The sequence below is a fragment of the Syngnathus floridae genome, chromosome 8 (genome assembly GCF_059516105.1).
Source record: "Syngnathus floridae isolate MCC-2025c chromosome 8, RoL_Sflo_1.0, whole genome shotgun sequence".
NCBI classification, from domain to species: domain Eukaryota; kingdom Metazoa; phylum Chordata; class Actinopteri; order Syngnathiformes; family Syngnathidae; genus Syngnathus; species Syngnathus floridae.
In genome coordinates, this window is record NC_142420.1 from 12,627,798 (window position 1) to 12,695,549 (window position 67,752).

General features: G+C 44.3%; 3 long non-coding RNA genes across 10 annotated transcripts; 2 read left to right on the plus strand and 1 right to left on the minus strand.

The window, feature by feature from the left end:
• The first annotated feature begins 661 nt into the window (after window positions 1-661).
• LOC148394642 (uncharacterized) lies at window positions 662-13,207 on the plus strand. The gene is made up of 3 exons (XR_015859973.1): window positions 662-707; window positions 12,690-12,828; window positions 13,143-13,207. It is a non-coding gene; the product is annotated as an uncharacterized LOC148394642 (long non-coding RNA).
• Window positions 13,208-35,105: 21,898 nt separating this feature from the next.
• LOC148394643 (uncharacterized) lies at window positions 35,106-59,494 on the minus strand. 8 transcript variants are annotated; one of them, XR_015859970.1, is made up of 8 exons: window positions 57,818-59,494; window positions 51,292-51,509; window positions 44,986-45,077; window positions 44,528-44,622; window positions 42,854-44,451; window positions 41,117-42,755; window positions 40,878-40,998; window positions 40,735-40,787 (listed from the first exon to the last, which is right to left on the minus strand). It is a non-coding gene; the product is annotated as an uncharacterized LOC148394643 (long non-coding RNA). The 8 variants fall into 8 exon arrangements; XR_015859966.1 differs by lacking the exon at window positions 51,292-51,509 and having other exon boundaries at window positions 42,854-44,230; window positions 44,387-44,451; window positions 57,818-59,493; XR_015859969.1 differs by lacking the exon at window positions 51,292-51,509 and having other exon boundaries at window positions 41,117-42,176; window positions 42,691-42,755; window positions 57,818-59,493.
• LOC148394644 (uncharacterized) lies at window positions 40,733-54,406 on the plus strand. Its single transcript, XR_015859972.1, has 2 exons — window positions 40,733-40,966; window positions 53,756-54,406. It is a non-coding gene; the product is annotated as an uncharacterized LOC148394644 (long non-coding RNA).
• Window positions 59,495-67,752: the final 8,258 nt, after the last annotated feature.

The window sequence follows — 67,752 nt, forward strand, 5'->3', positions numbered from 1 at the left end:
TCCTTAATCGTGTCTTGAATGCGTCCACCAAGGTAGCAGTTCTGATTCAAGATTCAAGAATTTTCAAGAATTTTATTGGCCATGTTTGAGCATGCCAAACATTTCAGTCTCTGTTCAACATTTAGGTGACGAACAACACTCAGGACATGTGCAAAAATTGACAAATATTCTCAAACATCCCCTGATCTCAAACTCCCAGGAGGGCAAGGGAAAACTCAAAACTCCTTCTAGGGGAAATGAGAAACCTTGAGAAGAGACCACAGATGGGAGATCCCTCTTCCAGGATGACCAGGCTGCAATGGATGCAGAGCGGACACATAGTACACATAACATAGACAATGTAAAGATAAAGCATCAAGAGCAGGATGGTATTGCACAGCAATGTCTCTGAGACTCTAAGAGTGGTGTGAGTTCGTCAGAGCGACAGCCTGGGGGAAGAAGCTGTCCCTGTGTCTGCTGGTTTTGGCGTACAGTGCTCTGTAATGCCGTTCGGAGGGGAGTAGTTCGAACAGACTGCAACCTGAGTGAGATGGGTCTGTAGAGATGTTACTTGCACGTTTCCTGGTCCTGGACAGGTACAAGTCCTGGATAGATGGGAGGTTTTGTGCTGGTTTGTGCGCTCCGACTTCCGCCTGACTTCCGCCCACGTCGCCGTTAGGCTCTCGATCGTCGCTCTTCGGACACAAAGTATGGCAGCGGACCAAGAGGTTTGTACGGCTTCTTGCACCAACTGCACCCTTCTCTTAGAGAGGTTGTCTCTGCTAGAGGGACGTGTCCGCCAGTTAGAGCAAAATAGTGCGATAACAGTAGTTGTGGCGGACACAGACGCGGGCTGTAGTCAGCCCGCTAGCCCGGTTAGCATTAGCCCCAAGCGGCTTGCTAATCGCGATGAGCCAGGTAAGACGCATAGCCGTCCAAAGTCATCTCGGTCTACTGGCCCTCGCACTTTGGTCATAGGTGACTCCATTACCCGAAACATTACGCTTAAAAATACAGCTGCGGTAATGTGTATTCCTGGGGGCAGAGCACCCGACGTAGAAGCTAATCTTAGGGAGCTGACTCGCAATAGCCCTAGTCAAAAGCGTAGTTCCACCAACACGCGCTACTCGGACATAGTGATACACGTCGGCTCCAATGATGTTAGGATGAGACAATCAGAGATCACAAAGAAAAACATAGCGAGGACTTGTGATCTTGCCAGAAAGATGAGTCGGCATCGAGTATTTGTCTCTGGCCCACTGCCTGGGAGAGGCACTGATGAGAGGTTTAGTAGATTAGTCTCCTTTAATCGATGGATGGCTGGGTTCTGTAAAAAGCAGGGACTGTATTTTATAGATAACTGGTCCTCCTTCTGGGGCCGCCCTTCTGAGGAAGGACGGCCTTCACCCTAACCGTGAAGGCGCCTTCACTCTTTCTAGGAATATAGATTACTGTTTGAGTCACTCATGACAGGTCACTTTAGAGCAGGCCAGGGCAGAGGTGATTAGACCACCTGTGAGGATGGGTTTGGAGTCTGTTAAGTTAAAGTTAACTAGCGCTAGGCTAGACTTTCAGCATACACATAGCTCCTCGTGTAGACTACAGCACGACAGTTTGAATAGTGCTACAGTACACATAAACACACTTTCTACTGGGGTAGTAGACAAATCCAATCACTCCGTCCCGACCGGTCTTGCTGATGAAACGGTGCCTGTTTTAGATAACTTCACATATGTAACAAATATTCACCATCAAATTCCCACGATCGTTTCATCCCACCGCGCTAATAAACTTTTGAGAGGTGATGTTAGGCCTAGAGAAAACAATTTTACTCGCATCCCGTTTAAAAATCCTTCGATAGATACGCACCCTGATCGACCGATTACACTTAAACTCAGTTTTATGAATATTAGATCGCTTCATACGAAAGCAGTTCTCGTTAATGAACTCGTTCTGCGTAGCGTGCGGCACTGTTGCGCTATTTTCGGGAATGTCTGCTGTACGCGCACTTGCTCCTTTTTTTTTTCCTGCTCCTCTTATTTATTTATTTAAATATTTATTGTTGTGTTATTTATTCATTATTTATTCTGCACGCTTTTGTTATACTTGTTTACTTGTTTGTCTGTTGTGAGCCATGTCTTGTCACCGTGGGATAGGGGGGAACGAAATTTCGGTTTCTTTGTGTGTCTTTGGCATGTGGAGAAATTGACAATAAAGCTGACTTTGACTTTGACTTTATCACGGAACATAATCTAAACGTTTTTGGTCTTTGGGAGACCTGGTTAAAACCTAATGAACTGCTGCCACTTAACGAGGCCTCACCTCCAAATTTTGTGAGCTCGCATGTGGCGCGTCCTCGAAAAAAGGGTGGGGGTGTCGCCCTCATCTCAAATTCTGAGCTTAGATTTAGGCGTCGCTCAATTCACGTATTTAAAACATTTGAAGTTCTCATTGTGCGATCCACTGCTTTACTGTCATTCTATCTTGCTGTTATTTACCGTCCACCAGGGGCTTACTCTGGCTTCTTGGATGTATTTTCAGAATTTGTGGCTGATCTAGTGACAAATGCAGACAATATAGTTATCATGGGTGATTTCAACATCCACATGAATTCACCATCAGAACCACTGACTTCGGCATTTCAGACTTTAATCGATACGTTTGGTTTTACGCAAGCCGTACAGGCAGCAACGCATAAGAATGGAAATACCTTAGATCTGGTATTATCCCGGGGACTCAAATATAGCAGTACTGCCATACACTACTGTTTTGTCTGATCATTTCTTAATAAAATTTGAAATTTTAGTTCCTTGTCAAAGACAAGAGAGCAATCAGAATTATAGCAGCCGTAATTTTAACTCCATGACTGCAACTGTGCTATCTGAGTTACTGTTGCCGGCAACCGCCATGTTTGCCGCATACAGCGGCTCCATTGATAATCTTACAAATGAATTCAATGCGACATTATTAAAAGCCATCGATTCTGTGGCGCCGCTACGTCTGAAAACTCGCCGTAGATGGCCAACTCCGTGGTTCACAGATGAAACATGTACGCTTAAGCAATTATGTAAAAAGCATGAGCGCAGATGGCGTTTAACCAAACTTGAGGTTTTCCATCATGCATGGAGGGACAGCCTCCTGAAATATAAAGATGAAACATGTACGCTTAAACAATTATGTAGAAAGTATGAGCGCGGATGGCGTTTAACCAAACTTGAGGTTTTCCATCAGGCATGGAAGGATAGCCTCCTGAAATATAAAGATGCGCTTATCTTAGCAAAAACTCATTATTTTTCACAAGTCATTAATCTCAATAAAAACAATCCTAAATACCTATTTGATACAGTGGCAAAGCTAACTCTGCGCCAGCCGACCCCCGATAGCTCCTTCCACTCAGCTGACGAGTTTATGAAATTTTTTGCTCAAAAGATTGAGTCCATTAGGGACGAGATCAAGAATACCAGTTCAGAGGCTGCTCTCACGGTCAAGAAAATTTGATCACATTACCCCAATATTAGCCAACTTACATTGGCTCCCGGTCCATTAAAGATGTGACTTCAAGGTTCGTCTACTCACCTATAAATCACTGCATGGCTTAGCGCCTTCATATCTCGTCGACCTAGTCGTTCCTTATGTTCCGTCTCGTAACCTTAGTTCGCAAAACGCTAGTCTTTTAGTTACACCGAGGGCCAAGGAAATTTCTGCAGGTTCTAGAGCATTCTCTATTCGGGCTCCAGAGCTTTGGAATTCCCTACCAATGGATATTAGAACTCCCCTCCGCGAGTCGTCACCTTATCGTAGTGGAGGGGTTTGCGGGCCAAGCGGAACGCGGCTTCGGCGGTTGCTGAGGCAAAAACCCGGGCGTGGGAGGAGTTCGGTGAGGCCATGGAGAATGACTTTCGGACGGCTTTGAGGAAATTCTGGTCCACCATCCGGCGTCTCAGGAGGGGGAAGCAGTGCAACGTCAACACTGTTTACAGTGGGGATGGCGTGCTGTTGACCTCGACTCGGGACGTCGTGAGTCGGTGGGGAGAGTACTTCGAAGACCTCCTCAATTCCACCTACACGCCTTCCATTGAGGAAGCAGGGCCTGGAGACTCTGAGGCGGATTCTCCAATCTCTGGGGTCGAAGTCACTGAGGTAGTCAAAAAACTCCTCGGTGGCAAGGCCCCGGGGGTGGATGAGATCCGCCCGGAGTTCTTAAAGGCTCTGGATGTTGTGGGGCTGTCAAGGCTGACACGTCTCTACAACGTTGCATGGACATCGGGGACAGTGCCTCTGGATTGGCAGACTGGGGTGGTGGTTCCCCTCTTTAAGAAGGGGGACCGGAGGGTGTGTTCCAATTACAGGGGAATCACACTCCTCAGCCTCCCTGGTAAGGTCTATTCAGGGGTGCTGGAGAGGAGGGTCCGTCGGGAGGTCGAACCTCGGATTCAGGAGGAGCAGTGTGGCTTTCGTCCTGGCCGTGGAACAGTGGACCAGCTCTACACCCTCGGCAGGATCCTCGAGGGGGCATGGGAGTTCGCTCAACCAGTCCACGTGTGTTTTGTGGACTTGGAGAAGGCGTTCGACCGTGTCCCTCGGGAGGTTCTGTGGAGGGTGCTTCGGGAGTACGGGGTGCCGAGCCAACTGATAAGGGCGGTTCGGTCCCTGTATCACCGATGCCAGAGTCTGGTCCGCATTTCCGGCAGTAAGACGGATTCGTTCCCAGTGAGGGTTGGGCTCCGCCAAGGCTGCCCTTTGTCACCGATTCTGTTCATAATTTTTATGGACAGAATTTCTAGGCGCACCCGAGGCATTGAGGGGGTCCGGTTTGGGGACCTCAGCATCGCGTCTCTGCTTTTTGCAGATGACGTGGTGCTGTTGGCTTTTTCAGGCCGTGATCTCCAGCTCTCGCTGGAACGATTCGCAGCCGAGTGTGAAGCGGTCGGGATGAGGGTCAGCTCCTCCAAATCCGAGTCCATGGTCCTCGATCGGAAAAGGGTGGAATGCCCTCTCCGGATCTGGGATGAGATCCTGCCCCAAGTGGAGGAGTTCAAGTATCTTGGAGTCTTGTTCACGAGTGAGGGGAGGATGGAGCGTGAGATCGACAGGCGGATCGGTGCAGCGTCGGCAGTAATGCGGACCCTGTACCGGTCCGTTGTGGTGAAGAGAGAGCTGAGCCAAAAGGCAAAGCTCTCAATTTACCGGTCGATTTACGCTCCTACCCTCACCTATGGTCACGAGCTATGGGTCGTGACCGAAAGAACGAGATCTCGGATACAAGCGGCCGAAATGAGTTTTCTCCGCAGGATGTCCGGGCTCTCCCTTAGAGATAGGGTGAGAAGCTCGGTCATCCGGGAGAGACTCGGAGTAGAGTCGCTACTCCTCCACGTTGAGAGGAGCCAGATGAGGTGGCTCGGGCATCTTATCAGGATGCCTCCTGGACGCCTCCCTGGGGAGGTGTTCCGGGCATGTCCCACCGGTAGGAGACCCCGGGGACGACCCAGGACGCGCTGGAGAGACTATGTCTCTCAGCTGGCCTGGGAACGCCTTGGGATCCCCCGGGATGAGCTGGATGAAGTGGCTGGGGAGAGGGAAGTCTGGGAGTCCCTCCTAAAGCTGCTGCCCCCGCGACCCGACCCCGGATAAGCGGAAGAAGATGGATGGATGGATGGATGGATGGATGGATGGATATTAGAACTACTACCTCAGTAGAAACATTTAAGACACGTTTAAAGACACATTTCTATGAGATGGCCTTTAACTAACTTGAAGTGGCCGATTCGGCCGGAGTTTGTTTTGTTCTCTCTGCCCACCCCCTCCCTGGCTGGGGAGGGGGTTAGGTGGCGCAAAAGCTGATAGCGGCTAGCTGGATTCTTGGGGACCAATTCAAGATGAAGAAACTGCAGCTCAACCTCCATGCAGACACTGCCAGGACGATCGAGGGAACCTCGATCCATTTTTTCATTGATTTTCATATTGTGTATTACTTGTGCCCTCTCTGCATCCATTACAACCTGGTGATCCTGAAAGGGGGATCTTTCCATCTGTGGTCCCTTCTCAAGGTTTCTCATTTTACCCTGGTAGGGTTTTTTTGTGTTTTTCCTTGCCCTTTTGGGAGCTTAAGATCAGGGGATGCTTTGAGAATAATTGTCAATTTTTGTCTATGTGAAGCCCTTTGAGACTGTTTGTGATTTAGGGCTATACAAATAAACTTGACTTGACTTGATTCTACTTGACTTCAGGTTGGTTCCAATTTATCTTTTCTGCAGTCGATTGTCCATTGTAGTCTGTGCTTGTCTAAACTAGAGAGTGATGGAGGTGCAGCGGATAGACTGGATGATGGCAGTATAAAAAGTCTTCATCAGCTCGTGTGATAGGTTGAACTTCCTGAGCTGTCGCAGAAAGTACAGCCTCTGCTGGACCTTCTTCCGGACAGAGTCTATGTGGCTGGTCCATTTCAGGTCCCGAGATATTGTGGATCCCAGCAACTTGAAGATGTCTCTGGAGAGAATAGTATTACTGAGGATAGTGAGGGGTGACAGTGGTGAAGGGTTTCGCCTGAAGTCCACTGTCATCTCCACGGTCTTAAGCGGGTTCGGCTCCAGGTGGTTTTGGCTGCACCAGTGGACCAGCCGCTCCACCTCCTGTCTGTACGGAGTCTCGTCACCATACCGGTTCAGTCCGATGAGAGTGGTGTCGTCCGCATACTTCAGGAGCTTCACAGAAGAATCGCCTGAGGAGCAATTGTTAGTGTAGAGAGAGAAGAGCAGTGGGGAGAGGACGCACCCCTGGAGGGTTCCAGTATTGGTGGTCCGGGTGTCAGATGTGATGGTCCCTAGCCTCATACGCTGTCTCCTGTTAGTCAGGAAGCTGGTGATCCACAGACAAGTGGAGGCAGGCACCGCGACTTCTGTTGGAGGATGTCAGGAGCGATGGTGTTGAACACAGAGCTTAAGTCCACAAACAGGAGCCAGGCGTACATTCATGGGGTGTCCAGGTGGTGCAGGATGTAGTGTAGTCCCATGTTGACCGCATCGTCCATGTTAGGGTTGATAGGTTAGTTTGATCCTATGCTTATGTTGAAATGTAACCTGTAATAATTAAACTCGCTTGTCCTGTCTTAACAAAAGTAGTAGAACAAAGTGCTAAGATCTTTTGAACTGATTGACTAGCTGCAGAGGAAGCAATCAAAGTTGTTTTGTATACACAACATCGTGAAAGACCCCCTGCTGTGCTTTGATCAGCAGGCCAGGGGCTTCGGCCCCATCCTATCTACTCTCACCCCCGCTCTGTTTCTCTCAATAAAAATGCTTCTGCAAGAGGCCTGAGTCAGACTGCATTCGATCATCGCTGTACACACAGCGGCGAATGGACTCTCCACCTGCAGGTGCTTAAAAGGACTTACTTGTCTCCTGTTTGGTTCTTGCAAAATAAGTTGGAGTGTGCACAACTCTAACAGTCCACCGACCTGTTTGCCCGGTAGGCAAAGTGCAGGGGGTCGAGCAGGGGGCCCGTAATGTCCTTCAGGTGGTTTAACATTAACTTCTCAAAATATTTCATGACCACAGATGTCAGTGCGACAGGTCTATAGTCATTCAAACCTGTGATGGTGGGCTTCTTGGCCACCGGTATGATGATGGAGCTCTTGAAGCACGAGGGCACCTCACACAGCTCCAGGGAATGGTTCAAGATCCGTTTAAAGGTGGGTGCCAGTTGTTCAGCACAGACTTTCAAGCAGGAGGGGGACACGCCATCTGGGCCTGGTGCCTTCCTGACCTTTTGTCTCCGGAGCATCCGACACACCTCCTCCTCATGCATCTGAAGTGCGAGTGTGGCTTCTGTAAGAGAGAGAGTAGGTGATAACGATGATGGAGGTGTGGACAGAGGGGTTGTGCGGGGAGGTGTGTATGCTGATTGTGCTGCAGGAGATCCTGTTGTGTGGGTGGACAGTTCAAACCTACAGTAAAACCTGTTCAGCTAGTTTGCAAGCCTTGGGCTCTCCACAGGACGTTTATACAAACGCATGTATAATGATTTCTTAATCTTGTTTTGAAAGAATGAGACAAAGGTGATAAAATGTCTAGTAATGTTCTTAATGTGTTTTTGAAAGGAGAGTGTTAGGTCAAAAGTGACACTGAGATTCATTATATTCATTATAGAATCACTTTGGCAAATAGTGAGCCAACATGAACCAATTCTCGGGAGAGTGAGGCTTCATACGTTGTCAATGACTTTATGTCTATAATTAAACTTGACTTGTTAAACTCTTCAGAAACAAATGCTTCGAAGCTTCTGCGCATTTTGACTGCTCACTAGTTTTTTTCTGTCCTATACTTCAGTGTTGGTGTTTGTTTCAGCAGTCTCTGTCAAGTCCAGTCATGTTTTTTTCCCCTGGGTGTATTTTTTTGGTATATACCCTTGTTATTTTTTACCTTTGTTAATTTTGTGTTTTTGATTGTCAGAGTAGGCTTCATTCTTTTGGAAAATAAATACGTCTTGTTTTTATTTGAATACATCCTGTTCGCGGGTCACTGAGGCCCCCCTTTGGAGCCAGGCCTGGAGGTGGGGCTCGAAAGCGAGCGTCTGGTGGCCGGGCCTTCGCCCATGGGGCCCGGCCGGGCACAGCCCGAAAAGGAAACGTGGGTCCCCCTTCCCATGGGCTCACCACCTGTGGGAGGGGCCAAAGGGGTCGGGTGCAATGTAAGCTGGGCGGCAGCCAAAGGCAGGGACCTTGGCAGGCCTATCTCCGGCTGCAGAAGCTGGCTCTTGGGACATGGAATGTCACCTCTCTGGCTGGAAAGGAGCCCGACTGGTGTGCGAGGCAGAAAAGTTCAGACGAGACATAGTCGGACTTGTCTCCACACACAAATTGGGTTCCGGTACAAGCCCTCTAAAAGAGAGTCCAGCCCCTTCCACTCTGGAGTTCCGCACGGTGAGAGGCGTCGAGCAGGTGTGGGTATACTTATTGTCCCCCGGCTGGGCGCCTGCACATTAGGGTTCACCCCAGTGAACGAGAGAGGAGCCTCCCTCCGCCTTCGGGTGGGGGACGGGTCCTGACTGTTGTTTGTGTCTATGCACCAAACGGCAGCTCAGAGTACCCACCCTTTTTGGAGTCTTTGGAACAAGTGCTGGAGAGTGCTCCTTCTGGGGACTCCATTGTTCTACTGGGTGACTTCAATGCTCACATGGGCAATGACAGTGAGAACTGGAAGGGCGTGATTGGGAGGAACGGCCCCCCCGATCTGAACCCGAGCGGTGTTCTATTATTGGACTTCTGTGCTCGACACGGATTGTCAATAATGAACACCATGTTGAAGCATATGGGTGGGTTGGCTCCGATGGTGGGGGAAGTTACTGGTCCGACCTGGCAGACCCGAACGTAATATGAGGGTCTGCTGGGAACGTTTGGCAGAATCCCCTGTCAGGAAGAGCTTCAATTCCCACCTCTGGCAGAGCTTTACCCACGTCCCAGAGGACGCGGGGAAATTGAGTCCGAGTGGACCATGTTCCGTGCCTCCATTGTTGAGGCAGCCGACCGGAGCTGTGGCCGTAAGGTCGTTGGTGCCTGTCGTGGTGGCAATCCTGGAACCTGCTGGTGGACACCGGCGGTAAGGGATGCCGTCAAGCTGAAGAAGGAGTCCTATCAGGCCGTTTTGGCCTGTGGGACTCCGGAGGCAGCCGACCGGTACCGGACGGCCAAGTGGAACGCGGCTTCGGCGGTTGCTGAGGCAAAGAACCGGGCGTGGGAGGAGTTTGGCGAGGCCATGGAGAATGACTTCCGGACGGCTTCGAGGAAATTCTGGTCCATCATCCGGCGTCTCAGGAGGGGGAAGCAGTGCACCGTCAACACCGTTTACAGTGGAGATGGCGTGCTGCTGACCTCGACTCGGGACGTCGTGAGTCGGTGGGGAGAGTACTTTGAAGACCTTCTCAATTCAACCGACACGCCTTCCATTGTGGAAGCAGGGCCTGGAGACTCTGAGGCGGACTCTCCAATCTCTGGGGTCGACGTCACTGAGGTAGTTAAAAAACACCTCGGGGGCAAGGCCCCAGGGGTGGATGAGATCCGCCCGGAGATTTTAAAGGCTCTGGATGTTGTGGGGCTGTCATGGGTGACACGCCTCTACAGCATTGCGTCAACATTGGGGACGGTGCCTCTGGATTGGCAGACTGGGTGGTGGTTCCCCTCTTTAAGAAGGGGGACCAAGAGGGTGTGTTCCAACTACAGAAGAATAACACTCCTCAGCCTCCCTGTTAAGGTCTATTCAGGGGTGCTGGAGAGGAGGATCCGTCAGGAGGTCGAATCTCGGAATCAGGAGGAGCAGTGTGGTTTTCGTCCTGGCCATGGAACAGTGGACCAGCTCTATACCCTCGGCAGGATCCTCGAGGGGGCATGGGAGTTCGCTCAACCAGTCCACGTGTGTTTTGTGGACTTGGGGACGGCGTTCGACCGTGTCCCTCGGGAAGTTCTGTGGAGGGTGCTTCGGGAGTACGGGGTGCCGAGCCAACTGATAAGGGCGGTTTGGTCCCTGTATCATCGATGCCAGAGTTTGGTCCGCATTTCTGGCAGTAAGTCGGGTTTGTTCCCAGTGAGAGTTGGACTGCGCCAAGGCTGCCCTTTGTCACCGATTCTGTTCATAACTTTTATGGACAGAATTTCTAGGCGCAGCCGAGGTTTTGAGGGTGTCCGGTTTGGGGACCTCAGCATTGCGTCTCTGCTTTTTGCAGACGACGTGGTGCTGTTGGCTTCTTCAAGCTGTGGTCTCCAGCTCTCACCGGAGGGGTTCGCAGCCGAGTGTGAAGCGGTCAGGATGAGAATCAGCACTTCCAAATCTGAGTCCATGGTCCTCAGTCGGAAAAGGGTGGAATGCCCTCTCCGGATCGGGGATGAGATCCTGCCCCAAGTGGAGGAGTTCAAGTATCTTGGGGTCTTGTTCATGAGCGAGGACAGGATGGAGCGTGAGATTGACAGGCGGATCGGTGCAGCGTCGGCTGTGATGCCGACTCTATACCGGTCCGTCGTGGTGAAGAGAGAAAGAGCTGAACCAAAAGGCAAAGCTCTTAATTTACCGGTCGATCTACGCTCCTACCCTCACCTATGGTCACGAGCTATGGGTCGTGACCGAAAGAAATTATTTCATTTATAGAGCACACCTCTCACCTAGGACCTTTTTGCCATGGGTGACCCTACCAGGGGCATGAAGCCCCAGACAACATGGCTCCTAGGATCATTGGGACACGCAAACCCCTCCACCACGGTAAGGTGACGACTCACCACGCACATTTCAACATCTTACTCATAAATACTATCAATATCTTACATAAAAATGTGATACCTGGAAAATTACCACACCAGTAGTGAATTGATAGAATAGCAAAACCTAAATCACTAGTAAACACACTAAAATAAAAGTGTGTGTGTGTGTGTGTGTGTGTGTGTGTGTGTGTGTGTGTGTGTGTGTGTGTGTGTGTGTGTGTGCGCGTGTGTGTGTGTGTGTATGTGTGTGTGTGTGTGTGTGTGTGTGTGTGTGTGTGTGTGTGTGTGTGTGTGTGTGTGTGTGTGTGTGTGTGTGTGTGTGCGCATGTGTGTGTGCGTACGTGCGTGCGTGGGTGGGTTCATGCGCACGCGCGTGTATGTTTGCCACTTTTTTGGGAGCCATTTAGAATTTGCTAAAATTGTGAAAATTTATTTTGTTGCGTTAAAATAGTTGTGTCTGAGGATTAGATGAAGTGTCGTTCCACTTCAAAAAAGCAAATGGTACTTTATACATAACAAACCCACAGGTCAATTTTGACCGCAACTCAATAGAAGGGTAATTGTGCGGATCAAATAATTGGACCGAGACCCACTTTTTAAGGTAGTCTTGCTATGTTTTCTGTTGAATTTTTTTCACTGAAATGTAAACTAAAGAGGGCAATATCCACCTCTGTTCACAAGTAAAAAATTGAAGATTGATCAATGAACGAATGAGGTTTAATGGTAATTATCTTTATCACCTTGTTCAGAGATATGAGATCCAGCATCACTGTTTTCTCAGGAGCATGGTCAATACTCTCCATTTAACATCCAATTGACCCAGCTTGTATAAATTACTTTGGACCAAGGGAAGTGAAGCTTACATATCGGCAATCAAGATTAACAGTGACATGACATCGACTGACTGGCAGAAGGTTTTAGGCAGTGGATTCATTGTAAGATGTGGTTGCAGAATGCAAAGGAGTAAGATGCATTCACAGTATACATATTTACAAAACATTGAGGAACTAATTAGGACCAAAAAAGGTACAAGTCAGATGGCTTTTACAAATGGTATACATCAGGTGTCACCAACATGGTGCTCGCGGGCAAGAGGTAGCCCCTAAGAACCACTTAAACACTTGCATTAGTGTAAATTTGGTAATGAAAAAATCTTAAACAACAATAAAAATCAACAGAAAAAAATGATATAGTTTAGAAAGTTACGATTCGGTCATATGACCTGACCGAATCGTAACTTTCATGGACAAACACTAGAAAGCAAAACGACAATGATTTACTTCCAAATAATTTGCACACATATTTTACTTAAGAAATGCATAACATTGATATTGTAAAACCTCAGGTTCGAAACAGTATTGTGGGAGTTAGCATACACTTACCTCTGATTAAACCTAAATACATTTCATATATCATGATAGGGTTTGCCTGTCTTTTTTTAATTTAATTTCATTTTTTGCGTTCTTAGGGAAGATTGAAGGTTTTGTGCTACACTGACTGGAATTTGGAACTGTTCTTAACTCCTTCCAGTTTGACCCCAGTTCTATTTGTTCTATTAAAACATCCCCACTGCTTGATGCTGCTGCTCCCACCTTGCTTCACTGTAGGTATGATATACTTTTGGTGATTACCAGTGTTGTTTTTGTGCCAGCCATACCTTTTTGAATTATGACCAAAAGGGTCAACCTTGGTTTCATTGTACCATAATACATTTTCCCACATCCTTTTTGGGAAATCTCTAATGTGTTTTTCAAAATGTAGGCAGGTTGAGATGTTTTTCTTTGTAAGAACACGCCAAAGCCATTCCAAGGTTGAGACATATGAAGAAGGTGGAACACTGTTACATGTACTAAATAGCCTGTATGTGCCATTTCTGCAGCTCCTTTAATATTGCTGTTTTCCTTTTGGCATTATGAACCAGGTTGCGCCGCGGTCAAAGCAAGCACGGTGAGCGGAAAACTTGATGAACAGAAGCTGTCCAAAGTGAACTGTCTTTTATTTTTCAACATAAAAATATGGAGTAACAGCCTGTAAGTTACACTGTTATGCAAGAGTATCTGGAAAAGTAGACAATAAATAACATTATGAATCGAGGTCCCAGTGAGTGTCATGGTGCCACAAGTCACACATATCCTATTGATCGAGGTGATAAGACCCATTTCTTTCATGCAGAAAAACAGTAGTATGACCTGCCAGACTACTACACACTGACAAAGTTCAGTGTGCTCTCTAAGATGGAAACGCAGGTATTGCAGAGACAAGATGAAATGGCTCTATCCGTGGGCTGTAGTTTGCCCATGTCTCCTCTAGGGTATGTTGTATTGAGTATGGCGTATTTGTCTTTTTTACCCAGGGCCCAAAGCCCAAAGACTCCACCAAATCCCGAATCGGTACACTATTGCCACACTCACCAATGCTCCAAAATTAGCACCAATAAGTATTTCATAACAGTATTCCATTTTATTTTTCATTTATCTCCAGATGGAATAAGAGTTACAGATATCTGGGCTCTGCGTCCGAGGCCAGACCAGCGGTGCATCTGGGGAAGAAAGAGCATCTTTGTTGCAGTCTGTACATTTATAGGTGGCAGATGTTTGCTTATGTGCAGACGTCCTTCGATAAACTGCTCAGGCTTGGTTCAGATTTCAGTTGGTCATGCCATCTGAGAGGGTGTTTTTCCACAATGCGACTGATTGGTCATGTTTGCAGCCTCTTCCAGTCACACTGGTTTTACTATCAAACAGATCAAGGTCACCTGACATGATCCTTTAAAACAGTTTTGTCACTGCAGAACTCAAATATATATTGCATCGTCCAAAGTTTACTAAAGACAAGCAAATTTGTCACAGTGGGCAAAGTTTATCGCAGGCCACATACTCTTAAAGTGATCAATAAAAGTATTAATTATATTCTGAATATCAAAAGGTACTGGAACATTTTTTTCCTGCATACTGGGACTTCACATGATTGACTTGCCAACACCAAGATTTTCGTTGTAATAATACTCTATGCTGCCCATGTAGTCGAAACACCGTGTTCAGATTATTTCGATTTTGGAATATGAAAACAGGCAAAATACGGCTGTTTTTATTCATCTCAAGGGGCGGCCATTTTACCACTTGCTGTCAACTGAAAATCACATCACAGTTGTTGAGTCTCGGGTCACAACCGATGCTCACCAGTTTTCTGAAGCTGAGCCGTGATGTGATGTCATTTTTACTCGACAGCAACTGGTAAAATGGCCGCCCCCGAGATGGATAAAAACTGGTGAATTTTGCTGCTTATCTCATATGCCACAAATGCAATATTAATCAGAAAGCCAGAACGTGGGGGTACAAGGGAGAAATTTAGTCCTTTTGTTTGTCTTTCCTAGTTGGTATCTAAATGGTGATTGCTGCGATTCTATATGTTACACAAAAAAGTATGTGTTGACAAATTGATGCCTCCATGCTGTCTGTGTTTTTATCAGGGTCCTTCAGGGACCTGCGCACCTGCTGATGATGTCATGCTTTATAATATATTTCTTTGCGGGCGGCTCTCGGCTGGTTAGCACATCCGCCTCACAGTGAGGGTTGTTGGTTCTATTCCGGCTGCGGCATCCACATGCCTTGTGTGGGTTTTCTCCAAGTGTTCTGGTTTCCTCCCACATTCCCAAAACATGCATGGTAGGCTGATTGACCACTACAAATTTTCTGTAGGTGTGACTGTGAGTGTGAAGGGGTTGTTTGTCTATGTGGGCCCTGAGATTTGCTGACAACCAGTTCAGGGTGTCCCCCGCCGACAAAGTCAACTGGAATAGGCTCCAGGGCATTCGCATCCCTTGTGAGTATGAAGTTAAGATAATGGATGGATATTTCTTTGCCTCAAAATTTGTTACCCCTGGGCTGTTGTGTAATGTTTTGAGTTACCAAATGATGGCTACTTTTGGCAAGAATCCTCTTTAGGTGTCCTGCGCCCTATTGAAAACGTCAGTGGCAATGTTTTGGCAATGTTTGTTGGCTCTGGGAATCGAATCGTTCATTACTCAGTGGGGAAACATGAACACAATCTATCAAGCCATATTTCACATTATATACGTACATCCAATCTTGCAGCCCGAGTCAACCATGACGTTGTTGCCAGTTCAGTATGAGAAACGCAAAAATGAGTTTCCAAACGGTTGGAGTGAACGTGTGCTCAGAGGGTATTTCCAAATATGCCGTAGAAGTTAACTAGCGCAATAGCACGACACCTGAACTCCTGGACTGCTAAACCACTTATACATCTGAAGGAGTTAAATCAGGTCAGTATATACGTACACTATAATCTTATTGCAAGAGCTGTACTGAGTCAACCGGTTGTTAGAGATTTGCTCACTCCAACTTATTTTGCAAGAACCACACGGGAGACAAGCAAGTCCTTTTTAGACACCTGCAGGTGGAGAGTTCACTCGTTCAAGGAATGAAGTCTGAACCCTCGTTCCTGCGAGGGGATATTTATTAAGAGAAACAGAGTGGGGGTTGAGAGTGGGGGTCAGAGTAGACAAATGGCCGAAGCCCCTGGCTGATCAAAGCACAGCAGGGGGTCCTTCACGATGTTGTGTGAACAAAACAACTTTGATTGCTTCCTCTGCAGCTAGTCAATCAGTTCAAAAGATCTTAGCACTTTGTTCTACTACTTTTGTTAAGACAGGACAAGCGAGTTTAATTATTACAGGTTACATTCCAACATAATCATAGGATCAAACTAACCTGAAAACCCTAACATCTCCCTCCTGATTTATCATATGATTATGCCACCCCAAACAACAAAGAGAAGCAAGAAAAAAAACATATATATATATGTATAATGAAGAAAGAAGAACAGCAAAAATAAAAACAACAAACAATGATAGCAACACCTTCCAGTGAAGATGAGGCATTACCTTAATACCCCAGATCAAACTTATTGTGTAAGCGAAAAACCTGCTGGCCAGATGTTATTAGCAGGAAAATTCTTACACGGTCCCTTTGGCCTAGGCGACCAGAATGCTATCAATAAAAAATAAAAAGAAAAACAAAGAAACAGTACATCAGTGCATCCATTACTTGCGAAGCATATTTGAAGGTCAAATCAACAAGTTTCCGTAATACATGCTCAACAGAACAGCATCTACGCAATCCACGTCTCATTATCATTATCACAACTGTCACGTCTAAGAAGTTGTATATGTGCTCGCGTTTTCATCAGCTGATGATGTTCTAGTCTGTAGGTGAGGTCTGTCACACACACTGGCGCACACTCGTGTCCAGTTGGCAGGCAGCATCGGACAACTCTTGTGACCACAAAACCACGATCCGTACTGAACAGGCACGTGCACTCATAGGATGCAGGTGAGGCAGTGCCTCTGAACTTCTGGATGAAGTAGGTCCCGTCCGATGGTGCAGCCATGTTGGTAGTAGAGCCCTTACACCTTGAAAACGGCTCTCTCATCCTGGCACACAGCGGTGATGTCCAAAGCTCCCATCCAGTTTCCTCCTGGAGAGCAGTCGTCGTTAATGCATTTGTGGGTCCTGCAACCTTGGATGTGTAGTCAGCAAGACTTGGAATGGTCCCTCCTGTCGTGGCTGGCCCAGTTCCTTCTTTTGATGACCTTGATGTAGACCCAGTCTCCTGGATTGATGGGGTTGTCGACCTGTGAGGAAGAAAGATCAAGCGGCAGTAAATTTGATCACATAATCTGCCAAGGACTGCTCTTTATCTGTTGCTTGCAACTCTCGTAGTCAATTGTAGTGCCCATTTAACTGGTAAATAGGAGTGTTTGCGGGAAGAGTTTGAACACCTCCTAATGATTCCCTTTAACCAAAAACTATTTATGACAGGGGCGTTCCCATTTATTGCCTCCTGGTTTGAAAGAGATTGTCTTACCCATGCCTTCTTTCTCCTCACACGCTCGCACCCACACAGGGTGTGAACACACACACACACACACGCACACACACACACATCTGCATGCACACATACACAAAACGGCATACAAAGTTCAGACGAACGACAACAAGACTGTCACAATTTTACAGAGATTACTCACAAACAGAACACACAGACAAAGGGATTCTAATCCATCTCTCATGTAGCTTCTTTTGATAGAATCTCCTATCGGTAACTGTATAGCAGACGTTTTAGCATATAATCCCATACTCTGCTCTCTCGCTTCTACTTTTTCATGTCGGTGCAGTCGTAGGTGGCCCCTATTGCAGTCATTGTCTTGTTAACTGTCGCCGTGTGACTCCTATGCATGATTGTGTGAATGTCAAAAATTGAACGTACCTAACTTTCTGACCATCCAACCTCCACTGTGGTACAAAAAACCTTACTATTGTATTGAGTAGGTACATTGAGCAACCTAGCTTCCTCCTGACTGCCAAATGTCCTGTTCTAAAATTTATATAACTCGACCTCTACGTCTTAAGGTTGATGAGCCAAAATATCAGATCTAGCTCTTGTTTCCTACCGTTTTAGCCTATTTGTTTTATCCAAATCCGTTCAATCTCTGATTATAATGCTTTTCTCTGTAGCCCTACGTATTTTTCAAATTTTTATTTATTTATTTATCAAATCTCCTCAGTTCTGTCAAACTCAGTGCACAATGAACCTCCCTTCCACTTTGAACCAAGCTTCACCAAATTTGGTAACGCCGTACCAAGGAGTGCGATTTGGTTGTCGGACACTCCAAGTCCATATCTTTTTGCCGCACTTCACCCTCTCAAGTTGGTGTTCTTTTGTTGTTGCTTCTGAGCGACCCCATCCATCACTCTTGAATGAGTCCATTGTTCAAATGAGTCAATTTTCATCATTGTGAGTTCCTCCGCTTTTCACTGTCTTTTCCGTCCCCGAGGATGTTGTCTGTCCTCCGGAGTGTACTTGTCGCCCTCCAAGCACAACAGCAGTCTTTTCTTGTCCTTCGCCAAAGGTCAAAGGTGCTTCAGAGCCAGGCACCATTTTGTAGTTGTTCACGGCTGCAGGCGAAGTCTCGGATTGAGTTTCAGGGACCCTGACACTGAGAATGACAGGCTGGGACATCAAACTTGTAAGACTATCTCCAAATGTAGCTGCTTCCATCAATTTGCTGGTAACATTTGTTTACCAAACTTCAAATTCTTCTAATAACAGCGGTCTCGTTTTTATATCGTGAATCCTGCAACTCATCCTATTTTTGAGCTACATTTTATCTATAGTTCCAATTTAATCGGACAGTATGTTGTCTTCAGTATCATTATTGAAAATCAACTCATCGAGGTCTGCGTTCCACATCAAGCCCTGATCTGTATGTCTTGACCTCTCACATGTTATTGTCATGCTTGCTCAAAAATGTGACTTAGAGTATGGTGCTGTGAATTCTCAATCTCCCCAATGAAATTGGATCCCACCTTGTAGTTCTTATCGTTCTCATGTTCCTGTTAGCCTGCAATTGTCCAAATCAAAAATGTTTTCTTTTAACTGTCTTTCTTTTGAACCTCTAAATCTCTCGCGTTGCTAATCTATCTACACCAGAACAAAAAATTTACCACAGTATAACACCAAATGTATTCGAAAATTCATTGTCATAAAGTGTTGTATTCTTACTATCTTCCACTATCTGTCCTACTCACTCCCTCCTTTTGAGGCTTGGCAACGCCCATGCCTCACACCTTGACAAACTTTTTGGGCGAATGCGTTCTGTACTACATACGATTCCATCATCATTTAGTTTGACTTCCTTTCCAAAACGCTTCTCAATTTCTCAGTTCACACCTTCAACATGTGTTACTGGTTCTCCAGTTTTTTCTCTAGTTAATTATCAATCCAAAAGCTACGTGTTTCTTTCTAACATTCAACCTGCTCAAAATCACTCTTTCATCAAAGTCGCTCTACTAATTTTCTATAGTAGTCGCCAACGACTTCAACCATTCAACCTCTCATTCAGGCAATCATTCATCAATGCTCATCATATGCATCTCACACAGTCTCCAAAAAGGAGTCATACTATCACATTGGTCCCAATTCATCCAAGCTCACCACACAACATTCATATATCATTTTCAACTCATGTTTCCTGGTAGAACAATCCACCAGTCCAAAAAAAACTTAACTAAAACAAACAACTGGCAAATTAATCTGAATTTTTTCTTTGTTTTTAAATTTGAAGAACTCAATCTCTCAGATTTAGCTTGCGTTTAGAATTTTGTATAATTCCTATTAATTCCTATTCCTATTCCTATTCCTATTCCTATTATTCAATTATTCCTATTAAATGTAGCATTGCAAAATCTTAAATTCACAATTTAGCTCCTTCCAATTCCTGAAAGCATGTTCTGTTTTCTCATGTGGGCTTGACACTTAACATGCACTAGTGTGGATTAGTTTCTGCTCGCAAACAGACTTCTCTCTTTTCCTCTCATTTTTTTTTTGTCAAATTGTTTCTGTTCTGCGGTGTAAATTGAATAGACAACAGTCTAGCAAATTTCTTTATACTAAAAGTTTAGCCAATCTTCATCAATTTGGGACTTTAACTTTAACTCTAACACATACGCACGCACATGCACAGCTCTCGTGTGCGGAAGGCAGGTCTCAGCAACAATGATTCGTCACAGGCTGGCCATTTCCTGTGGTCGATCATGAGCTGGTCCCTCCCATGCACACGAGGACAGCACATTCTAATTTTATTTATTTATCTTCTAGAAGCAAGTTGCATTTCTTTACCACTTGATTTGCATATTTTAACTTTAGTGTAACACAAATTGATCTCTAGTCATTTGTAATTTGCCACGTTATTATTATTATTATTATTATTATTATTATTATTATTATTATTATTATTATTATTATTAAACTCCTCTTGCCCCTCGCTTGAGCCGCGGCTTGAGCTGCGGCCTTGCACCCGCTCACAGGGGCCTTATTGTGTCCTGGTCTGACGAACACTTATGACCTCATCAGTTTTCATCTTTCTAGCTTTTGTCTCTTGAATTTGTTCTCATCTCTTTGTGAAGATTTCAACCACACTCTAGCACTTCTACTACTTCTTCCACATTTCAAATTTTCTTGTACTCCATACATTTTCTTCCACTTCAGCATGTATTGCATACAATTAAGAAATCTACTTGCCATGAACTTCTGATCTCAAAGAAGAGCAGAGCAAGAGATTTACCATTCTTATTTCCCATCTTAATTTTAGTAGTTTAAGGTTTTACAATTTTTTTTTTTTTCAAATTTTTTTTCTTTGAGGATCCTCAATGCAGGTTTAAATTGACCTTTCAACAAATTACTAGCCTGTATTAATGCCGTGGATCAACGCTAGAACTGCTATTTAGTCAATTTATCCTACCAGTCACACACTCAATCACACAAACTCCAGCGCTTTTTGAGGCCTATCCAGGGATGGGTGCAAAACCCTCCCAAACAGCTTTGGAAAAACGGACAAAAGAAAAAATCTACGCCCTTCTTCAATTAAGAAAAAGAAGCTCTGTTTTTCTTAGCCCGTTTCTTCCACTGGGACTTGAACCCAGGCTATTCTTTGGCTTGGAAAAACATACAAAGAAAAATCTACGCCCTTCTTTGATTAACAAAAAAGAAGCTCTGTGTTTCTTAGCACGTTCCTTCCACTGGGACTCTAACCCAAGCCAGATCCCTCAGCTCGGAAAAACAGACAAAGAAGAGTCTACACACTTCTTCGATGAACGAAAAAGAAGCTCTGCTTTTCTTAGCCTGTTTCTTCCACTGGGACTCGAACCCAAGCTGGCTCTCGTGCACCTCTACGTGTTACGCGTTTAACAACACAACACAACTTCAGGCCTTTAAATTACTTGTCACCTGGTTCGTTGCACTGCCGGGTCCCGTCAATCCACCTCTGTCAGACGAAGGCAGACCTAAGATGCTGGCCCAGCGAAGAATTCTCTTCCCAGGACTTTCTTCTCCAGGTCCTCCTAATGGACACTGGCTTGTCGACAATGCAGCACGTCCTCCCTCGTCAGCCAGATAGCGGGTATGAGGGATCCCGGGTTTCGGCACCAAAATGTTAGAGATTTGCTCACTCCAACTTATTTTGCAAGAACCACACGGGAGACAAGCAAGTTCTTTTTGGACACCTGCAGGTGGAGAGTTCACTCGCTCCAGAATGAAGTCTGAACCCTCGTTCCTGCGAGGGGATATTTATTAAGAGAAACAGAGTGGGGGTTTGGGTAAACTGGCTAAAGCCCTTGTCCTCTAGTCTAAACATGTCAGGGGATGTTTAACGACCTTGTGATAAGGAGGACAAGGTAAGGTATTTATTACCTGTTGCATTCCAACATAATCCTATGATAAAGGTAACCTGGAAAACCCTAACACAGCTCGCCCAGCCGTGCCTTCCATTCTCCCGGCGTACGTTCGTTCGCGGGACGACAAGATGGGTTGCGTTCGCCTGATAGGATCCACGAACCGGTGCGTGCCTGCTGTGTGCTCGTGTTCACAGTGGCCTGGTTGACTGTCATCTTTCCGGACTCTGCTGTGCATCGGGAGCGGCTAGCGTGCTATCACTCTTATATGTTCATCTTCTTGTTTTATTTTTCCTGTGTTGTTTACTTGTATGTGCGTTGTGAACTCTGTCTTGTCACCCTGGGATAGTGAGAAACGTAATTTCGATCTCTTTCTGTGTCTTGACATGCGGAGGAATTGACAATAAAGTAGACTTTGACTTTGACATGCCATCATGATCAACTGGGGTTTCAGTTTTGTGCTCTAGGACATTTTGACGTGGTCACAACCCTGGGTTGGGAGACGATTGCTCTACTGCTGAGCTGCGCCGCTGCACGGTATGTTCTCTCTTCTATTTTTTTTAGTTTTTTAACAAAGCCTTGATTTAATGTCTCAATATTTAAAGCAAAAAAAATGTGTGTGTGCGTGTGTGTGTGCTTGTGTGTGTGTTAATTAGGATATAGTGTTATACAGAGGTTTATTTGTACTTATAATCATTGAGGAGCGATGGGTGTGTGAGTTTCTTCTTCCTGGGGGAGGGGCACAGAAAAGAATTGAGAAGCACTGATCTGGCATATGATATATGAATTTACGATTGAGATGTATAAGATCCCAGCAAGTTCAAATTCAAACCATAATGTCATCAAGCGCGGCTCGGTGGCGCACTGGTTACCACGTCCGCCTCACAGTGAGGAGGGTGCTGGTTTGATTTCACATCCGACCCTGTGGAGTTTGCATGTTCACCGGGCACTCCGTCCGCCTCACAGTTAGGAGGGTGCGGGTTCGATTCCATCTCCGGCCCTCCCCGTGTGGAGTTTGCATGTTCTCCCCGTGTCTGCGTGGGTTTCCTCCGGGCACTCCGGTGTCCTCCCACATCTCAAAAACATGCTTGGTAGGCCAATTGAGCACTCCAAATTGCCCCTCGGTGTGAGTGCAAGTGCGGATGGTTGTTCGTCTCTGTGTGCCCTGCGATTGGCTGGCAACCAGTTCATGGTGTCCCCCGCCTCCTGCCCGATGACAGCTGGGATAGGCTCCAGCACGCCCGCAACCTTTGTGGGGACAAACTGTATAGCAGATGGGATGGATGGATGGATGGAAGAGACATATTTGCCGACAGCATTTTACTGAGACACGGTATAGAGTAATGAAGTAATGGATTTAAAATGCAATAAAACAAATATTATCAGACATTCATACACGTAACATCTGTAAATTGTCAAATGACGCCACTAGATTGCTTACCCAAACCCATTGCTGGCCACAAAGGCCTTAATTCATGCTGAGTCAAATGGAAAACTAATCAAACATGATTGAACTGCCACACCCCAAATTTGTTTTGGGTCAGAACAAGATTTTGAGCAACGGTGTCATGGTGATTTTGTACTCCATTTGTGACAGTTGAGCTATGAATCTTTCTCACCCCAAAAGAGTTTTGAAATTGACACTTTCTTCACAAATAGAACATGATCAAGTCAACCAAAAAGTAATGATAGGACTCTGCCATTGCATGCCCTCAGAACCTTTAATAGGCATATTAGATTACATTATATTACAGTAGATTGCTTTGCGACAATATTGTTGTGATTCTGGAACATTTCACCAGTATGATAATCTGCAATTTGGCATTGTAACTCAGGGACATCTCTCAGCAATCACGTGCAATTTTTGTGGGATTCACAATTCCCAATGAAAATGATTTTTTTTCTTTTCTTTTGCCCATTTCATGCATAACATTTTTCAGAGAAATGAGAATGTATTACTATAGTTTACCAAGCTTAGTAAATGAGAGACTGATTAAAGGGGTCAAAGGCCCCTTACAGACAACTTCAAAGGTGGAAATAATGTTAAATCATTTATGGGGCGCTGTTTAGCTGGAGGCAAAAACCTCCAGTGCACTCGCTTGAAAACATCATTTGAGTAACTGTAATTTCCGGACTATAAGTCGCGTTTTTTTTCATAGTTTGGGTGGGGGGGCGACTTATACTCAGGAGCGACTTATATATGTTTTTTTTCACAAATTTTTACTTGATCATTAAGACATCACTTAAAAGTATAGTTGACCACTTCCCATGTTATTTTTAGTATAGTTGATCACTTAACATGCTTGTATACCTTTATCTTGAACATATTCAAAACATAAAAAATAGAGAAAACATCAAATAAAGCAATTAACACTTTAAAGCACCATATCCAAGTCCACTGTCTGTTTGCTCCTCTTATATTTATTATTATTATTTATTATTATTTGTTTATTTATCATTTATTCAACACTCTTATTTATTCATTGTTTATGCCTTCTTTTGTGTTTTGTGTTGCTCGTATGCATATGTGTACTATCTCACCGAGGGATAGTGGGAACGTAATTTCAATGTCTTTGTGTGTCTTGGTATATGAAAAAAAAATCGACAATAAAGCAGACTTTGTCTTTGATAAAACAACCAAATAAACAAAACAAAAAACTACATCTGAAAAAAATTATATTTTCAGACGAAACTGGATGAGGGCGCTTTAAATTTCACCGTTGGCCGTGACTCATCAAGTGGGTCGGCTTAAGAAAAATGGCACCAAAAAGAAAGTCATATTTTGCAAGTTACAAACTTCAAGTTGTAAAATATGCAGCTGAAAACAGTAATCGAGCAGCAGAAAAAAGTTTGGAGAACCGTGATGTACCAATGGATTACTATTTCAAGTGACGTCAGTGGCACCGCGCGGCGCGACCCATGTAAGGACTACCGGCATCATTAGCGGTGATCATTTCTAAGTGACACGGAGGACAAAGAGTTTAAAGGAATTAAGGATTTGGAGTGACATAGAAGGTTTGAAAAACTATTATGGCTTTTACGCACACCCGGTCCTACTCTACTGAGTCGGGGGCCGGCGCTCGGCCGAGTGGCTGTCCGTGAACGGTGCATTGGGTTCGGACATGGTCATTACGCACGCCCGGTCCTCTGCCATGGAGCTCTCGTGTCTGGAAGTCCACGCCGCCACACGCTTGGAAGTTTGTTTTGTGGAATAAAGAGACGTTTACCAAACCCACGTCTATCCTTGCACTTTGTTAACGCTACAATATAGTTATATACTAGATCTGTGGAATAAAGACGAGGGTGACGTCAGGGCGCACGCGCCGCGATGTTGACAAAGGACGAGGAATTTGATCGATGGATTTAATGGATTTAAAGTGCACGGATGGTTTGATAATATTATTGCTTATATAATAGTTATTTGAAATATAGTTTATCTATCGTTATATGAGCCTGTGGAATATTTTGAAGTGCAAGCGCCCTCAGCCGCGCGCAGCCATTGTTGACAAAGAACGATTGATGGATTTAATGAATTGGAGTGACACCGATGGTTTTATAAACATGTTATTCATGTAATAGTTGTCCTTAATCACTCTATATGTTACACCAGGCCCGTTCTCAGCTCTTTGTGTTTGTCACGTTAGCATACCTATCGTTTAGCCTGTTGTTGCTATCGTTTAGCCTGTTGTTGCTCGTTCATGACTGTTTTTGGTGTGGGATTTTGTCAAATAAATTGCCCCCCAAAATGCGACTTATACTCCGGAGCGACTTATATGTTTTTTTTCACTTTTCGGGGCATTTTATGGCTGGTGCGACTTATACTCCGGAGCGATTTATAGTCCGGAAAATACGGTAATATGTTTGTAAACTCACTCTGCATATCCACAAATGTTTCTTTAAAACGTTGACTCTGACTGATGAAATGACCACACTCACTGGATGGAAGATTTAATACAGGCATGTCCAAAGTCCAGCCCGCGGGCAAAATCCGCCCCCTGGTCAGAGTTCATACGGCCCCCCGCTTCGGTCTTATAATGTATTATTTATGGCCCGCCTGCACTGTCAAACTGAATAAAAAATAAATAAATCATGAAACTTTTCCATCAGGCATGGAATGACAGCCTCCTGAAATATAAAGATGCGCTTATTTTAGCAAAAACTCGTTATTTTTTGCAAGTCATTAATCTCAATAAAAACAATCCTAAATACCTATTTGATACAGTGGCAAAGCTAACACTACGCCAGCTGACCCTAGCTCCTTCCACTCAGCTGACGAGTTAATGAAATTTTTTGCTCGAAAGATTGAATTCAATAGGGATGAGATCAAGAATACCATTCCAATCGTTCAGTCGAGACCGCCGATTACCTGCGCAGATGATCATGCAATAACCCTCTCAAATTTTAAAAGCGTGTCCCTTGAAAGGCTTACACAATTTGTTAGTGCGGCTAAACAAACTACATGTTTACTCGACCCGCTTCCAGCCAAACTACTTAAATAATTATTTCAAATTTTAGGACCGTCTGTCTTAAATTAATTTGTCTGTCTCCTCTGGGATAGTGCCAACAGCCTTTAAAACCGCTATCATTAAACCGTTACTTAAGCGACCAAATATTGACCCGGACTGTCTCAGTAATATTAGGCCAGTTTCAAACCTTCCATTCATAGCAAAACTTCTTGAAAAAGTAGTAGCGCAGCAGTTTATTGATTACATGGTCGCCAATAATCGATATGAATCTTTTCAGTCTGGTTTTAGAGCTATTCATTCCACTGAGACAGCACTTGCTAAAGTGACTAATGATCTCCTCATAGCTATGGCTTCAAACACTTCATCTGTATTGTTACTACTCGAGCTTAGTGCTGCCTTCATCACTGTAGACTTCGATATTTTATTAGAGCGTCTTAAAAGTTGTGTTGGTATCTCAGGGTCAGCACTAGGCTGGTTTTATTCCTATCTATCAGACAGGACACACCGAGTGGTCCATGGCAATACGTCCTCTATAATGTTACGTGTGGTGTCCCACAGGGATCGGTACTCGGACCAATTCTATTTAATATTTATATGATTCCGCTTGGGGACATGATACGTAAATATATTATTAGTTTTCAATGTTACGCGGATGACAGATGTTAGGGTTTTCAGGTTAGTTTGATCCTATGATTATGTTGGAATGTAACCTGTAATAATTAAACTCGCTTGTCCTGTCTTAACAAAAGTAGTAGAACAAAGTGCTAAGATCTTTTGAACTGATTGACTAGCTGCAGAGGAAGCAATCAAAGTGTTTTGTTTACACAACATCGTGAAGGACCCCCTGCTGTGCTTTGATCAGCCAGGGGCTTCGGCCATTTGTCTACTCTGACCCCCACTCTCAACCCCCACTCTGTTTCTCTTAATAAATATCCCCTCGCAGGAACAAGGGTTCAGACTTCATTCCTTGAACGAGTGAACTCTCCACCTGCAGGTGTCTAAAAAGGACTTACTTGTCTCCCGTGTGGTTCTTGCAAAATAAGTTGGAGTGAGCAAATCTCTAACAACACCTAATTATATATGCCGTTATCGATGACAGATCCGTGGCACTGTTGTAATCTTGAGGCGTGCCTTGTGGAGATCAAGCAATGGATGTCTCGCAACTTCCTTCGTCAAAGTCAAAGTCAAAGTCAGCTTTATTGTCAATTTCTCCACATGCCAAAGACACACAAAGAAACCGAAATTTCGTTCCCCCCTATCCCACGGTGACAAGACATGGCTCACAACAGACAAACAAGTAAACAAGTATAACAAAAGCGTGCTGAATAAATAATGAATAAATAACACAACAATAAATAAATAAATAAATAAATAAGAGGAGCAGGAAAAAAAAAAGGAGCAAGTGCGCGTACAGCAGACATTCCCGAAAATAGCGCAACAGTGCCGCACGCTACGCAGAAGGGGGTAGCGAGTTCAGGGCCCTAACAGCCTGGAGAAAGAAGCTGTTGGCGAGTCTGGTGGTGCGGGAGCGCAGGCTCCTGTACCTCTTCCCAGAGGGCAGAAGGTCAAACAAAGAGTGAGTCTTAACCCAGATAAAACTGAGATGTTGATAACTGGTCCAACTCGTTATCAACACTTATTTAAGGAAACCACTATAACTATAGATAACTGTACTATCACTACTGTATACTGTAACTAATCTCGCGGTAATATTTGACCAAACGCTCTCCTTTCAAAAGCACATTAAGAATATAACCAGAATTGTGTTTTTTCACCTTCGTAATATTGCTAAGATTCGTCCGATCCTCTCGATTGGTGATGCGGAAACTATTGTACATGCGTTCATCACGTCTCGCCTGGACTACTGTAATGCATTATTCTCTGGTCTTCCTAAGTCCAGCATCAAAACTCTACAGTTAGTACATAATGCTGCTGCAAGGCTGCTCTCACGGACAAGAAGATTTGATCGCATTACCCCAATATTAGCCAACTTACATTGGCTCCCAGTCCATTTAAGATGTGACTTCAAGGTTCTTCTGTTAACCTATAAATCACTACATGGCTTAGCGCCTTTATATTTCATCGAACTAGTTGTTCCTTATGTTCCGTCTCGTAACCTTCGTTCGTAAAACGCTAGTCTTTTAGTGACACAGAGGGCCAAGAAAATATCTGCAGGGTCTAGAGCATTTTCTATTTGAGCTCCAGAGCTTTGGAATGCCCTACCAATGGATATTAGAACTGCTACCTCACTAGAAACATTTAAGACACATTTAAAGATGCATTTCAATGATATGGCCTTTAATTAACCTGTAGTGGCCAATTCAGCTGGACTTTTTTTTCGCTCCCTTTTGTGTTTTTAGAGGTGTTCACATCTGCCTGAGTGGCTTATATTTGGTTATTTTGTCATTTAAAAAATAAAGACAATTGGGACAATGAAATTTGTTTTATAAGAGTGTGTATTTGCATGAAATATTTGTCGTTAAAAAATGTCCGAAAAAACTATTGGCCCCCGGGCCCCTTCACGTTATCAAATCTGGCCCTCCTTGCAAAAAGTTTGGACACCCCTGAATTAAGAGGAGTGGCTACACACTGTACAATGGCCAGACTTTTACACCTACCTTAAAGAAAAACTGAGTGTTTAAAACCAAAGATAAACTGAATACCTACAAATCATTATAAATCTATAACTATGTCTTGAATGGACATGTTCAAGACAATAGAACAATTTGAGTGATGACTTTTGTGTCGTGCGGTCGAGTCAGCCACAGGAACAGAAGACAAGGATACTAGGCATTGGCAATGATTAATTTTAACATTTCATGATAGTACATTTCATGTCAAAGCTTACCTGATATGAAGAGTGCTAGGGCTGGAAATTGTTAAGAAAAAAATGTATTGAGATTTTTCTGACAGATATGATGATTTCGATTTAATTGACACTTTAGCAGAGGTGGCAAATTCAGGTCCTGAAAGTGAATGCTACCACACTTTTGCTTTAACAAAAGGTGCTTCTACTTAACAGTCAGGTAAACGAACTCATTCACCCGATCGTTGAGTGGAAGTGCTTGTGGCTAAAACAAAACAGTTGCAGTTTTACTTTATGAACCTGGATTAGACTAGTCTATTCTACTCTAACTTTACTTGAGACAAAATGACATTTTGCCCATACGAGGTATGTGGTGGCTCAACGGTTTTGGTGGCCCACCTGGAAGGAAGACATTTGTGATTATGTCCGGGCCTGCCTCGTCTGTAATTGCTACAAGTCATCTAACTGTCCGCTGGCGGGGCTGCTTCAAACCTTGCCAGTTCCCTGACGTCCCTGGTCACACTTGGCCGTTGATTTTGTCACGGGGCTCCCGCCTTCCGAAGGGAACAAGGTAGTCCTGACAGTCGTAGATCGTTTTAGAAAATGGCCAGCTTTATTCCCCTGCCTATCAAAGTCAAAGTCAGCTTTATTGTCAATTTCTCCACATGCCAAAGACACACAAAGAAACCGAAATTTCGTTCCCCCCTATCCCACGGTGACAAGACATGGCTCACAACAGACAAACAAGTAAACAAGTATAACAAAAGCGTGCTGAATAAATAATGAATAAATAACACAACAATAAATAAATAAATAAATAAGAGGAGCAGGAAAAAAAAAGGAGCAAGTGCGCGTACAGCAGACATTCCCGAAAATAGCGCAACAGTGCCGCACGCTACGCAGAAGGGGGTAGCGAGTTCAGGGCCCTAACAGCCTGGAGAAAGAAGCTGTTGGCGAGTCTGGTGGTGCGGGAGCGCAGGCTGCTGTACCTCTTCCCAGAGGGCAGAAGGTCAAACAAAGAGTGAGCCGGGTGACTCGCATCTCTGGCAATCGAGGTTGCCTTGCGGGCGAGATGGGAGGTGTAAATGTCCTTCAGGGAGGGGAGCGAAGCACCAATAATCTTACTAGCCGTATTCACTATGCGCTGCAGGGCCTTCAAGTTCTGTTCAGTGCAGTTACCACCCCAGACAGCGATGCAACTGGTGAGGACGCTCTCAATGGTGCCACGGTAGAATGTATACAGGACTGCCTGAGGAGCACATGCACGCCTGAGCTTCCGCAGGAAGTACAGGCGGCGCTGAACTTTCTTTGCCAGTGACGAGGTTTTAGCGGACCAGGAGAGGTCCTCACTGATGTGCACCCCCAGGAACTTGGTGCAGCTCACCCTCTCCACCACAGCACCGTCGATGATCAGCGGCAGGTGTGTTGTGTGACCCTTCCGGAAGTCAACAATGATTTCCTTGGTCTTATTGATGTTCAGGAGGAGGTTGTTGTCCCTGCACCACGTGGTCAGAAGGTCAACTTCCCTCTGTGAAGCAAACGGCATCAATTTTGCTACGAGAGGTGTTCCGACACCACGGTCTCCCGCAGGACGTTGTGTCGGACAGCGGTCCGCAATTCGCCTCTGCGTTCTGGGCAGCTTCTCTGTGCCACGGCCAGTCTATCCTCGGGCTTCCACCCGCAATCTAATGGGCAAGCGGAGCCCCTGAATCAAGAGTAGGTCAAGTTCCTCCAGTGCGTGCCCACTGGAGATCAGCGCGGGTGGGCCAAACAACTTCCCTGGGTGGAGTATGCCCACAACGCACTCCCCTGTTCGGCCACGGGTCTCTCACCCTTCCATTGTGTTTTCGGGTACCAACCACCCTTGTTCGCCCAACAAGAGCGAAGTGCAGCGTGCCTGTCAGCCCTGGCCTGTGTCCGACGCTGCCATCGGGCCTGGGCAAAAACTCGTGTCTCTCTCCTCCGCACAGTTTCCAGCTACATTCGCCAGGCGAACAACCGCCGAACACCGGCCCCGGTGTACAGTGTGGGGCAGTTAGTATGGCTCTCGACGCGGGATCTACCACTGCGATGGGAATCCCGCAAGTTTGCGCCCCGCATCGTAGGACCTTTCCCGATACGCAAGGTAATCAGTCGGTCCGCCGTCCGTCTGCAGCTGCCAGGTTCCATGAAAGTCCTTCCCACGTTCCACGTGTCTCATGTACAACCCGTCCATGAGTGCGCATTGGTCCCGGAGGCCGCTCCACCGCTGCCCCGGCTTGTCGAGGGTGAGCCGGCTTACACCGTCCGTTCCCTGCTTCAGTCACGTTGACGTGGACGCGGAATCCAGTGTCTCGTGGACTGGGAGGGCTACGACGACACGCACCGGTCCCGGGTGCCAAGCCGTGAGATCCTCGACCCGTCACTCATAGCGGAATTTCACCGCCGTCATCCGGACTAGCCTGCTCCTTGGCAAGGGCATCCGAGAGGAGCCAGGAGGACCCCGTTGGTCGATCCTGGGCGGCACCCTCTGCCCGCGTCGGGATCATCCACTCCTGCGCCTGCCGCTCCAGCATCTGACTCCGAGGAGTCGAATATCTCAACCGAATATGGAGAAATAGTGATTTTATTTCAAAAATGAGGACATTTCTAAGTGACCCCCAAACTTTTGAACGGTAGTGTATATCCAATTTTCTTTGAGGTCAAAGAAAAGAGCAGACAGGTGATAGAAGCTGAGAGTGGAACGGTAACGAAATAACACACTCATTAGTAACTTTCATCATTCATATTTCCATCAGGGCCAGTAAACTTTGCAGCCCCCTACTGTTTGGTGTCTCAGGAGCTTGGTGTGAGCACACCTGAGTGTAAATAGATGTTTGATCAGGTGTCAAGTCATAAATTATTTTCGTCTACTGTATTCAGTAATGGATGCAAATTACTAATTGATGTACATACAATAGTTATTCATGCCATGAAATTTATTCTATTTCATTTTGCTTTGTCAATGTCAAGATTTTTTTTAATTGCATCAATCATACAATTGTAATGCATATATGGATTTTACAGTCATGCAAGCCCTGTAATGCAATGTATTGAGAGTTTTTATGAATATTTTGGTTACTCACTTGGCAACATGAGAGGTTTGACATATTAGAGACAGCTCTCATTATGAAGTGAAAATGCTAAAGAGTTTCAAATCTGCCTCTCAATTAAAACCTTGTGAGACAGACGCAACATGTTCCAACATGTATGTAGCTCTGATGCAGCAAACCTATAATATTCATAGGAGTTTGGGGGGTTATTGTGCACTTACAATTTTTTTTACTTTATTTTTTTTTTTTTTACAAATTTCAAAGGATTTGGAATTTACGTATGAACCATTAAACCTGAAAAAAAAAATTGAATCAATTATTAGCCAGGATATTACAGAGTGCCAAAACAGCAAATGTGTGAATTTTTTCAAGAATAGCTGAGGATAAATTCCGCTGAAAGTACTTTTCCGGACTATAAGTCGCTCTGGAGTATAAGTCGCACCAGCCATAAAATGCATAATAAAGAAGAAAAAGACATATATATGTCGCACCGGAGTATAAGTCGCATCTTTGGGGAAATTTTATTTGATAAAATCCAACACCAAGAACAGACATGTCATCTTGAAAGGCAATTTAAAATAAAAATAGAATAGTCAACAACAGGCTGAACGGTACGGTATGCTAACGTTACATAAACACAAACAAAGAACTGAGAACGTGCCTGACATTACATATTAAGAGTTCTTCAAATAACTATAGCATAAATAACATGCTAACAAGTTTATCGAACCATTCGTGTCACTCCAAGTCATTAAATGCAACGGAATCTTCATCCTGTGTCATTTTGAAACAACTCCGCTAACTCCAGAAGTAGAAGATGCGACGCTCCCTCTTCTACGTCGCTTACGTCAGACTCATCGTCAGTTGCAGTTCCAATTATTCCAGCCTTTCTGAATCCTGACAGAATGCTTTCGGTTGTCACTGAAGCTCATGCTTTGTCTTCCAGGAAAGTCTCCCGGTTCCCGTGAAGCTTTGCTGTCCGTCTATCATCCACTGCTCAGACAGGTTACGCAAGACTGCCTTAAAGCTCCTATTCACAGAGATATCAAGTGGCTGTAGTATTTTGGTTAAGCCTTCATGGATGATAGCAGGTAAGGAGTTGAACGTTTTTAATTTATTTTTGAACTGTGGCGTGATCGGCGCTCTATTGCTATCCATCACAAGCAGAGCTTTGCATGCTCTAAAGAAGCCATCCGGGCGCTTAGTGTAGCACTTTGTAAGCCAAAAATTCATAATTTCTTGATCCATCCACCTTTTCTCATTCATGGCGCCTGCAACTGAGGGTGATAGGATTTTTGGCATAGTTTATGTTTGAAAATGACAATTGGTAGCAATTTTGACCCATCTCCACAACATGCCAGCACCACTGTGGTGTGATTTTTCTGACCAGTTGTTACTATATTCATGCTCTTTTGCCCTTTATCTGCAACACTTCAGCCCATGGGAATGTCAAATGTGAGGGGGACCTCATCCATGTTAATAATATCATCCAGTGTCACATTGTGCTCACTTACATGCTTCTCAATGAACTCACGGGAACTGTCGACCTTGACTTGGAAGTCTGCTGGGAGTTTTTGGGATATTGTTGTCCTTGCTCTGATAGAGAGGCGATTGCGTTGCATGAAGGAATTACACCATGAAGGTCCTCCTACAAACTCATTTATATTCATCTCCTTGGCAAATACCTGGGCGTGGAGACGCAACTGCACTGTTGACAAGCCTCTCCCGGCAGCATGTGGTTCAAGCACCCATGTGCAAACACGTTCCTCTAGCTGTGGCCACCTAGCTTTTAGCCTGCGATTGGCTTTTGTTGTTTTCTTCATTTCAGTAAGAGTAACCTCCGCTTTTTGCCAGTCCCTTCCAAGTTTCTTGCTAACTTCAAACTTTCTTTTTGCTGCTCGATTACTGTTTTCGGCTGCATATTTTGCTATGTGCATCTTGTAATCTGGAGAATATGATTTTCTTCTTTGTGCCATTTTTGTTAAGCCCTTCTCAGTTGTTTTTATAAATTACCGCCAATGTTGAAATTATTAACACAGGCCTAGAGTGCCTTCTTGCGGTTTAGTGTGAAAATAACATGTGAAGTGATATAATAATGTGTTAATAATTTGACACATAAATTGCTCCTGATGCACCCCCAGCCGAACTATGATGCATTTAAGGTGCATTTGTGATGAGCAAACCACAAACTGTCGGGGGTTCGCTTTATTTGTAATTTATTCTGTTTTACACGTTCTAAATGAGAAAATACAAGACAGCAATGCTATCTCAATCTTTTGTGCGCAACATTTCCCACAAATATGCAACTGCTTAACGTCCTTCATTTTAATTTGTGCATTCTCTTGCTTATGTTATTGTAAACTATACTTCCTCTGTTATATACCAAATTACTCTACTCATTTCCAAAATACTTTTCCCCCACTCAAGTTTTCCATTGTATTTGTATCCTTTTAAAACCAATTCCCACATTCCATATTGGTGGTTGTTTCAAAACTATTGCTGCATCTGTCTCAACCGTTATACTCTCAGCATAATCCTGCAATGGCTCTATCCCACTTGATCCCCCTCTCCATTCTATTTGCCTTGCATGTCTGTCGCTCTTCCTTTGGATCATTCTCTTGTTTTGATCTCTCCTTCATCATGTGCGCTGTCTGTCAGTTTCACCTTTTTTGGTCTCTCTAAATCCAGCATATTGCTCAGTCTACTGTACCTCTTTGTCTGCCCTCTTCTTGTACCTGCCCCTGAGCCTACTCAAACCAGAGGCTGCAGTGGCTTAACTTTAATTGATGCATTGGCTAAAGCAAGGGATAAGGAACGGACTAAGGGATGCTTCTGAGCTGACAAGGTTAATTCTGTTTTTCCTATCTCCTTGTCACTTGGCGGCAATTAAACTCATGGCATCCCTCCCAAGGGAAAGATACTCTGCTCAAAAGAAAGAGAGCGAATGGGCAAAATAATCCATAAGGTTTGGAGGATCAGTGAAGGGGAGGGGAGTGATGTATTGGCAATGACAATATGGGCACATTTTCTTCCTGTACTGGCTTACATTACATTCAAACATCCATCCATCCATCCATCCATCCATCCATCCATCCATCCATCCATCCATCCATCCATCCATCCATCCATCCATCCATCCATCCATCCATCCATCCATCTAACCAACTCCGTCTGTCCATCCATCCATCCATCCATCCATCCATCCATCCATCCATCCATCCATCCATCCATCCATCCATCCATCCATCCAACCAACTCCGTTTGTCCATCCATCCATCCATCCATCCATCCATCCATCCATCCATCCATCCATCCATCCATCCATCCATCCATCCATCCATCCATCCATCCATCCATCCATCCATCCATCCATCCATCCATCCATCCATCCATCCATCCATCCATCCATTATCAAAGTAGAAAACTGATCAGGAGAGGACACGACAATTGTCACTTCAGTTTGACACAGTTAAATTGACTTTGAAATGCAAATTCACTAGAGTAAACCTTGAGGCTCTCAACTGCTTTGGCCCTGGCCTCTTACTGTTCAAGCATGTTTTAAAGAAATACACACCAAGATCATAGTTTATACATTATTACCTCCCTGGCTCATTTGAATGAGATCACTCCAAGACACAGAGTAATTAGACAATTATGAAAGGCTGAGGTGACACTGACCTTATTATGGTGGGGAGATCAAATTAATGACCCGTGACAGATGGAGGCCTCAATAACAGACAAGCAAAAGGCTTTTAGTATCTCTTGACAACTGATGTTCCATGCAGTTACAGTCAGAGAGAAATAACGACAACATTTGAACAAACTGCGCTTAAAAAATATTAAAATACAACTTTTGCTTATAAAGCTATTCAACAAAGTCAACAAAAGTAAAAGTAATTAGTCAAGTTTTTCCCTTTCCCCTTCAGACTTTCCAATGAATTTGCATGTGAAAAAGAAACAATTGAGTCCAGTTTCTCTTAGTCCACTTGAAAAAAAAGGGGGGGGGGGACCAGCAACCCTCTTTTTTTTTGGGTGGAAAATGATTATTGGCGATACATTCCCACTTATTATTTCGCTTAAATTTTAATGGAATTCTATTGAAGCAGCAATCAGTCTCTCGAAAGACAATGGCACAAGCGGATTTGGATAGATTAGGTCACAGGTGTCAAACACAAGGCCCGGGGGCCAGATGCGGCCCGACATCATTTTCTGTGGCCCGCAAAGACAAATTACGCATCAAATGTATGTGTCATTGCTATAAATTTCCACTAGTCTGATTTGAAAACTAATTTTATTTGTTGGTTTTGTAGCTTATACTGTATATAATATGAGGCCTTTATACATTTCTTTGGGTTGACAGTCATAATGGCCCTCCGAAGGAAACTGACTACGATGCGGCCCGCAACAAAAATGAGCTTGACACCCCTGGATTAGGTGGTGCTGAGGGCACATTTCTTTGTATGGCTGAAAAGTCCCACATGAAAAATTCTGGCATTGATTACACTTAAATGTGATGCTGCTGTCAACTGACGCTGATTGAGGTACTTTTCATCATGCTCTTCTTTATGCTGCTGCTCGAATTAGCACTGTTTCATTCTTCTGGATTCCTTTTTAGACTTCCCCAACCTGGCATAATCATTTGTAAGGTTCTCATAGCTTTCCACTCTTATGTCCATCGACTTCATTTCCCACTTGCACACATCTTTGAACCACAGGTGGGGCCGGCCCATTGGCATGGTGGAGGCGAGTTGTCTGTACAGCAGGTCCTTTGAGATCCTGCCATGCGGTGAACATGACCGAACCATTTTAGACGTTGCTGGCGCAACATGGTGTAAAGGCTGGGCATTTGAGCTTGCCATTTGATGTTGAGGATGCGTCTGAGGTTTCACATGTGGAATGCGTGGCGGCAAATCTCTTATCTTGAGTATGTGATCCAAGACTCACTGCTGATGATGTATGCATTGTAGATGAATATCTTGGTGCACGTCATCAGTTTACTGTTGGTCCATACTGTCTGGTTTAGCCTGACAAATGTCGTTGCAGCTTGACCAATCCACAGTGAGCGCACGAATCACATCTCGCCTGCCACCCAGGAATTGCCCACACCAGGTTCTTGGTAACGCAATGCTTCTGGTGGGCAACGATGAGAGACAACATCTGGGAGTACATCAAAGCCTGTCCCGTCTGCAATCGGTGTAAGACGTCCAACTGATCTCTGGCCGGCCTGCTCCAACCGCTGCACGTACCTCACCGGCCGTGATCTCACCTTTCCATATTTTTTCACATTGCATTACGATTACAGATATACATTCCGAGCGCAGTCTATTCATTACCTCATTGCACTTGGAGGAACTGCGGAACCCGATTGATTTAAATCGGGGGTCTAGAAGTGTTGCTAGGTTCACCACACTTAATGATTCCAGATTGGAAGCAGTGTCTGTGACTCGATGGTTCAGGTGTTCATGCAGGTGTATGGCTTCTTGTGTGTGCAAGGTTGAAGCATCACGCTCTAGTGCAAGATACAGCATTTTCATCATCTGGATGACCTTTGACCCTGACACTCGCTTCTCTTCAGACAACTCCACTGTCGTTTGATGGAAAGGAGCAAGCACAAGAAGTGTTTCTCCTATGATGGTGAACTCATCAGCTGTAAGTCAAGTCAAGTCTGTTTTTACAGAGGCCAGAGATACCTACACTTATTCCCTCTCATCATGTAGCCTTTTCAGCATTTCATGGGTGCTCTTCCAGCGTGTTGGCACCTCATTGATGTGTTTCAGGGTTGGTCGTCCCATCTGTTGCTGCATTTGAGCAACCTTCTCCTAGGCTGTAGTGCTCGATCGGAAGTATGTGACAATGTCCCTAGCTTTGTGTCTGATGGATGCAAGTGTGGGGGTCTGACCACATGACTTCCTAACTATTAAATTGAGACTATGTGCATTGCAAATTGAGTGGCAAATGTGGAGCTGTCTGGTGGATGCAATCATGTTTGGTGCTGTGTCGGTCACAAGACACTTTACTTTACTGGTTATGGCCCAGTCCTCCATCATGCCCCTTTTGACCTGGGCCAAATTGTCAGCAATGTGACTTTGTTGAAAGTATTGCACACCCAAAACAGATGTACACAACTGCATATTATTTTTAATGTAGTGACAGGTAAGAGCCAAGTAAGCCTCCATATTCATAGATGTCCTCACGTCAGCTGTTAAACTTACTGCCACAGCTTGCTGTACTTCCATTTTCACTCGTTCCCGTTCCTCCTCGTACGTTTTGGCCAACATTTCTTTGATGGTCTGAAAATGATACCAAGTGAAGTCAAATCAAAAGCAAATCAACATATCTAAAGATTAAATAAATCGTATATATCAACTACTACTTTAGATAGTACAAACCTTTCTGGTTGGCAAACTATATGAGGGCTGAAGGACCTGAACCAGTTCCGTGAACCCTTCATTTTGGGGATTTTAATCATCATCATCTAAAGTTTGTTTTTCAGAGGCTTCACCAGCATGTTGATTTTCCAACACGTGGTGACAGCCTCCTGGACCTGGTCTACACTACACAAAAAGGAGCTTTCAAAGCCACCCCCCTCCCCCATATTGGGCTTTCAGATCATATCACTGTTATGCTTATGCCCGCATACAGACAAAGAGTGAAAGCATCCAGGCCAGTTCGCAAGTGGGTAAGAGTGTGGCCTGAGGGTGCCTCTGATGCGCTTCGGGACTGCTTTGACACAACTGACTGGGGAATGTTTAAGCAGGCAGCCACTTGCAACAATCAGACGGACATAGAGGAGTATACTGACTCTGTTTCCTCTTACATCTCGAAGTGCATTGATGACATGACCCACACAAAATGCGTCGTCACTCAGGCTAACTGGAAGCCATGGCTGACAGGCACTGTCCTCAGGCTGCTGAGGGCCAGGGACAAAGCCTTCAGAGCTGGGGATGAGACTGGCTTGAGAACAGCGAGGGCCGACCTGTCCTGGAGCATCAAGGAAGCAAAGAGGGCATTCTCTTGCACAATTACCGCCCACTTCAAAGACAGCAGGGACGCACGGAGCCTATGGCAAGGCATTCAGACCATCATGGACTACAAGCCCGCGCCGCAGAGCTGTGAGGGCAACATCCGTCTGCTGAACCGCTTCTTTGCTCGCTTCGACACTCAGAACAACACTTGCCCGCTGAAGACCCCTCCCCCTCCACACAAGCAGGCCCTGTGCCTCTCTGCCGATCGCGTGAGGAGGACGCTTGCCGCTATCAACACCCGTAAGGCGGCGTGCCCAGAAAACATCCCTGGTCGAGCGCTGAAGAACTGCGCTGGGGAGCTGATGGGTGTCTTCACGGATATCTTTAACATTTCCCTGTAGCAGGCCGTCGTCCCATCTTGTTTCAAGGCTGCCACCATCGTACCTGTGCCGGAGAAACCTGCTCCATCCTGCTTCAATGACTACCGCTCCGTGGCACTGACACCCATCATCATTAAGTGCTTTGAGCGGCTTGTCATGGAGCACATCAGGTCCATTCTCCCCCCCACCATAGACCCCTTCCAGTTTGCGTACCAAGCCAAACGGTCCTCTGTGGATGCTATCTGCTCTGCCCTCCATTCAACCCTCACCCACCTGGAGAGGAGGGACTCGTATGTGCGATTGCTGTTTGTGGACTTCAGTTCTGCATTCAACACCATTGTGCCACAGCGACTCATCTGCAAACTAGACAAGCTGGGCCTCAGTACCTACCTCTGCAACTGGCTACTGGACTTCCTCTGTCAGAGGCCACAGGTAGTACGTGTTGGCGACAATATCTCCGCCAGCATCACGCTGAGCATGGGCCCCCCCGAAGGCTGTGTGCTCAGTCTGCTGTTCTCCACTTTGCTGACACATGACTGCACTGCGATTTACAGCAGCAACCGCGTACTGAAATATGCCGACGACACGACTCTGGTGGGTCTCATCACCGAGGGCGACGAGACTCAATACAGGTCGGAGGTCGACCTTCTGGCCACGTGGTGCAGGGACAACAACCTCCTGCTGAACGGCATCAAGACCAAGAAGATTGTTGTTGACTTCTGGAAGGGTCGCACCCAACACCTGCCACTGACCATCGACAGTGCTGTGGTGGAGAGAGTGAGCAGCACCAGATTCCTGGGATTGCCCATCAGTGAGGACCTCTCCTGGACCACCAACACTGCATCACTGGCGAAGAAAGCTCAGCGCCGCCTGTACTTCCTGCGGAAACTCAGGCAAGCAAGTGCTCCTCCAGCCATCATGACCTCATTCTACCGTGGCACCATTGAGGGCGTCCTCTCCAGTTGTATCGGTGTGTGGGGTGGTAGCTGCACTGACTACAACATGAAGGCCCTGCAGCGCATAGTGACCACAGCTGATAAGATTATTGGTGCTTCACTCCCCTCCCTGAAGGATATTTCGCCATCTCACCCGCAAGGCGACCACGATTGTGTGTGATGTGAGTCACCCCGCTCACTCTTTGTTTGATTTTCTGCCCGCTGGAAAGAGGTACAGGAGCCTGCGCTCCCGCACCACCAGACTCACAAACAGCTTCATACTCCAGGCTGTGAGGATCCTGAACTCTCTCCCCCCTCCTGCGTAACGTCCTGTACTTTTGCGCTATGTTCTGACTGTCTGCTGTGTGCACACTTGCTCCATTTTTGCTCCTCTTATTTATTATGCTATTTGATTATTATTTATTCATCGCTCTTATTTATTCATTGTTTGTGCCTTCTTGTTTTTACTTTTTGTGTTGTTTACTTGTATGTATATTGTGTACTATGTCTTGTCACCGTGGGATAGTGGGAAACCTAATTTCGATATCTTTTTATGTCTTGGCATGTGAAGAAATTGACAATAAAGCAGACTTTGACTTTGAAGAGAAGAAAAAAAAAATCCACAACACAGAGGCTGGCAGTCCTTCAGAATGATATTCATGAGAGCCTCGTCCAGCATGTACTTCCTGGAAGCTTGATGGTTAAAAATAAGGTAAAGAATAAATTAATGGGAATTAATTATCAAGAAAGCAACTGTGAGTAAGTCATAGAATTGCTGTATACCTGAGTTCATCCTGGGTGTATCTTGGACTTCATGTTCATGCCTGGCCCTATAATGCCTCAGCATTGAGGAGGTGCTCTTGTTTAAATAGGTAAGTTCGGTATTACAAATGCGACGTTTAACCTGCAGAAAATAATATGAATAGTAAACTAAGAGTCACTTTGAAATGAATTTGAATTCAGATATATCAAGTGGAAACTCTGAGAGAAACATGATTAAACAAGGAAATTAAAACAAATACCTTATTTTCTGATATGAGATCAAAATGGTCCCACACAGCAGAAACCTTTCTTTTGACTTGGGGCTGCTCCATAATTCTTGATAACATCAACGATAAACCGCAAAAGATCAGATATTGGTTTAGCAGATCCATCCCGTTGACAATGCGCTTCCTTTAACAGAGTTTTGGCACGCTTCCTTGACAGGCGATACTGCTGCTGTTTCGGTCACGTGACTTTCTCAAAGCGATACGCGCACCGACACGGGGCTTCGCTCTATGAGCTCCACACATGCGCCGACGCATCGGTGTTGTCCGACCCATCACTACTATTCAGTTATTCTAGTCTGGTCTGTTCAGTTATTCTAGTCAGTTATTCTCGTCCGTGGTGAAGGCCGTTGTTGCCTTATTGTCTTTAATCAGTCTTTGGACTTTCTTCACCCTCCTGTCTTCTCGGTTTATTTTCAAGGAGGAGACTGTTTTATACTGTTTGGTGAATGTTTAAAGCATATAGATACAGTAGTTACCACAAAATAAGTTTTGATAACTTAACAACGTACAATGTAAATGTTCCACTTCATTATGCTTTTCATATGTGGTTTAACCAGACTTCTTTGAATAAGAAACGGGCATGAATCAAGTGGAAAAGTGATTATCTAAAAAAAAAAGAAAAAGAAAAACAGAAATCAGGTACAGAACATAAGCAAACAGTATAGTATAATCCTATAATCAATTTACAGGAGCTGGACAGGGAAGTTGAGCTGAACAAACACAAGAACCCAATGTTTCACCAGTAGGTTAGAGCAGAGGCAGTAATTTCAGATTGTTTATTTTTTTGAATGCCAAACGCTTTGTGATATGTTCTATGCCAAAATGCTGTAAACTGTAAACCGCTATGAAACTTAACAATTCAGCTTCAGAACAGCTTGTTCATTTTGTAAAATAAACAATGCACGTTTTTGAGATTGTACAGTTGACAATCAAACCAGCCATGGTGGTGTTGACAGTATGCAAGTCTAAGTTCCCCGGGAGGTGGCACTTGTCAATCCTTTCTTGGCAAGGCTGACCTAAGTTATTGGTTGCACTGTAAAAGGAAAGGAAAATTACAACAGCTAATGCGTATGCAAGAAATGTTGTGTATTTCTTTGTTACACCTAGTGACCATCTCTCCAACTATTCTTACAGTGTGTTCATATTGCATCTCTCCAAAGGAAGAAAGAATATTGATTACAATCGCCAATCTATAAGCACTTAAAAATGTGGATATCCAAGCTTTGTATTCAGCAATACACATCCGGTGGAAAAGGTCAAGTGTCTGGTCTTGCCCCTGATAGCCCTTGACTTCAAATGTCTTGTTGGTGTACAGGTCACTCTGGGATAGTACTGTGTGTGTGTGTGTGTGTGTGTGTGTGTGTGTGTGTGTGTGTGTGTGTGTGTGTGTGTGTGTGTGTGTGTGCGCGCGTGCGCGTGCGCGTGCGTGCGCGCGCGCGTGCGAGCCTGGGTGTTTGGCCTAGTTGCAATGTTGCATTTTCAAACAGCTTGCTGGTTTATAAAATCAACAGGTATATAACAAGTACAGTACCTCCGTGAGTCGTCACCTTATCATGGTGGAGGGTTTTGCGTGTCCTAATGATCCTGCCAAGTTGTCTGGGGCTTTATGCTCCTGGCAGGGTCACCCATGGCAAAATGGTCCAAGGTGAGGGGCCAGACAAAGCATGGCTCACAAACCCCTTATAACGATGAATATAAACTTCGTTTTACCTGTCCCGGATGTGGGTCATCGGGGCCCCCCTCTGGAGCCAGGCCAGGAGTTGGGGCTCGAAGGCATGGTGGCCAGGCCTTCACCCATGGGGCCCTGCCGGGCACAGTCCGAAAATGCAACGTTGGTCCCCCTTCCCATGGGCTCACCACCTGTGAGCGGGGCCAAAAGAGTCGGGTGCAGAGTGAGCTGGGCGGCGGCCAAAGGTGGAGCCGAACCCCGGCTACAGAAGCTGGCTCTTGGGACATGGAATGTCACCTCTCTGGCAGGAAAGGCGTCTGATCTGGTGTGTGAGGCAGAAATATTCCGACTAGACATAGTTGGACTTGCCTCGGTTTTGGGGGACAGAATGATGGAAGAATGAATGATGACAGGCAGAGAATTCATATGCGGCATTGCCTCCTGAAACTGTCGCTACTGAAACTGAGATGAATGTTTAACAGTTTAACAGGTGTGAATGAAGCTCCCTTGGACTAATCTTTACAATACTAACATATTTGTAAATAAGGACCTACCAAAGAATGATAGGTTTGTCCATAACACTGGAAGAGAGATAGGCCGGTCAACAGTAATTTATGAGAGCAAGAGAGGTATCGGATAAGGGCCACAGGGGCAGCTGGAGTTAAAGGAATTTTCTGGATTTAGACATAGGGCTGAATTGTATGCACGGAGAGTCTGCTCGTAAATTACGTTGGCCCGACAAGTGGTGACCAGCGCCCCACTGTGACAAGACTCACAGGCTAAAAGCAGTAAGTCTAAAATAGAGGTGGAGATCTCAACGACTAGATAATGGATTTGGTAGTAATCTTTTGGTTCCTTTAATACACTTTTAAAAGTTTACTTGGTACAAATAAATTAGCGATACGAGGAATTTAGAGGTCCAAAAGTAAGAAATTCAAATGAAGATCACATCCTAGATTCGAATAATGGAGCCTAACAGGAGCATGGGAAGAGTGAACAGCTGAGGTAGCCTTCGATGTAGTGGCGGAGAATTGAAAATTCAAGATAGTCCAGTAATATCGGTAAATGAACATAACACCAATAATACTGAGGTCAAAACAGGGATGATGCTGTACGCAAGATTTGGAAACTTTATCTGAAATTGAAGGCTCGAATCAGGAAAGGCGGAAAGGTGATGGAAAGGATTGCGTAAAATCAAAAGTTAGGAAAGCAAAAGATAGAATGTAGCCTGAAAATAGGATGAGCTTGTGGAAATTACAGTATATTAAATAGTTGTTAATAGTAGAATTTGAAGTTTGATTAACAAAAGGTACTTGGAAATTAATGGCAAATTGGAAGACGATATTTTAAGTTTGGTATCCCAGTCTGTCTTTTCCAGTATCCATCAGTGACCCTGAAACTCGATCCTGAGACTCCACCTACAGCCGTGAACGACAAGAAAACGGTGCTTGGCTCTGAGGCACCTTTGACCTTTTGCAAGAACAAAGAAGGACTATATTTGGCTTGGGGGGAGCACAACGCTCCGGAGCAAAATGACATCCTCGGAGACGAGTACAAAGAGCGAAGGAACTTACAAGATGAGAATGGACTCAGTTGAAAATGGACTCATCCGAGAGTGAGGAATGAGTTGGCTCTGAGGCTACAACAAAAGACAACAACTTGACAATGAGGTGCTGCGGAAAACACATGAGACATGAAGTGTGCAGCAAACAAACCGGACTCCTTGCTGAGGCGTTATCAAACTTGGTGGAGCTTGGGTCAAAGTGGATGGAAGCTTGCTTGGGCACTGAGTTTGACACAACTGAGGAGTCTTGATAAGATAGATAAACAAACAAACAAACAAACAAACAAACAAACAAATAAATAAATAAATAAATAAATAAATAAATAAATAAATAAATAAATAAATAAAGAGCGAAATGTGTAGTGTTACAGAGAAAAAAAAAGCATCATAATCAGAAGTTGGATAAATTTGGATAAAACAGACTGTAGGAAATAAGAGTAGGATCACATTTAGCCCATCCAGTTTAACAATTAGACATTTAGTCATGGACATTTTGGACAGTTAACGAGATGAAAAATGTGATAAGACTCGAATAACAAATGCCTTGACATGGCAAAGTGAAAACATAGTTGAGTAGACTGTCGGAGGGAGCCTTTTGAGTATACTTACCTGGCTGTTCGATTAGAATGATTAATTAGGATAAAATTATTTAAGGACCATCTTAGGCTGCGTCTTTCCCCATGCTCACCCATGAACAGGCTCTGCAGTAGAAATAACAGAATTTTTTAGGCATTTAATTGACAATTTTACGGTAAGGGTGAGGTATGATTGTATGAAATATTTAATTGAGAAGAACATCCAGAAATGAAGGGTTACCTTCAGTATTCACTGATTACCTGCTCACTTACACATACTAAATTTGTTTGTTGTGGGATGAGAGCTGAGCGATGAAGGCGAATGAATCGGCACTTGTGTGGTTAGGAGTGTGTACGTGCAGTATGAACGGCCAACGTACTTTGGAGTTGGTATGAGATGATCACAGTTGAGGGTAAGATTCCTCTCACACGAGACTATGTAGACATTATAGTTTGGAATACGCAAGGTTGATGAGTGATGAGTTGTAACCTTAACTAACAGCTGATGGTTGATTGAAGGCACCATGGACATCAAAATAGTTCATGGAGAAGGCCCATTTCAGTAACACGGATGAACAAGACAGGACTGATATCAAACACTAGGACGATATGACGTGACAAACCTGGACTCACCCGACAGGGTGACAGACTACGTGGATGACATTTGAAACTTAAGCTTGCTTGTGGCAAGAGCGAGCTTTACTTTGTTTTTGTGCATCGCTTGACTTATTGCAGCATCAACCGCCAGCCATGGAGAAGATTGCTGGTTGTTTTATAACTTGTATTAATTTTGCAGGTTGTCAATTGCAGTCTTGGAGAGTTTATGTTGAATTTATGTGAAAATGTTAACCCTAACCCTTTTGATTTGATGATGAATTTGGCAATGATTGATGAGTGATTGATTAATGATTTTCAGGACAGAATCTCCGGGCGCCATGATTCATTGTGTGTCTATTTTTATATATTTTATATTTTATACTCGATGCCTGTGTAGTTTTTGTGAGTACAAGTGTCCGCTGTCAGCAGGGCTGTATGCTCACTGGCACGAGTGCGATGAGTTTTGTTTGTGTTGCCGAGTGTGGGGTGGACAGTCAATTTTCAGGAACTTGGGGATGACAGTCCTGGATCAGTGAAAGGTTCGACAGGGTGGACATTTGCCAGTTCCTTTTTGAATGCCTAATAACACATTGGGTGAATGTGTCAAAGGGGGGTGGGGTTACATTTGAATGAGTAAGTAGATATAACATTTAATTGGAAAATTAAATGTTTTTTTCAAATTCACTTATTTTTGAGGCTTTAACAGGACGTGCCAGAATTCAACAGGCAGTGATGGAAGGAGCAGAAGAAGCATCTCGAAATGAAAGGAGTTAATGGGAGACAACAATCTGGAATGGATGTAAAGCGTGGTAACAATCTAGCGACAGTAACGGTTAAGGTGTTTTAACGGAAAAGCACGAATTATGACAAATCATACATCTAATAGGGATTAGACGTTGGCACAATAGACAACAAATGTTTGGAAGGTAGTTAAATAAAATAGGAAACTGGACCAGAAACAAGGAATAGGGAAAATTTCTGAACATATGAATGCATTAAAGCGGTTAAAGGGAAAGTATTTAAGAACACATTTTAAGAGGATTAATTTGCATAACAAATATTGAAAAGCGTTGAATAGTTAAATCATGTTGGGAAGATTACAGGTCCATTGCTTCAAAAGGGTGACTGATTTGAACAGTGAGGTGACTTGAAGGGGAGACAAACATAATGTACATAGACAAATTGAGTGAACAAAACTGACGGGACTGGGACCCATTTGAGAATACTGAGCAAAAATTTAAATCAAAGATGAAATTTGGAGTGAAAATCAGTATTTCGACTGTGAAAGAGTGATTGCCGAGATGTGATTGACAGGACTTCAGACCGTGACAGCTGCAGCAGGAAAGGCTAACTTGAACAGGTAGAAGTTACTCTGTAACAGGAGGGATCTCGTGAGACTGACAGCACGACAAGAAATAAGGGGGATGATTCATAACTCCTGGGGGCAGTGTTTTTTGTTTGTTTGTTTGTTTGTTTGTCTGTTTGTCTGTTTGTTTGTTTGTTTGTTTGTTTGTTTGTTTGTTTGTTTGTATGTTTCAGGGATCACGTGGGCCTCTGGATCGTAGGAGTAGATGCCGGGATCGCTCGAGGTTCCACATGAGATGACGGCCACCAGTCGTCCCCGTGCCCCAATCAACCCCAATGGAAAATATTTTGTTTGCTGACAACTGGTTATGGAGATGTCGTCTACTAGGGGTGACCGAAGGGGGCCGGGAGGACTTCCGGCCTACGTTGGGCATTGCTGCTTTTTTCATTGCAACTCAAGGTTTTGTCCTGTTGTCATCGTTCAACACTGGCAGTGGCTCTCAATTATTGCAGAACCCCTGGACGCTGACCGGGGCCTGGCAAGGGACTCTATGGACAATGAACTGGACATAAGGACTTTGAATGGACAGCAGGCCCTGGGCAGTGATACCCGGCATGACCCACCACTGGATATTCGGTGGACTGGACTTTGCATCAGCACGCACTTACACATGCGAAGGGGGGCTACACTTTTGGTTTGGTTTGGGTTTTGATTCAATAGCATGCTGTGATACCTCGTTATTATATACCTCGTTGTTTTATTCCATCTTTCTTTACCTCATTTTGTTAACTCTTTGCATGTTGATCATGTGACGGTGCGGTTTGACTGTTTAGCGGTCGGTGGACATGTCCTTGTTTTCCTTACTGTTCTGAGAGCTCATACTGTGTTTTGTGGATTGTGATATGTGCCAGGGCTCCTTTTACTTGGCTGACGCCAGGTGGAGGGAATCACTGGGGATGTTAGAAAGGGCCTCCCTCTTTTTCCTTGTCATTAGACTGGCAGGGTTTTTTCTCGAGGGAGGGCCGGCAACCTTTTGGGGCTTCTAACGGGCCACGCCAAATTTGTTACTTCTCAAATTAGCAAGGTGGTTGAGGTGTTAACAAAGGGGGGTGGTTATCGTCATTTGGATAATGTGGACTCCAATTTTCTTTACTTGTGGTTCAAGATGGCGGCGCGTGCACACGCAGCGGCCACTCTCTGTCCCGTTCGGTGTTTTGTGAGTGTTTACTGAGTGTTTGTCCGGCAGTTTTGTGTGTGTTCGTCTCGTGTGATACGTCGTGCTACTGGTGCGGCGGGCATGTTCTGCTCAACATCAGCGGAAGTGGGTTTTATGGCGTTCTGGACTTTGGTGCGGAGAGATTAAGGGCGCTCGGACTGCTTCGTCATGGAGCGACGCCGGACTGGCCTGCTCTTCCTCCCCCGGTTGGACTGCGTCGTGAGCTCGGACTGCTCCGTCCTGGAGCATTGTTGGGATGCGTTGGCAGCGGGTCTCCGAGGCAGCGGAAGAGGGGCCAGCGCGAAGACGTCGGGCCAGGCTTGCGGCCAACCCAGCTCCCCCAGCCGTGCCTTCCATTCTCCTGGCGTACGTTCGTTCGCGGGACGACAAGATGGGTTGCGTTCGCCTGATAGGATCCACGAACCGGACAGTGCGTGCCTGCTGTGTGCTCGTGTTCGCAGTGGCCTGGTTGACTGTCATCTTTCCGTACTCTGCTGTGCATTGGGAGCGGCTAGCGTGCTATCACTCTTATATGTTCATCTTCTTGTTTTATTTTTCCTGTGTTGTTTACTTGTATGTGCATTGTGAACTCTGTCTTGTCACCCTGGGATAGTGAGAAACGTAATTTTGATCTCTTTGTGTGTCTTGACATGCGGAGGAATTGACAATAAAGGAGACTTTGACTTTGACTTTTTTGAGAGGCGTCAGATTGCTGTCAGGGAGCAATTGGATACGAAAGTAGTTTGAGCTTTCCCAGTTAAAATAACCTTAGGTAGCATGCCTTGAGCGTGATTTAGGCTCAGTATATATAGGCCAAATTGTAGATGTGACCGTAAATTTGGTTGGGGGAAGATTTTTGGATGTTTACCGACGTCATCTCTTGTTGGACCGTTCTCGGGACACTTATAAGGTCCCGAAAGGGGGGTATATGTTTTAAATTTTAGCCGGCATGCGTCTCTGTATGTTGCCTTAGAAGGCCGGGCCGGCAGCAGTAGTATTACCATAAGCTATTTGTGCTGAACAGGAAGGTTTCGTTTCAGTAATGTACAGGGACTTAGAATATGGAAGGGCCAGTTGTCCGTGACCAGGGAAGAACCGAGTGGATGGCCTTTTAGGGGCAACTAAAACAACAAGTATACTGAGACTTGAACCGCAGCTGTTATTCAAAACGATGAGATCAGCGTCTTGCCAGGTATAAAAGATGTGGGACCTGGATGACAAAAAAAGAGCAGCTAACATCTTTGCTGTTGGGCCACTTGAATATTTGGAGAAACTTCACTGTGACATTGGTTGAATAAAATATTTTCCCAATCAGCCGTGTGTCACTGAAGTGTTCCTTCTCTGAGCCAGCCATCTTCCACCAAGTGTTTTTTGGAGACCAGCGGAGCAACAAAGTCAATTCACCACAAGGTTCTGCTGGAAACGTCTGGCTGAATCCCCTGTCAGAAAGAGCTTCAACTCCCACCTCCGACAAACGTTTTCCCACATCTTGAGTCTGAGTGGACCATGTTTCCTGCCTCCATTGTTGAGGCAGCTGTGGCCGTAAGGTGGTCGGTGCCTGTCGTGGCAGAAAACCCCGAACCCTTGGTGGACCCCGGCGGTAAGGGATGCCATCAAGCTGAAGGAGTCCTATCGGGCCATTTTGGCCTGTGGGACTCCGAAGACAGACGACAGCTGCCGGATGGCCAAGCAGAGCGTGGTTGGTGAGGCAAAAACCCGGCCATGGGAGGAGTTCGGCGAGGCCATGGAGAATGACTTCCAGATGGCTTCGAGGAAATTCTGGTCCACCATCCGGTGTCTAAGGAGGGGGAAGCAGTGCACTATTAACACTGTTTACAGTGAAGATGGTGTGCTGCTGACCTCGATTTGGGACGTTGTGCGTCGGTGGGGAGGATACTTCGAAGACCTCCTCAATTCCACCGACGCGTCTTCCATTGTGGAAGCAGGGCCTGGAGACTCTGAGGTGGACTCTCCAAGTCGAAGTCACCGAGGTAGTTAAAAACTCCTCTCAGGCAGGGCCCCGGGGGTGGATGAGATCCGCCCGAAGTTCTTAAAGGCTCTGGACATTTTGGGGCTGTCTTGGCTGACACATCTCTACAACATTGCGTGGACATTGGGAACAATTCCTCTGGATTGGCAGACTGGTGTGGTGGAGGGGACCGGAGGGTATGTTCCAACTATAGAGGAATCAGACTCCTCAGCCTCCCTGGTAAGGTCCATTCAGGGGTGCTGGAGAGAAGGGTCCATCAGGATGCCGGATCTCGGATTCAGGAGGAGCAGTGTGGTTTACGTCCTGGCCGTGGAACAGTGGACCAGCTCCATACCCTTGTCAGGATCCTCGAGGGTGCATGGGAGTACACTCAACCAGTCCACGTGTTTTGTGGACCTGGAGAAGGTGTTCGACCGTGCCCCACGGAGAGTTCTGTGGGGGGTGCTTCGGGAGTACGGGGTGCCAAACCAACTGATAAGGGCAGTTCGGTCCCTGTATCCTCGATGCCAGAGTTTGGTACGCATTTCCGGCAGTAAGTCAGGTGGATCAGCTTTAGAGTTCTGCATTTAGGTTATCAGCAGCTGGGGACTTTCCGTTTTTGAGTGTTTTGAGAGGAATAATTTTTCTTTTTCTTTTTGGTGGGTCGATACGAATGTCCCAATCCTCTGCAGCATCTTGTGCTTCTTTTGGGTGTGGAGGGGGATTTCTGTTGAAGATCTCTCTGAAGTGTTCTGTCCAGCGATCCTCCTGTTCTTTTTGTGATGAGTAGTCGGTGAGTAGTTGTCCTTGTGTGTTTTTGATGTGTAGTGTTTCTGAATTTTCCTCCCACATATCAGGTTTGTTATTTTCTTAAACTTTAATGGGGACCTGAAGTCCTGTGTTTTAAATATTGTTGTGCTGTCAGTTTGATTTGGTGGATTTACTGACCCTTACACAGTGACGGAAAAGCTTTGCCTGTGATCATAATAAGGAATTTGTGAAACTCAATTTGCTGTAGGTTAGGGTTAGGGAAAAATAAAAAGCAGCATTTTAGAATGAACTGTATTGTTACACTGATAAGTTACCACAAGAAATATTTATGTATGCTTCTCCCTGTATTTAATAGTGAAAATGAGAGAGCACATCCACTGAAACATGTTGAACATGTTCCCATTGTTTTCCATAAATTTTGAAGGATGAGTAATTTAAGTGTTTATGTTTGAAGATGCTGATGGTGTGGGGGTAGACTCACTGGACTTCTGCCCAGGCAGCGTGGGATAGATTCCTGTTTAATTACTGTGTGGATGTTTTTTCATCCCTGTATGTCCTCTGGCAACCAGTTCAGGGTGGAATATGCCTTTCGCCCAAAGTCAGCTGGGATAAGCTCCTGAACCCTGACCAGCCTACGCAGTGTTGAAAATCGATGGATGTTTATGTTCAGTCAAGTCTGTTGTCAAGTAATCCGTCTACCTAAAAACAGAGATTGGTCTGATTCAATCCATCACTAGTGCCTGCAGTAGGGGATACATTTGTGATTTCAATTAACCTGCATTCCTGAGACAGTATTCTGCATGCATTTAAGCATTATTATTATATCCCATACTTTCATTATATACTACAAGTACTATTACTACTACAATTACTACAAGTATTACTACTACTACTACTACTACAAGTATCACTCGTACTACTACTACTACATCTACTACCACTACCTATTCACCTATTTGACAGAGAAGTAGCCCGAGCTGGTGTGCGAGAAAGATTAATTCCGTTAAGACATAGTCGGAATTACCTCCAAACACAGACTGAATTCTGGTACCAGTCTTCTTGTGAGGGTTCGGACTATCTTCCATTCTAGAGTTGCCCACGGTGAGAAACACAGAGCAGGTGTGGGCAAACTTATTGCCCCCTGGCTTGGCGCCTGTACATTGGGTCATACTAGTGGATGAGAGGTTGGCCTCCTCCCACCTTTAGGTGAGGAGACGGGTCCTGAATATTGTGTGTGCTTATGCACCAAACAGCAGCTCAGAGTACCCACCCTTTTTGGAGTCCTTGTAAGGTGTGCTGGAGAGCACTCTCTCTGGGGACTCCATTGTTCTGCTGGGTGACTTCAATGCTTGCGTGGGCAATGAGAGTGAGACCCGGAGGGGCGTTATTGGGGTGTTATAACCCTCCCCCCTACCCCCCCCCCACCCCCCCCCCCCCGCCCAGATTTGAACCCGAGCGGCTTCGACGATTGTTGATGCAAAAACTTGTAAACCAAGGTCGTATTGGGAGGATCAAGTGCACGTGGTAGTAGAGAGGAAGCATAAGGACAGTCCAGTCTATGTGGTCCGACCAGAGAATGGGACTGAATGGAATAGAATATTGCACAGGAACCTTCTTCTACCCTGCAACTTTCTGCTTGTTGAGGAGAGTTTGGGGGAAAAAAAGAAAGGCGAAACAAACCTCAAGAACCTCAAAGACCTTAAAGCCAAAGGCATGGAAAAGACGTCTGAGACAGGAGGAAATGGATTCGGAAAGCAGCTCCGACGACGTCGGGGGCCCATGGTGGTTTTTGGGACATTTGAATGGACTCACCCGACATGTTAATTTGTTTTTAAAATTGCTTTGTGAATATATTTCTGAACACGTTATATGCAAATAATGCAAATAATACTGTATTGCAGGGGTGTCAAACAAATTTTTTTCGCGGGCCGCATTGTAGTCATAGCATCTTTCGGAGGGCCATTATGACTGTCAACCCAAATACATGTATGAGCACCTCATATTATATACAGTAAAAGCTACAAAACAAACTGACAAATAACTCGTTTTCAAATCAGACGAGTAAAAACTGGTCAAATATTTTTAAAAAAAAGACATTAATAAAAGTGAAGACAATTTTCAATTCTAGTAATGACATGAATTTGATGAACAATTTGTCTTCATGGGTCACCTAAAATGATGTGGCAGGCCGTAACTGGCCCCGGGCCTTGAGTTTGACACCTGTGCTGTATTGTATCAGTGGCTAGTATTTGGGAATTTCAATAAGGCACCTGGGACCCCTACGGGGGTCCTCTGTACCCGGACGTTAGGAGACAATGAGCGGGAGTTTCGCCGGTTCTTAACTGTTGTGCTGTGTGTTTCAGTAAATTTATTATTTTGACAACAAACCCCGCATGCGTGGAGTGATTTGCGTCCTTGCGTGCGACATCAGTGCAGAGCTGTCAATTACTGAAATACTCATTATCAATCAAATTTCCATGGTGTAGAACAGGGGTGGGCAATTCTGGTCCTCGAGGGCCAGTGTACTCAATAAAAGTTGCCCTTGGTGCTTCAGTTATGATCACACGGGCAGTAGGCGGGGGACAACGCCCTGAACACACGATGTTCAAGCAGGTCTGTGCAATTATTTAAATGAAACACGTGTACAGACAGGCGGGTTGGAATTTGATCAAATGACTAAGACAACAAGTGTCGCAAACACTGTGTACATTGACAGACAGGAGGAGTAGTACGCTTGCTTTTGACTGCACAATCCATAAGCAGTGTTGAAAAAGTTTATTTTCTACACAAACTAGTCAAAAGTTCAGTTCACATATTGAGCTTGTTCAGTTCATAGTTTGTAATTGATATTTTTTGAACACGCAATCAAATAAAGCTGATATGAGCTGTTACCCTCTGGTATATTAACATTTTATTATTGTTTTCACCCATTCCATTCACACCAGTATCCAGGTACTGCTATGACCCTACATTCTACCGTGGCACCGTTGAGAGCGTCCTCACCAGTTGCATCGCTGTCTGGGGTGGTAACTGCACTGAACAGAACTTGAAGGCCCTGCAGCGCATAGTGAATACGGCTGGTAAAATTATTGGTGCTTCGCTCCCCTCCCTGAAGGACATTTACACTTCCCATCTCGCCCGCAAGGCAACCTCGATTGCGAGAGATGTGAGTCACCCGGCTCACTCTTTGTTTGACCTTCTGCCCTCTGGGAAGAGGTACAGGAGCCTGCGCTCCCGCACCACCAGACTCGCCAACAGCTTCTTTCTCCAGGCTGTTAGGACCCTGAACTCGCTACCCACTTCTGCGTAGCGTGCGGCACTGTTGCGCTATTTTCTGGAATGTCTGCTGTACGCGCACTTGCTCCTTTTTTGCTCCTCTTATTTATTTATTTATTTATTTATTTATTTATTTATTTATTTATTTATTGTGTTATTTATTCATTGTTTATTCAGCACGCTGTTGTTATACTTGTTTACTTGTTTGTCTGTTGTGGGCCATGTCTTGTCACCGTGGGATAGGGGGGAACGAAATTTCGGTTTCTTTGTGTGTCTTTGGCATGTGGAGAAATTGACAATAAAGCTGACTTTGACTTTGACTTTGATCTCAAATACATTAGAATAATGCTTGAATTGCCTTTTTCGTAAATGAATCGTAACGAAAACATGACAATGGTCCAGAATGTGCAAAAACAATCTGCTGTAGGTGCCAGACTAGGATAGGAAACAAATGATGTTCAAATAAAGTATTCAATTAGCAAAACATCTAAAGTAGCATTATATTTGCATCAACTAACTTTTCATTTTTTGTGAATGTATTGTTTCTTAACTTGTTTGCCCAGAGAACCAGAAATAATCCAGAATTTGGAAGGTAAAAGTGCAAAGCCCAAATAAATTACTAAAAGAACAACAACAACCAATCTCATTAAGAGTAAGTTGTGGTTCAATGCCATTGAGAGCAGTACATCTTCTAAACTTTCTGAATGCTCTCATGATACCTTATTACGACTTAAAGCAGTGTATGAAGACACAATATTAAAAATACCAACGTTCAAATACTTCTGTATCTAACTGTGCATGGATAATGAAGTGGTAGAAACAGCAACGTGTACATATTTTTGACAAACTCATATACTTTTTCTTGTTCATATACAGTAATCCCTCGCTACATCACGGTCCATTTATCACGGTTTCACTACATTGCGGATTTTTTTTCCATCCATCCATCCATCCATCCATCCATCCATCCATCCATCCATCCATCCATCCATCCATCCATCCATCCATCCATTTTCTGTAACGCTGTGTCCCCACAGGGTCGCGGGCGTGCTGGAGCCTATCCCAGCTGTCATCGGGCAGTAGGCGGGGTACACCCTGAACTGGTTGCCAGCCAATCGCAGGGCACACAGAGACGAACAACCATCCGCACTCGCACTCACACCTAGGGCCAATTTGGAGTGCTCAATTGGCCTACCAAGCATGTTTTTGGGATGTGGGAGGACACTGGAGTGCCCTGAGGAAAGCCACGCGGACACGGGGAGAACATGCAAACTCCACACAGGGAGGGCCGGAGATGGAATCGAACCCGCACCCTCCTAACTGTGAGGCGGACGGGCTATCCACAAGCCGAAATTTTCCAAATTGAAAAAAAAACATTTTAAGTCAAAATAAAACTTCTAAATTGAGGAATTATGGCACAAAACTTACCCACACGCCAGCAGAAGGCAAGGAGTGCCCACACAATTGCAGTGCATAAATGTCATAATAATAAGAGTTATAAAAACATATTTACAGAGTTGTACCTTGTTATAGAAAAGTTGTTACAGGTAATAATAAAATAGTTCTAAAAACATACAGTATGTAGACTTGTACCTTGTTGTAAAAAAAATTATAATAAAAGTTGTTCTAAAAACATATTTACAGAATGTAATTCTCCATGTTATTTATGTTATTCAACCGTGCTTTGATTTGAGGTAGGGTGATTTATTTTGAAGGCCGTTTTCAGGCGATACCACTTACTGTTTTACGTTCGTGTACATATGTCGGTTACAGTGGTACAAGGAGTCATTGACGATGTGAGTTTGAGTTTGAGTTTATTCACGCAATATCCAAGACATACAACAAACAGTATTACATAGTCGGATGCGTGAAAGGTCACCCCAAGCAAGCTATTTAAAGCTTTTAATAGGGGGCCTGGTTTCCCATAAGTATCAGATATTGGCCAGATATCCTTACATTATGGACAAACACACAGATATAGACAATAACAATAAACACACAATAAGGTACAACACACAATAAACATATGACAAGTAATAGATAGTCTCAGTATTCTGGTTACACTGGATTTGATGTAAAGTACATTAGCAATTAATAAATTGACAACAGGACACAGGTGTTCATGCGATTTATGATCAGCACATTAAACATACATTGATTTTTAGATTTGCCTTGAAGATGGATATGGATTGCAACATTTTTAATGTTTCGTCAAGCTCATTCCAAATCTGTGGTCCTCTGCACACAATGCTAAAGCTTGTAGATTATAGTTTACGTTTTTTTCCCAATGATTAGATTGCTATTCCTGGTGGTGTGGCTGTGAGTACAGGTTGGGATGAGTTGGCAGAGTTTATGGTTTCGTTTATGGATAGTCTGATACATGATGCAAGCATTCTGGAAATAGTTGTGTTCAACAAGCCTCAGAAGATTGTGTCGGTGGAAGATTGTTTTAGTGGGTGCGTTAAACTCAGACCATGTTATGGCACGTATGATCTTTTTCTGAAGTATCTCAAGCTTTTTAAAATGGGTTGGAAATGTGTTACACCATATAATATTGCAATATTTTAAATGAGGTTCAAATAAGGATTTGTACAGAATAAGAAGTGCACTAAGTGGGAGATAATGTCTCAATTTGAAGAACAAAGCAGCATATTTAGACAGTTTGATTGTGAGATCATCAATATGTCTTTTAAAGTTCAAGAACTCGTCAATATGGATACCCAGGAATTTAGTAGAGCTGACTCTTTCAATGTTTTGTCCGTTGATTTTTATGGAAATTTGGTCAATGTCCTTTTTTTTTTATGGGAGCGGAATATGATGTGGCTTGTTTTATTGAAATTTAGGGAGAGTAAGTGGGTCTCCTAACAAAAGGAATGAACGTGTCTAACCTTTAGGACAATGTAGTATTGCTCCAAATGTTCGTTTAAATCCCTTTAGAGTTCCGTTTTCGCGTGTTAGCGCAAATTAGTATCTTTCCGCTAACTCGTTAGCCTGGCCAGTACTTCTTGTTAACATGTTACACGCACACTTGTATAATATTTATATTTTCAATATTTATACAAATCTTTCTGTATTTTATTTATACTATTAATGTATTATTTACATATTTGAAACAATTATTTAATATTTCTAATAATAAAATATGCACTTAACTGGTTTCATATACATTTATTGACACACAAAAAATGTATGGATAAGAAAAAAATGTACAGATGATAGGGTGACCGTACTTCACGGATTTCACTTATCGCGGGTGGTTTTTGGAACCAATCATCCGTGATAAATGAGGGATTACTGTATGTGCAATTCCTCTTATTATTTTATATAAACGTAACTGCTCAATCAGAACACGGATACAGCACCCAGTTTTGTGGCCTCCAAAAACACATGGGCACAGACGGCGGACACAACGCGCGCACACAACGCGCACACACACACACACACACGCACACACACGCGCACACACACACACACGCGCACACACACGCGCACACACACGCGCGCGCACACACACGCGCGCGCGCGCGCACACACACACGCACGCACGCACGCACGCACACGCGCACACACACACACACACACACACACACACACACACACACACACACACACACACACACACACACACACACACACACACACACACGGGCAGTAACCTCCCAATATACATAGGTACCAAATGGTCAGGTAACGCTTTCCCGCCTTTTCCGGACAGTATAAAACATTCTGACCTGGAGAATGGGGGTTGTTGTTTCATCTGCTGCCATGCCTCGTGTACTGGCCGCCATTAAACAACCCAAGATCTTGCCAATAAAGAGCCAACTGTTACTCCACATCTTTGTTTTCCTTGCTCAACAACGGACATCTCAAACAACACGCAACAATCTGCAAAGGACCGGTGTTTATGATTTCCTCATCATTTCCCACAAATACTTCTGTGTCTAACTGTACAAGCATACGCAAAAGACCAGTGTGAATGATTTACTCATGACACTCTCAACTCATTGGATAGTTTACTGATTTGGACTTAGCCTTCCGGCGGCCGGCTGCGCACTCACGCCACTCGATCGATCGTCGCTCTTCGGACACAAAGTATGGCAGAGGACAAAGAGGTTTGTACGGCTTCGTGCACCAACTGCACCCTTCTCTTAGAGAGGTTGTCTCTGCTAGAGGGACGTGTCCGCCAGTTAGAGCAGAATAGTGCGATAACAGTAGTTGCGGCGGACATAGACGCGGGCTGTAGTCAGCCCGCTAGCCCGGTTAGCATTAGCCCCAAACGGCCTGCTAATCGCGATGAGCCAGGTAAGACGCATAGCCGTCCAAAGTCATCTCGGTCTACTGGCCCTCGCACTTTGGTCATAGGTGACTCCATTACCCGAAACATTACGCTTAAAAATCCAGCCACGGTAATGTGTATTCCTGGGGGCAGAGCACCCGGCATAGAAGCTAATCTTAGGGAGCTGACTCGCAATAGGCTTAGTCAACAGCGTAGTTCCACCAACGCTAGCTACTCGGACATAGTGATACACGTCGGCTCCAATGATGTTAGGATGAGACAATCAGAGATCACAAAGAAAAACATAGCGAGGACTTGTGATCTTGCCAGAAAGATGAGTCGGCATCGAGTATTTGTCTCTGGCCCCCTGCTTGGGAGAGGCACGGATGAGAGGTTTAGTAGATTAGTCTCCCTTAATCGATGGATGGCTGGGTTCTGTAAAAAGCAGGGACTGTATTTTATAGATAACTGGTCCTCCTTCTGGGGCCGCCCCGACCTGCTGAGGAAGGACGGCCTTCACCCTAACCGTGAAGGCGCCTTCACTCTTTCTAGGAATATAGATTACTGTTTGAGCCACTCATGACAGGTCACTTTAGAGCAGGCCAGGGCACAGGTGATTAGACCACCTGTGAGGATGGGTTTGGAGTCTGTTAAGTTAAAGTTAACTAGCGCTAGGCTAGACTTTCAGCATACACATAGCTCCTCGTGTAGACTAGAGCGCGACAGTTTAAATAGTGCTGCAGTACACATAAACACACTTTCTACTGCGGTAGTAGACAAATCCAATCACTCCGTCCCGACCGGTCTTGCTGATGAAACGGTGCCTGTTTTAGATAACTTCACATTTGTAACAAATATTCATCATCAAATCCCCACGGTCGTTTCATCCCACCGCGCAAATAAACTTTTGAGAGGTGATGTTAGGCACAATTTTACTCGCATCCCATTTAAAAATCCTTCGATAGATACGCACCCTGATCGACCGATTACACTTAAACTCGGTTTTATGAATATTAGATCGCTTCATACGAAAGCAGTTCTCGTTAATGACCTTATCACGGAACATAATCTAAACATTTTTGGTCTTTGCGAGACCTGGTTAAAACCTAATGAACTGCTGCCACGTAACGAGGCCTCACCTCCAAATTTTGTGAGCTCTCAAGTTGCGCGTCCTCGAAAAAAGGGTGGGGGTGTCGCCCTCATCTCAAATTCTGAGCTTAGATTTAGGCCTCGCTCAATTCACGTATTTAAAACATTTGAAGTTCTCATTGTGCGATCCACTGCTTTACCGTCATTCTATCTTGCTGTTATTTACCGTCCACCCGGGGCTTACTCTGGCTTCCTGGATGAATTTTCAGAATTTGTGGCTGATCTAGTGACAAATGCAGATAATATAGTTATCATGGGTGATTTCAACATCCACATCAATTTACCGTCAGAACCACTGACTTCGGCATTTCAGACTTTAATCGATACGTTTGGTTTTACGCAAGCCGTACAGGCAGCAACGCATAAGAATGGAAATATCTTAGATCTGCTATTATCCCGGGAATAGCAATCTCAAATATAGCAGTACTGCCATACACTACTGTTTTGTCTAATCATTTCTTAATAAAATTTGAAATGTTAGTTCCTTGTCAAAGACAAGAGAGCAATCAGAATCATAGCAGCTGTAATTTTAACTCCATGACTGCAACTGAGCTATCCGCCATGTTTCCCACATACTGCGGCTCTATTGATAATCTTTTAAATGAATTCAATGCGACATTATTAAAAGCCATCGACTCTGTGGCGCCGCTACGTCTGAAAACTCGCTGTAGATGGCCAACTCCGTGGTTCACAGATGAAACACGTACTCTTAAACAATTATGTAGAAAGCATGAGCGCAGATGGCGTTAAACCAAACTTGAGGTTTTCCATCAGGCATGGAAGGACAGCCTCCTGAAATATAAAGATGCGCTTATCTTAGGAAAAACTCGTTATTTTTCCCAAGTCATTAATCTCCGCCGGTTACTAGCGCTGGGGATCATGCAATAACCCTCTCAAATTTTAAAAGCGTGTCCCTTGAAATGCTTAGAAAATTGGTTAGTGCGGCTAAACAAACATGTTTACTCGACCTGCTTCCAGCCAAACTACTTAAATAATTATTTCCAATTTTGAGATCGTCCGTCTTAAATATAATTAATCTGTCTGTTTCCTCTGGGATAGTGCCAACAGCCTTTAAAACCGTTATTATTAAACCGCTACTTAAGTGACCAAATCTTGACCGGGACTGTCTCAGTAATTATAGGCCAGTTTCAAACCTCCCATTCATTGCAAAACTTCTTGAAAAAGTAGTAGCGCAGCAGCTTATTGATTACATGGTCGCTAATAATCGATATGACTCTTTTCAGTCTGGTTGTAGAGCTAATCATTCCACAGAGACAGCACTTGCTAAAGTGACTAATGATCTCCTCATAGCTATGGATTCAAATATGTCGTCTGTATTGTTACTATTCGATCTTAGTGCTGCCTTTGACACTGTAGACTTCGATATTTTATTAGGGCGTCTTAAAAGTTGTGTTGGTATCCCAGGGTCAGCACTAAGCTGGTTCTATTCCTATCTATCAGACAGGTCCTCTGAGCTCTATAATGTTACGTGTGGTGTCCCACAGGGATCGGTACTCGGACCGATTTTATTTAATATTTATATGATTCCGCTTGGGGAAATAAAACATAAATATAATATTAGTTTTCAATGCTACGCGGAAGACACCCAATGATATATGCCGTTATCGATGACAGAGCCGCGGGACTGTTGTAATCTCGAAGCGTGCCTTGCGGAGATCAAGCAATGGATGTCTCTCAACTTCTTTCGTCTTAACCCAGATAAAACTGAGATGTTGATAATTGGTCCTACTCGTTATCAACACTTATTTAGGGACCCACTATAACTATAGATAACCGTACTATCACTCAGAGTGATACTGTAACTAATCTCGGGGTAATATTTGACCAAACGCTCTCCTTTCAAAAACACATTAAGAATATAACCAGGATTGCGTTTTTTCACCTTCGTAATATTGCACAATTCGTCTCCGATCCTCTCGACCGGGGATGCGGAAACTATTGTACATGCACTTGTACTAAGTTCATTTTGTTTTTCCTTATTTAATCACTTCACTGGTTTCTTTTATATCAAACAAATTGTTTTAGGTTATTCACCTGACATGTTTCGACGGTTTCTTCCGCCTTCATCAGAGTGTCACAGATGTGATAGTGACGCATCTTTATCAGCAGATGGATGAAGGCGTGGCTCACCACTTAGTACAAGTATTACGAAGAAGTTATGGAGAGAACTGCGTCAAGGAATTTCGCCTCCTCGAAAGACTGACGAAAAAACGAGCCCGCTACAGGAACCACCTGAGGTTCAATCTACGCTGCCGAGACGAAGAGGTAACGCCGGCCAGCCTGACAATCAAGAACCCAATCCCGACCAGGAATGCGGAAAGGATTATCAGAAGAGTGCGGATGACTCTGGTCAAAGAACGGATACGCTGCACAACCAACAAACTCAACAACATCAACGATGAACTGCAGCGGCTGACGGAACAATTCAAACACCGGTACGCCCTGGACAACAACACAGAAACAACACTACACGGACATTTAGATAATATACACGAACAGGAATTCGCTGCCACAAAAAAGCGGCACATCGGAAAATTGGACAGACTCATCGCACAAAAGAAGGCACAACCGGACGACACACATATCAACGATAAATGGATTCACAATATGTCACGCCACAAACTCACCCAGGCAGAACGCAGCATACTAGCAAAAGGACTCAACTACGCAATCACACCCAAAAACATACCCGTCGATGATTTCATTTTAGCCACGGAGTTAGCATGCGAAAAAATACATGACCCAGGACAAAAAGCAGCACTACGCAATGAAGTTGCAGGTATTTTAAAAACGGCTAAATCACCACCCAGTAACATTACAAAACAGGAAGTAAACGCAATGATCACACTAGCAAAAAATAAAGACATTACAATCCTCCCAGCGGACAAAGGTAGAACAACAGTAATTATGGACACAGACACTTACGAAGAATCAATGCAACAGTTACTACAGGATGACACTTACGAAGTAGTACAAAAAGACCCAACAGAAGACAAGAAAAACAAACTCAAAGCATTACTCAAACCACTACTCATTGAAAATAAAATAAACAAACAGACATACAATCACTTAATACCCACAGCAAATATCATCCCCAGAATTTATGGCACACCAAAAATTCATAAACCAGGTACACCTCTCCGCCCCATCGTAGACAGCATAGGGTCAGTCACATACAACCTTTCAAAAGCACTCACAGAAATAATAAAACCACTACTAGGACTCACGGATCGACACTGCAAAAACTCGAAACAACTCGCTACAGAACTCACACACGTAAAGGTACAGAAAGATGAAATGCTCATATCACACGACGTCATTTCACTCTTCACAAAAACACCCACACATGCCACCATACACATAGTACATGACAGACTATCAGCAGACAGGACACTTAAGAAACGCACAAACCTAACAGCACAGGACATCACCCAACTACTCCACTTCATCGCCACCTCCACATACTTTCAATACAGAAACACAATTTACAGGCAAAAAGAGGGATTCCCCATGGGAGACCCTCTTTCTGCCATCATGTGCAATTTTTTCATGGAAGATCTGGAACAAAAGGCACTCTCAACAGCTCCGGACACATACAAACCCACGCTATGGAGACGCTACGTCGATGACATTCTAGAAAAAACAAAAACAGGACATACACAACACCTGACAGACCATCTCAACACCATAGACACCACCGGTAACATTAAATTCACCCATGAAGAAGAAACAGACCAAGCCATAGCCTTTCTAGACATCAACATACACCATACAAACAACGGAGACATAAAAATAAAAGTACACAGAAAACCCACACACACCGACCAATACCTCCTCTGGACATCAGAACATCCCACTATACATAAACTGTCAGTTGTCAGAACACTATATGAACGCACGACAATAATCACGGATCCGGAGGACGTAGCACAGGAAGAACAATACATACAACAGGCACTTAAAAAATGTCAGTATCCACAATGGGCAATAACCAAAGGTGCAGAACAGGTAAAAAACAAAGGATACAAAACACAGGGGAAAAGAAAGAAACAAACACGGAAACAAGAACCCAGTGGAATGGTGATTTTGCCGTATGTCAGAGGAATTACGGAACGCATCAAAAGAGCCATGAATAAACATAACATAACCACACCTATCAAACCACATACAACACTCCGTCGAATACTGGTCCACCCAAAAGACAAAGTCAACCCGGAAAACAAATGCAATTCCATATACGAAATTCCATGCAAATCATGCAATAAATCATACATTGGAGAGACAGGGAGGAACTTCATCACAAGAAAAATAGAACACAAGAAGGAGTGTGAGAAGGAGACGGCAACAAGACAAACAAGAGCAATAAAACTACAAGCAGAACAGGAGCACTATAAGTCAGCCATAACCGATCACTGTAAAAGAGAAAACCACATCATGAACTGGGAAAAGGCCAGAGTCATCCGCACTGAAGAAAATAAACATCAGCGTTGGATCAGGGAGGCCATTGAGATCCGCAAGCGGGGCCCGAGAACCATCAACAGGGATGAGGGAGCCTATATGCTCTCTACAACCTGGAACAGCATTCTGGAGAGGTGAATGGACAGCAGAGGGCGTGGCTCACCTGTCAAATCTGACAGGTGAGCCACGCCTTCATCCATCTGCTGATAAAGATGCGTCACTATCACATCTGTGACACTCTGATGAAGGCGGAAGAAACCGCCGAAACATGTCAGGTGAATAACCTAAAACAATTTGTTTGATATAAAAGAAACCAGTGAAGTATTGTACATGCATTCATCACGTCTCGCCTGGACTACTGTAATGCATTATTCTCTGGTCTTCCTAAGTCCAGCATCAAAACTCTACAGTTAGTCCATAATGCTGCTGCAAGGCTGCTCTCACGGACAAGAAGATTTGATCGCATTACCCCAATATTAGCCAACTTACATTGGCTCCCAGTCCATTTAAGATGTGACTTCAAGGTTCTTCTGTTAACCTATAAATCACTACATGGCTTAGCGCCTTTATATTTCATCGAACTAGTTGTTCCTTATGTTCCGTCTCGTAACCTTTGTTCGCAAAATGCTAGTCTTTTAGTTACACCGAGGGCCAAGAAAATGTCTGCAGGTTCTAGAGCATTCTCTATTCGGGCTCCTGAGCTTTGGAATACCCTACCAATGGATATTAGAACTACTACCTCAGTAGAAACATTTAAGACACGTTTAAAGACACATTTCTATGAGATGGCCTTTAACTAACTTGTAGTGGCCGATTCGGCCGGAGTTTGTTTTGTTCTCTCTGCCCACCCCCTCACTGGCTGGGGAGGGGGTTAGGTGGCGCAAAAGCCGATAGCGGCTAGCTGGATTCTCTGGGACCAATTCAAGATGAAGAAACTGCAGCTCAACCTCCTTGAAGACACTGCCAGGACAATCGAGGGCATATCCGACATCCATTATTTCATTGATTTTCATATTATGTATTACTTGTGCCCTCTCTGCATCCATTACAACCTGGTGATCCTGAAAGGGGGATCCTTCCATCTGTGGTCCCTTCTCAAGGTTTCTCATTTTTCCCTGGCAGGGTTTTTTTGAGTTTTTCCTTGCCCTTTTGGGAGCTTAAGATCAGGGGATGCTTTGAGAATAATTGTCAATTTTTGGCTTTGTGAAGCCCTTTGAGACTGTTTGTGATTTAGGGCTATACGAATAAACTTGACTTGACTTGACTTAAACACTTTAAAGTCAAATTGACTTTTAGAAATATTCTTATTTATTTAAATAAATTAGAAAATAAAGAGAACAAGAGTAACTATATTGTTACAATAAATCCACACAATACTTTTATTAACCTTTATTGTAGCTTTAAACACTTTATTGTTTAATAAACACTTATTTGCATTTTTAAGCACTTTAAACCAGGGCTGTGGACTCGGTCAGATTTTTGCACCGAGTCCGAGTCCGGCCTCTTGACGTCCGAGTCCGGCTGTCCAATTTTTCTGCTAATTCAGAAAAACGCAAGTGCTTTCACACTGGCTGGTTTGGCTTATATAGGATCCCTTGCTGAGAGCGTGGACGTAAAAGTGAGGCGACGTTCCAATCGGACGTCGGTTTGATAACATTTTCCCTGCCCTACCGGAGTTGTGCTAGTTCATAACGTAGATCACTCATGGCGTAGTCATAAATGTACGGTTGACAATTTAACCGATAGAAGTGGATACATTGGAACATAACCTACACTCTAATATATTATATGACATGGTATTAAATGCGTGGCTTTACAAAAATAGTCATTGAAGCCCACCCTTAGCCCTGAGTGCCATTGGCATGAGGCAAAACGCTTGAAAAAACACACTCTCGCCCAATTAAATAACCATTCTGAAACACAGGACATGTAAGATAATATTTTTTTAATCATTAATTACACCATTGTAGCTCAGACATTTATGTAAACACAAATAATTAGTGACGACCCCACAACTATCGAAACACATCAGTGATATAAGCTGGGTGACATAATCGTCCTTGACATTGGTACATAATGTAAACATTAGCCTAAGTGCAACTCAACGTGGCCGCATTGATCGTAAGCAGGGGTGTGGACAGTATTCCTACGTGCATTCTCAGCAGCATGATGAAAATAAAATTGAACGTATTTTTTTTATTGTCGGACTCGGTGGACTCGGTCAAAATCAGCACCAAGTCCGAGTCCGGCAAAAATGACAGAGTCTGACCGAGTCTGAGTCCCCGAGTCAGAGTCCACAGCCCTGCTTTAAACATTTCAAAGTCAAAAAACATTCTTGTTTACTAACTATTTAGTAAACACTTTTGTGAACACTTTAAAGACAAGCTGATTTTCAGAAACATTCTTTTTTACTAACTACTTAAACATTTTTGTAAACATTTCATAGTCAAACTGACTTTCTGAAACATTCTTATTTACTAACTGTCAAATCCGCACTTATCAGATATAAGTGACCAGACTTCTCCATTTAAAGGGCCAAACTCTCCTTTCTCCCCACGCCGCTGTAATGCAGCTCTCATGGGGAGACGAGTTAAATAAGCCGGGGGCTGAAGAGACTCGTCCGAGTTGCTAACCACCTTTATTAAATTAATTCTGAAGGAATCAATCTAATCTTTTTATGACGCCAATCCCTTTAAAGTCAAGCGACGCTCGTGTAGGGTAACTAAGGTCGAGACACGGCGTCAGAATGATCGCGCCCTACTGGTGGCTCTCTTCTGATTTGGGGCTTTTGTTTAATCTCGGATATATTTAGATGTCTTTGTTAAGACTTCAGGAATTCGTTAATTTACACTAGCGCGCACTCGCCCTAGCTGATCTTAAAATAACTATTTGAACCAGATCTGACAATACCTGATGTTAAGGATTAAAGCTGTCTTCACTTTAAAAAGAATTGAACAGATTCAAAGAATGACTATGATAGGGAAAAAAAGACACATTTAAAGTTCGAATTACTGCATATATAACCATGCGCAACACAGTTTATATGAAATAATCAATAACCAAATTAAGGATAAAGAAGAAATTTAATGAATAAGCAAGAAAAATAATTACAAGTCAAACAAACAACAATAATTCCACTCACCAATCTCAGAGCAAAAGAGGAGACAAAAGGTCTAAAATGCTATTTCATTGAACAAATCGAGTGATCTGTTCTCCTTTGTTCCTAAATCCGAATTTTGTTTAAAAATAGGAAAGGTCTGCCGATGAGGAGATTAGCCAACGCTGTTACATTGGTGTCTTCTCATTGCTGCCTTAAGCGGCTGTCTCTTCTGCCTTCCTCGAAGCTTAAAATTTGACAAAGGCCAATTCGAAGCTTAAAATTTGACAAATTCCAATTCGAAACTTAAAATTTGGCAAAGTCCAACTCGAAGGCTCTAGAAATTCATTTTAGTAGATTTTGGTCCAATCTCAAAAAGAATGAAAAATCCATCTTCGTCTAAACGGCATTCTTTACTCCTGGCAGCATCAGGGCCATCGCCCTGACGAGGAAGAAGAGCCTCGCTCTGTGTTAGGACGGCATATTCATAGGCCTCCCTTGCACGTGACTTCCCCATGGGTCTTCCTGCATGTGACGGGGATTTCCCTATAGGTCTCTATAGGTCCCTATAGGTCTCCCTGCAGTGACGGGGATTTCCCCATAGGATCTACACCTATATTTTTTACTATAAATAGACTGCAGCTGCATCCTCAACCGGATGAGGT